The sequence below is a fragment of the Nicotiana tomentosiformis genome, chromosome 9 (assembly GCF_000390325.3).
Source record: "Nicotiana tomentosiformis chromosome 9, ASM39032v3, whole genome shotgun sequence".
Classification (NCBI taxonomy): Eukaryota; Viridiplantae; Streptophyta; class Magnoliopsida; order Solanales; family Solanaceae; genus Nicotiana; species Nicotiana tomentosiformis.
Genome location: NC_090820.1, coordinates 108470508 through 108531455, shown reverse-complemented (window position 1 = coordinate 108531455; position 60948 = coordinate 108470508). Strand labels below are relative to the sequence as shown.

The following is a 60948-nucleotide window of genomic DNA, read 5'->3' as shown; positions in this document are numbered from 1 at the left end:
ATACAACCAAAATTCATTCTATGTACATGTTCTTTAAATGTCTTTGGCTGTAAATATTTCGTTAATGGATCTGCAATCATGAGATCAGTTCTAATATGCTCAAGTGACACTCTTTGTTTCTGAACTTTCTCCTTGACGGTAAAGTACTTTAATTCCATATGCTTGGCACCTTTGGAGTACTTATCATTCTTGGAGAAGAATACTGCTGCAGAATTATCACAGTAAATTTTCAGCGGCTTGGTAATGGTGTCGACAACCCCAAGTCCTGAAATAAATTTTTTCAGCCATAATGCATGAATTGTGGCTTCAAAACATGCCATAAATTCTGCTTCCATCGTGGATGTAGCAATGACAGACTGTTTGGCACTCTTCCACGATATTGCTCCTTCAGCTAATTGGAACTAATAACCAAACGTGAATTTTCTAATGTCAATACATCCAGCGAAATCTGAATCCGAGTATCCAATAATTACAAATGCGTGGATCTCCTATACATGAGCATGTAATCCTTCGTCCTTTTAGGTACCTCAAGACTTTCTTTACAGCTTTCCAGTGATCAATTCCTGGGTTACTCTGATATCTTCCTAGCATTCTGATCGCAAAACTAATATCCGGTCTTGTGCATACATCAGACTACCAACAATTGAAGAGTAAGAAATTGATTCCATTTCCTTTCATTCTACATCATTCTTAGGGCATTGCATGAGATTAAATTTGTCCCCTTTTTGAATTGGAACAATTCCTGCTGAACAGTTATTCATGTTAATTCTCTCTAGAACTCTTTCGATATAGCCTTTTTGAGACAATCCTAATAATCCTTGTAATCTATCACGAAATATTTCTATACCTATCACATAGGATGCCTCACCCATATCTTTTATTTCAAAATTCTTAGAGAGAAAATCTTTAGTCTCACGCAATATGCCTAAATCACTAGCAACAAGTAGAATATCATCAATATATAGGACTAAAAATATAAACTTGATCCCACTGATCTTTTGGTATATACACCGATCAACGGTATTTTTCACAAATCCAAAAGATGTTATGGTATCATTAAACTTTATATACCATTGTCGTGAGGCTTATTTAAGTTCATATATTAACTTCTTCAATTTACACACCATTTGACCTTTTCCTTTAGTTTCGAAACCCTCTAGTTGGTCCATATAAACTTCCTCCTCGAGGTCTCCATTAAGAAAGGTAATTTTCACATCTATTTGGTATAACTCTAAATCATAATGAGCCACCAAAGCCATAATAATTCTTAACGAGTCTTTCTTTAAGACCGGTGAAAAGGTCTCTTTATAATCAATGCCTCCTTTTGAGTATAACCCTTGGCAACAAGTCTGGCTTTGTATCGTTCAATATTGTCATTTGAATCACGTTTGGTCTTAAAGACCCATCTACACCCGATTCTTTTAGAACTTTCTGGCAATTTAACGAGATCCCAAACTTTATTGTATTCCATAGATTTTAGCTCTTCCTTCATGGCATCAATCCATTTGTCAGACTCATTACTTTCTATGGCTTGTGAAAATGAAATCGGATCCTTATTAAGACCAACGTCAAAATCTAACTCTTGCAAATAAACCACGTAATCATCCGAAATAGCCGATTTTCTAACTCTTTGAGATTTTCTTAATGGCATTTCTTGTGGTTCATTTGTATCAGATATTTGTGAGTTAGTTTCTTCATGAAGTGTTTATCCAAATGTTGCTCGGTATTGTCAAAGTGTTCTTCAATAACTGGAATAATATTTGGTATTTGTGTAGAGGTAGGAACATTCGTGGGTAATAGAATATTGACCCTCACCTCTTTTATTTCTTATTGACATTCACCTCTTTTATTTCTACTCTTTGCTTTTCAACACTCCCACTAACTTCACCATTCTCAATGAATCTTGCATTACCGGTTTCAATAATTCTCGAACTATTGTTTGGACAGTAAAATACATACCCTTTAGATTTCTCTGGGCAACCAATAAAGTAACCACTTACTGTTCGAGAATCTAATTTCTTTTCTTGTGGATTATAAACTCTAGCTTCCGATGGGCAACTCCAAACATGCAAGTGCCTTAAACTAGGTTTTCTTCCTGTCCACAGTTCAAAAGAGGTCTTTGGAACTGCCTTACTAGGAACCTTGTTTAATAAATATACAACAGTTTTAAGAGCATACATCCACAATGATTTGGGTAATAAGGAATTACTCATCATGCTCCTAACCATATCCATAAGTGTTCGATTATGCTTTTCTACAACACCATTTTGTTGAGGTATTCCTCGCAAAGTATACTGTGCACATATGCCATGTTCCTCGAGAAACTTTGCAAATGGACCTGGACATTGTCCTGATTCATTATATTTTTCATAATATTCACCACATCTATCTGACCTAATAATTTTCACCTTTGTATCTAATTGCCTTTCAACCTCATTAACAAACACTTTGAGAGCATCTGTTGTTTGACATTTTTCTTTCAGCAAATAGATGTATCCATAACGTGAAAAGTCATCGATAAAAGTGATAAAATATTTTTCTCCACCAAAAAATAGCATATCAAAGGGTCCACAAATATCGATGTGTATAATTTCAAGAAGTTGGATGCTTCTTGTGGTACCTTTCTTACTTTGCTTGGTTTGTTTTCCGTTAATGCAATCCAGACATATAGTAAGATCAGTAAAATTTAGATTCAGAAGAATCTCATTCTGTACTAATCTTTCTAATCTTTCTTTGGATATATGACCCAAACGTCTATGCCACAAGTAAGCAAAACTTTCATCTAGTGAACTACGTTTAATTCCAACATTATGTTGATCAGTAAGAAGGAATTCAGAAAAACCAATATCGAGTTGCAATTTATATAAACCATCACTAAGAAAACCAGAACCATAAAAAACAGTATTCTTATATAAATTGAAACATCCATTTCCAAACTTTAAATCAAATCCAGAAACATCAAGTCTTGAAAGAGAAATCAAATTTCTAGAAATTGAAGGTACATAAAGAGCCTGTAATAGATCAAGGTGACGTCCAGCCTCCATGATCAAACGATAAGTCACTATGCCTTCAATTGGAGCCTTCATACGATTTTCCATGAACAAGAAATCCTTATTTGGATTTGTAGTTTGGATCGTAAGGAATCCCTACAACGTAGTAGATACATGAGCAGTTGCACCAGAATTAAGCCACCAAAGTATTATTAGGAACTTCTATTAAATTTGATTCGAAACATACAAAAGCACTAATTGTACCTTTCTTTTTGAACCAAGCTTTACGTTTCAGGCAATCTTTCTGATAGTGTCCTTCCTTGTTACAGAAATGACATGTATCTGCCTTATATTCCTTCTTACCATCCTGTAGAGCTTTAGCAGGTGCTTTCCTCTTCTTGAACTTGTTGGGCTTCGCTTTAAGTCCTTTACCAGCTCCTTGACCCATGAGATTGATTGAATGACTCCCTTGTTTATTAAGTCTTGACTCCTCCTGAGTAAGCATACTGGACAATTCACTAACATTTCACTTATCCTTAATAGTATTATAGTTAATTTGAAATGGTCCATACTCACGAGGCAACGAGTTCAGAATAATCTGAACCAAGAAGGAATCATCCACTTTCATCCCAAGGTCTGAAGTCTTGCTGCAATGTTAGTCATCTCGATGATATGGTTTTGCATATTACGCTACCCATCAAACTTCATGGTCGTGAGTTCAGCCATTAGTGTACCAACGAGAGACTTATCTGCAGAACGAAAATGTTCTTCCACAAACTTCAGGTATTCCCTGGCACTTTCTGTTTGTGGAATAGTACTTGGAATAGTACTCTTAATGTTGTTGGCAATATTCATTCGCATAAACATAAGGCTTAGTCTGTTAGAGCGTTCCCATGCTTTATGAAAATACTTCTCATCCGCACTGCTCGAATCTGTAATGGCAGCGGGCTTATCATTCAGCAGAGCCAAGTCAAGATCCATCATACCTAAGTGAAACACGACTTGTTCACGCCATTAAGAGAAGTTTAATCCGTTGAACACAGTAACAGACGAAGCATACGAATGAAAAGGAATAGCTGCAAAATAGATAATACATGCTCACAAATCAATATGGATTCAACAAAACAGTTAAAGAATATCACAATTCTCCTTTGGGTAAATACTACGACACACTATCATAATTTAAATGTCATTTAGTCTTTACTAGGTAATTAAATATTTTTAACCAAATATATATGCCATCTTTGGACATACAATATATATTTGACTAAGAATATTAATTTACCTCATCATATTCACTATTCATAGAATAATTGATTCACCTTTGGGTCAAATCCTTAAGTTCTAGCAATAGTAAAAATTAATTTATCCATTAATTTTTAATTATAGGCATTTCATTAATTTCATGAATAAACTATAATTTTATGTATGCATATTTGCATAAACAAACTAGTTTGGCCACTTTGGTGACTAACAAACTATAAAACATAAGTGCACACACAAAATAGAGATCATAAGATTTTATGCATGTGATTACTTTAAACAATCTAGTTTGATCACTTTGGTGACTAACAAACTATATACACATTAATCAAATATATAAAATAAACAATAAATGACTTCACCGACTTAATAATCCAAAATATTATAAGAGATGAGAACCTAAATTAAATATCTCTGCAACAGATACATAATAAAGTAATCAATTTTGTTTTAATAAAATAATAATTTTGTGGAAGATATTTCATAACCTAATTCCTTTAAATATGCTGGAATTATCATCTGCACCGCCTTCAAGGCTAAGGTTTCTCCATTCATCCTTATTTTATTATTAACAATAATATACGACCTTTCAGATTTTGAAGCCCAAAGCTGCATAAAACGTTTTTCATACTAACAATGCCAATCCTTATAATTTGCAGACAAAAGACCGTGATTCATGATTAGTAATTGAATGTACAAGGTTATACCATTCTTATTACTTAAAGCTATTGACACATTCAAAAACATTCTTAATTCTCAGAACATACAACGAGAATAAGAGAAAAATGATTTTCTCCCCTTCCTTTTAGGATAGTCACGGATAAAGAATGATTCCTTTCGTTTTCATTAGTGAAGATTATACATTCAAGCAATCCAGGCTCGGATACCACATGTTAGTATAAACTTTAATTGCATACCAGGATCTTGAACAAGATAATCTTACACAAAATCGTACAGAAAACATACCTGAATCGTAAGCCATCATCGTGAAGCGGAAGCGTTAATTCAAATTGGTTTCTCGCCTCTTGCCCTAGCTTTCGTTACCGCCGACTTTAGTGATGGAAGAGAGAAAAATAAAATACGGTAACCCTAATGGGTGGGGAGATGACCAATTTATAGAGGTTCCTACTTAATCCGGTACGTCCATCAAGTAATCGATCGGACGGATAAAATTTAATCATTAATTAAATATTAATTATGAGCCTTAAACCTATTGGGCCACATACACGTAGGAAAAATAACTTACGCCAATAAATTCAGTTACAAAACATGATTTTTTTTCAAGACGTGCAAGGCGCCGCCAACCTTCCAACAACCTCTCTCGGGATTAGCAATAAGAGTACTGGCTTGTGTGGTAACGGGCGAACTACGGATTTCGCGCTTGCAGGGAACTTTGAAATTTGACTATTATCAATGTTATGGTTCTACTTCTTGATTAAGAGATTTTGATATTTGTCGCATTACGGTGATAATGGAAATTGTACTCCTAATGAATAATAGTTCGTTAGGTGTTAGTCACGATTTGACAACTTCAGTTTAATAAATAAATAACACTGTTGTAACCCCGATATCTAAGGTTCTATGGTGTAGTGGTTAGCACTCTGGACTTTGAATCCAGCGACCTGGGTTCGACTCCCGGTAGGACCTTTATATGTTTTATTTACATTTTTTATCTTAACTGCCTATCAAAGCAACAAGTGATACAAAAAAAGAAAGGGAGGTAAGTTGGTTGTAGTTGTATCGGGCGGCTCAATAAGTTTGATGGCCTAAAGTCAAACTTTAACGAGAGACCTTATTTTTTAATAAAAATAATTCTAGATAATTTTATTTGAAGTTTTTTCTAGTTTTTTCAGAATAAAATTTTTAATAATTTTTTGCATAAACCATTTAATCTCTCATGTAACATTATTTATCTTAAGTAATAAAATCCAATTCAAGAAGTTGATAACTTTGTATCAGAACAATTTTTTTATGTTTCAATATACTTATTGCAATGATGGAAACTTGAGAAAAGCAAAAAACAAATAAAAATGGACTTTAAAAGTGTATTACTAATTTTCTAATGATAATGTAATCTTTTCTTTATATAAAATATTTTATTTTTTTTCTTTGAAATACTTAGTAATATTTTCTAAAAGAATTTGGGGCCTCACGAGAAGATTATAGTAGGATGGATAGAATTCTTTCTTTCTTAACCAGAGGTATTCGGTTCAAATCTTGGGAATGAAAAAAATTCTTTCTAAGGAACGATTTTCACTTTAATGGACTTTACATAGTGCGAATTCGAATTACTCAAAGTCCCAAATTAAATATCGGACATCGAATACTTGAAAAAAAAAAATTGTGGCCCCTAAAATTTTAGGGCTTAAAGCCCCCGCTTTAGTGGCTTCACCCTCTGGCCGCCTCTGAATTGTACCCACATTGCAAACAACAACAATAAGAAATACGGCGCACTCCGAAACAAGTTAGAGTCGATTATATGATTTTTTACTAACCATAGTTTTTTATTTGGATTCATCTCGCGCCAATATTATACAAAATATATATTAAAAAAAAAGGTACTATAAGTTCTCTATATCTCCTGAGATTCATATTGCAAACATTTGAATAAAGACTCTAGAGTCTAGATTATCAACTCCTCTGTTTATTGTTTCATTCAATTGCAATTCTTCCTCTGTTTTTGTGTTCTATTTATGTTTTAGAATTTGGTTTAGGAGTAATATGTTTCTTTTATGCTGTGAGAGTGGGGTGTACTTCTGTGGGTAGACAGAGACTGGGGAAGGAGAATTTCGTTCAAATATGTAATAGTATACGTTTTTTTTTGCTTACTTTCTTCTAGCTTGTGAAACTTTTTTTTTTTTTTTTGTAAAAAATTTTAAAAATGTATTTAATTCAAGAACAATAATTATAAAAACAGATATTAATTGTATGAACGTCAAAATTGAAAATATTAACAATTAAGTGAAATATTTTATTGTTTAAGCTACCTCAACGCTTTGATGTGCCACTTAAGGGAGAGCCTGGAACCAAAATGTGGTTCTTTTTGACTCAAAGAACAAAAATATGTAAAAAAACATACATAGTGACAATAATATATATAGCGTCTTTTTAAAAGACGCTATACCTTAACGGTCGTTTGGCCAGTTAAGTATAGCGTCTTTTAAAACGACGCTATATGTGAATTAATTTAAGCGGTAACTATAGTGCCTTTTGTTAAAACGTTATATATATAGCGTCTTAACAAAAGACGCTATACATATAAATATACATCGTCTCCTTCCCTTCCCCCAAAACAGAATCGTCGAACCTCACACCCCCCCCCCCCAAAAAAAAAAACAAATTAAAAAATCTAAACATCCTCCATTTTTAATCCCAAAAAACTTGTGTGGAGCCCACCCGTCCCACAGAAAGTAAAGATTCTCGGTCCCACGTGCTAGCTAAGGCGTTATCTCGGACATTGTTGCTTGTTTCAGTTCCAAATCACAAAATCTTCGACTTTCTAAAAACCTTAAATCGAGATATTCGACTTAGTTTTCGTTAAAACTTGTATAAAAAATGCATATTAGTTGTTTTTATGTGCTCTATATTATTTTGTGATTATTTTATGATTTAACTAATTTGTTATTTTTTATCCGGACTATAGTTTTAGTGTGCTAAAAAAATTCGTAAAATAGAGAAATTGTTATTAGTTGTTAAAAAAAAAAGTTAATTAGTTACTTTTTATTGTGGTATATGTATTTTCGTGATTACTTTGTGTTTAAATTGATTTATTATTTTTATCCGATTTAGATTATTTATTTGCTAAAAGGCTAGTAAACTAGATAAATTGTTACTTTAGTTCCCCGCAGTGGTATCTTGAAGACTAATGTAGTGCTCGTATTTGTAATGTAGTGACCTTTTAGCGTAGTAAAACGTAGTGCCCTTTAGCGTAGTACCCTTGTATTTATAGAAATTAACCATTTAAGTATCTCTTATTCCCAAAAATACGTCAAAAAGCTGATAGTTCAAATACAAACTATCTCCAATTATAGTCAACAAACGTAAGAACATAAGAATTCAGGATACATTGGTGCTTCTGGGCCTCAAATATTGTGTGAGTAACCGAAATGTGAATATTTAATAATTAAATCTTGTATAGTTATGAAAATTAATTATTTAATTTTAGTATAGTAAAAACTAAGTTAGTAACAAACAAACAAACATATAAAATAATAAAACCAACATATTAGATAATAAAACTAACATATTAAATGATAAAACTAATATATACAATAATAAACTAACATATAAAATAACAGACTTGTTGAGTGAAATTTTTTTAAAAACTTCTCATCATGAACATAAGAATTCAGGATACATTGGTGCTACTGAGCCTCAAATATTGTGTCCGGAACCAAAATGGAAATATTTAATAATTAAATCCTGTATAGTAAAAAATAGGTGAATAACTAACAAACATATAAAATAATAAAACTAACATATTAAAGTAACATATAAAATATAAAATTATAATATTAAAAATGTATCAACCTAATTAACAATATAGTAAAAATATTGAATAAAATTTAATATTCAAGGTATTGCAATATATTTAAGCAATGGAAAAGAAAAATAATGTAATTAATTTTGTTCAATTTACAGTAGTCGTCATGGAGGTTCCGCCTTTGCATCCCGGACCTGCCTCTCTAGAGCTACTATTGCTACATGCCGAGCATAGGTCTTCCTACATATGGGGGGGTAGTTATTGACCCAGACTTTATGTTCTAGGAGAGTAAATGATATGTGGGACTTTCTTAAGACCCACCAGTTCCATCCACGTATAGTCAAACGCCTGCAAGATACGGATTTCTATAGGATCATTAAGATCGGACTGCTGCAGTTGGATTAGTCATTGATCACGACTTTGATAGAGCGGTGGCGATCAGAGACGCACACATTCCATTTTCCCATTGGCGAGGCCACTATCACGCTGCAGGACGTGGAGGTTCTGTATAGGCTACCGGTTGATGGACTTCCTGTTTCTTTTCCGCATGCCATGAGAGATTATACGGGAGATCAGTTCCTAGAGACGTTGCAGCGGCTCACCGGTTTCTGGCCAGAAGATGAGGGTGTATTGGTTAGGGCTAGTCGTCTTGCGTTGACGCCCGTCCGACTGCATTTGGAGGCCATGCATGATGACATTACTCATGATACACCAGATCTTCATATTAACCGGCACACGAGGCTACTGCTGCTGCTTATGTCTGGAGGCGTATTATTCCCGAACACTTCGGAAAACCTAATCAGCTTGAGATTTCTTCATCATCTTGAGCGGCTAGATGATTTATATCAGTACAACTGAAGTGTTGTTGTTCTTGGTTACTTGTACAGGCAGATGTGTCGGGCATGCATGGGCACCCAGCGAGACGTTGCGGGATTTATGCCGCTGGTGCAGGTGAAAACATAGTCAAATACTCTCTTCATTATAACATACATCATAAAAATATACCTTAAATTTTACGTCCAAATTGTATATTAGGTTTGGACCTGGGAGCGGTTCCTGCAGTTTTAACTACCTCTACCACCCATAGCGCAGGATGCACCACCTCCATCGTTTCTCCCTTTGGCTAGGAGGTGGGTTGATAGGCGGAGATACGGACGAGAGTACGAGGCTCGACTTAATCTCCCTTATTGCAGAGATTTGTTGAATTTGCTGGAGGACGCGCAAGTAATTCTATACTTAAGTTTACTTGGCATGGATTTATATGTGTTGCGTATACTCACGGTTCCTGTTTTTACGTAATAGTTTATTTGGAGGTCATACAATGACGCGCTAATAGCTAGCTTGCCCGATTATTTCTCGACCGAGCAACTTATTTGGAGCTCTTCCGTCCCGTTGATGTATCTCGATATTGTCGAGCATCATGCCACCGAGCGAGTCCTTCGCCAGTTTGGTTGATCACAGTTTGTACCTCCACCGCCTGCTTGGCTTATGACACATTACCAGCGGGATGATCGTTCGAGGGTTGACCAGGCATATGAGGCATGGCTAGAGTTGCAGATCGAGGCTTGGGACCAGTGCCGTGATCTGTTTCCGCCACCCCCTCCACCCGATCTTATGGATGGTGAGCATGCTTATATGGGCTGGTACCACAGCATTACCCGACTTTTCGTCGGGAATCCCGTTCATCGAGCTGGCGATCAGTTCGTTCCATACATCGGGAGGCATGAGGCACTGGTATGTTATTTGGTATACTTAGTTATAATGTTAACATTACCGTTTCACAATTAATATTTTACATGTTGTTCATGTTATTGGCCTACATCTGTTCCACTAGTTAGGACTGCAGATGAAAAAATATACCGGCGAGGGAGCGACCGCTTTGCACGACTATGGCCGACAAGTTACAGATTTTGCTGCCCGGACATTGCAGCGAGCTCGGGATGATGAGCGCTTAGGACACGAGGCTGATTATATGGTGCCAGAGCAGTACCATTGTGGGCCAGCAGTACAGCTTGCACATGGTTGACGTGGCAGGGGTGTCCCATGAGGTAGGGGTGTCCTATGAGGTCGTGGCAGTCGGCGAGGAGGTAATCCCCAGCAAGGGGGCGTTGAGGCACCTGTTGAGGATGTTGGAGTTGATCAACGGGGTGACCACCCTGAGCCACAGTCAACTCTTAGTGATATTCCGTCATTTAGCCTGTTGGTTACTCCAGGGACTTCGCAGGTGACCCCGTCAGCTCCATTGTTGATCGCGGGCACGACCTTTACCTCACATGACTGGGATACGTATTTTCCTGACTATCCAGAGGCATCGACTGTTGCTGTTATTCATCCGCTACAAGATATGGATAGTGGGCGCCGACTAAGTTATGGCTCATCATCGAGGAATGCTGAGGATCTTTCACAGGATTTGGTTAGTTTGTTTTACTATTATTTATATTTGTGTTTATATTATTGATTAGTCATAAATATCTAAAGACTATTTTTTGTTTGAAGCCATCTTCCTCGCCTGTTACGGACAGACCTGAGACAGATGATTATATTGAGGAGACTGCTGAGACCATGGTAAGACATTTTAATATTTTTTAGCTAACAAGTACATTACAAATATATATTTCATATACTAAAATATCTCATTATTTTGTAGGTTATTGCTGGATCGACGACCCCATCAACCGAGCCTGCCAGCCTTATTGACGATCATGATGCAATGTATCCTCCGATAAAGAGGCGACATGATGAGGATGCTCCTGATAGTGTAGCCGGGTGGGATGGGATGCGCCTCAGGCCAACGACTGCTTTAAAGCATAAAGGCTGCGGGATACATTAATTTTTTTAATTTTATGTACATATGACAATCAGTAAATAATAGCAACTTTATCTATGGTTTAGCATTATTGCGCTATGCTTCGCATGCTAATGATTCTTTACGGTACAATAATGCTTTTTCAGAAGACAGCTTTTCCAGAACAACAGCTTTATCAGGTTGAAAAGACAATACACATAACGTGGTATGTAACCGCGCTATGCTTCGCGTGCTAATGATTCTTTACGGTACAATAAGAAAGTTTCTTAAACTGAACCAAGTCATATATGTATTTCAAAGACCTTTTGAATAAACATTACAACATCCATTAAAAAATACCACTACGTGTATTGATGTTAAATATAAAAAAGATTGTTTTGAAGGTTTTTTTTAAAAATGGGTTTTTGTAGATTGTTGTATTGAAGTATTAATGTTAAATATCAAAAAGATTTAACAACAATGAAAACATAATTTTATTTCAAATATTTTGCAAGATAAACAAGTACATACACTTATTACAACCACTTAGCGGAATAAAAACACTACGTGTATGCTTGATCGTTGTGCACATTAGATGAACTTCCACCAGGAGCAGGATTACCACCGACACCCAAACTAGCTGAAGGACATTTACGAAGGTCGTATCTTGTTTGCGAGCATATGCCACATTTACGTGCATAAAACGGTATCACCAACATCCATTTAGTTCCGTATACGTGTTTTTTTTGCACTTGTAGCTTACACAAATACTCATTGTTACACACCATTTTAAATGGTTCCGGCGGCCAATAATGCTCATCACCCACTGGCTGCAACTGTCCACTATAGGTGTTTAAGTATGCAGCAATACTATATTGTCTATCAACGTACCGGGTTGCCGCGCAACCTGTATGTTGAAAACATTTCATGGTATGTGAGCACGGCATGTGGTAGATGGACCATTTCCCACAAGAACACAACCTGCTGGCTTCATTTATGGTGTGTGTATTATTCCCCCAATTTTGATGGATAGCGGTGCGAACTTCAAAAATATTTCGCTCGTTGGAATACTGTAAAAATGAATGCCAATGTGCTCGCCTCCTGTATTTCTCAAATCTTTTCATTGGTATTGGCATAAATTCAACACCCCTCTCGATCAATTCTGATGCATCTCTATGCCTTTTAACAAACCTCTCTGCCATTTGTTTGAATGACATCCGCACCATGGCAGTGACAGGTAATCCACGTGCAGACTTCAATAACCCGTTGAAAGACTCTGACACATTTGTAGTCAGGGTTCCCCATCGTCTGCCACCATCCGCATGCAATGCCCACTTGTCAAGCTCATGTCGCATCAACCAATGATAGGCTCTTTCGTCTTCTTACCTGATAGATTCCATGCACCTCCTGAATTTGCACTCCTGGTGATTAGTTGCAGCCATCTACATTAAATCATGCAAGTCCTTGTTGGGATGTGCCTTCTGAAAATTGGCCTTCAGGTGCCTCACACAGTAACGGTGGTATGCATACGGTTCCTGTCATTCAGGAAATTGCTATACAAATTTTACAATACCGTCATGCCGATCAGATATTAGATAAATACCTGAACGTTGTTTGACAACGTGCTCCTTCAAGTGGTTCAAAAATAGCGTCCGCGTCTCTTGGCTTAATTGGCACAAATAGCAAAATCTAGGGGAAATATTTGTCTATTAACATCTACTGTAACAACGATCAACAACTTAATATCATACTTTCCATAGACATGAGTGCCGTCTATGGATATTACCGGCCAGCAATGCACAAAACCATCAATTGCTGGTTTGAAGGCCCAGAACACGTATCTGAATATATATTCTGGTATTCTCGGACTCTGCTCAAGATTCCATTCAACAACAATCCCGGGGTTAAAGTGTTGCAATGCGGCCATGTACCTGGGTAGGGATGCAAATGACTTATCCCAGTCACCGTAAATAATTTCAAACACATGTTTGCGCCCGAGAAATGCCTTTCTTTTGGTAATGGTACACTCATATTCCCGATGGATAGATGTAATACACTCTTTGATCTTGTACCTTATAGAGGCTTCAATGTGTGGAATCAAGACAAGAAAAATTAAGTCAACATCCAAGTTAAAGTGATTCCTGCTCAATGTGTCCATTTCACAATTGTGGGTGCCAATGTATTTACCCACAACCCACATATTTATTTTCTTCTTCCTCGCACGCAGCATTCAATTACAACCCGTAGATCATCTACGGCAAACAGCCTTGTATACATCCGGAGATATCTCCTATACCATCATCTCACAACACTCTTTTACGATGTACATTTTCACCGCCTTGATTAGGCACACCTTATCAGGATAAAGCATGCCCTTTGACAACACTGTTGGTCTAGATTCATCCCACATTGCTGACCGAATTTCGTCAATATCCCTTGTGAGGGCATCCACATTCGGCATACGTGGCAAATGATCAAGATAGGGAATATGCCTTGAATGAAACGGCACGTGGGACTCCTATACTTTTGGTCTAACGGGAGGTGGAGCATGCTCCCTCGTAAAAATAGGTTTGGCATTCTCTTCCTCCTCAACATCACCCTCGTTAGGGAAGGGTGTGTTATCTACAGACTCATCGACATTGTTGTCATAATCACTATTCTCTTCTTCACTCTACGCATCTACTAGATCCCGATTAAATACGTCGTCTTCGGACAGTTGAGTAAGGACAGGACCATCAAGTTGCTCTTTTTCACTGCACAACTCAAATTGGTCCAAACAATACATATAACTTTATATATTCGCTTACAAATCATAATGTGTTGATATCTCATGATGCACATTATCTTGTTGATGCTGACTCCCGGATGGACCACCTTGATCCAACACACCAAAACTTTGGCATATTCCAACTGACCGTTGGTTCATAACTTGTAGAATTCACATCTGACCGGTACCCTCGTGGAATATATGAGTGTTAATATAAATACAATACACAAAAATATACATCGTAGCATAGTAGGAAAATTGAAGTTTACCACTATGCTTGTGGATTATGTATACTAGGGGAGCAATTATTTTCTCGCTCCTCATTCGCATGTGGAGATAAGTTTAGATCCGGCCAAACTCTTTCAGCTGGAACCTGTTCGGCTAAAACTGCTCCAAAATAACCACCCGATGATTGAGGGTTTCCCTACTTTGCGCAACCATATTATTGCGAACGTCTTCAGCCTTGACGTACATTTCCAACATTTTTATCACAATAAATTCCCGGTATTCATCCGGAGTCCTCAAAAAATCTCTCAGAGTTTCATCGTATTCAATGTTAAACTCAGCATAACAAGCAATCCCTTGCGGAGTCACAAAATATGAATATCTTCCGGTTATTTTAAGATTCACTGAACGTTTGCTCACACTCTTTTTTTTTACATAACAATGATACCGATGTATCGTACTCCATTGTAAGTGGCAACTTAACATGAGACTGTGGAGAAAAACTATAGCTTACTGAGTTATTCGCCACTACAACCTCACCCTCCCTCCCCCCCAAATCCCAATATAATGAAACCATAATTCTTCGCTCTTCAGATATTATGACAAAATGTAAAACAACTAAACAAACAAAAATTTCACAACACAGAGTATTTCTGAATGGATTTTTACAAAATCCTTAACGTCCTTATATAAGGCAAAAACCATTCTGAGGGGTGAATTATTTGAGGTATAGAGTCTTAACTTAAGACGCTATACCCAGTTGAATTATTGTTATGTCAATTAAGCCCAGAAAAATTATTTGTGGGCCCACATAATACATATAGCGTTTTAGTGAAAAACGCTATATATATAACGTCGTTTTAAAAGACGCTATACTTAACTGGCCAAACGACCGTTAAGGTATAGCGTTTTTTAAAAAGACGCTATATATATTATTGTCACTATATAAATTTTTCACATATTTTTATTCTTTGAGTCCAAAAGAACCACATTTTGGTTCCGGGCTCCTTAAGGGAGGCAAAGTACTCATTTAAAACATAGCTTCAGGGTTTAAGCGCACCTCAAGTGAATCTTTGGAACGACACTGCAAATAACCAATAGGTGTATATAATACTCGCTTCTTAAATTATCAAATCCTTCAACTTCAAGAATCAAGTCTACAAATCTATCCCTTCACGGACATCCGATAAAAAAATTGGAATGACACTGAGAAGATTAGTATGCGCCCTGCTCAAGAATAAAACACACAACTTGAAAAATGATCCAAATTTAAAATTTAAAAAGTCTACAGACTTGTGAAGAAACTTCAGATAAACTCAAACATCAAACTCCTGTATATTAAGTCTCAGAACAAAACATCAGACCTCTTTGGACTAACTATATAAGTATTTATAAGATAACCAAAGGGCAGGGAGAAAACAATCTTAATATATGGATACAAGCATGTTGTGTTCTCAAAATACTAGCTTGAACATACAACTCTATTTTCTCAAATAGTACCACATCTCTTTCAATGGTGAATGATCCCAAAACCAGAAGCAAAACATGGTTAAATAGTAACAACATCAATGGGCGCGAACGTGCTTTTTCCATAAAGCCAAACGAATGGTGGAGTTTTTCTGGATATTATAGCTGGCTAAATTCCTGGAATCTTGTAAAACTTTTCCCTCAAAATCTAGATTCTGAATATCTATTGGTATTCCAGCCTTGTCAAGAATCTTCAACTTCAGGTCTCTCACCAAGTCCGTTGGGAGCGCGTCCAGGGTCATACATCCACCATTTGACTTAATGAATACTTGAATAAACGGAGACATCAACACGAACCTGGATCTTTGTTCAACATTATATGACAATAGCATCTTTGAATCCTCGAGTTTCTTACCTTCGTACAACAAAGTACAAACGCCAAGTGAGTAGCCAAGTTGTCTTTCGAGCAGAGTTTTAAGATCATTAACAGTGTGCCATAACTTGACTTCTAATTCTGAAATTTTCCCACTAGGCATCTTCACTGAAACCAACAACTTTTCGCTTCTAACAAACAAAATATGCAACGTTGATTCAGATGGAACTTTGAGAAAAGCTAAGGTCTTGTCATCTTCTAGCAACTTTCCGTCATAGACTAGAACATATTGATAAGAATGAATGCCATGTTTGGCTCCAATCAAGTCCTTGATGTCCTGGATTCTGTCAATACTCTTTGCTTCAATCAGGTCGGTTATCTCAGAATGTGGTATTGTGACAAACAATCTTAGCGACTCTGAACTCTTAACGTAAACATCGATACTAGAGTTCTGGTGAATGCCAAAATGAAAAAGCTTTTGATCATCCTTGATCTCATTACCAGCGAAAACGAGCTCCTGATGATATTCTTGTACACCTTCCTTGTGATATAACAATGTTTTGACAGATTTAATAGTATCTGATTTCTTAACCTTTAAAGGCACCGTTTTAATGACCTTCACATATATATCAATCTGCAACAAGATACCAAAAGAAACAATCTGTAATTATAATAATGCAACAACAACAAACCTAGTGTATTCCCACAAGTAGGGTCTGGGGAGGGTAGTGTGTACGCAGACCTTACCCTACCTTTAAGAAGGTAAAGAGGCTGCTTCCGATAGACATTCGGCTCAGGAAAGATAAAGGGAAGGGACAATGACAAGCAAACTAATTAGAACCTTTCTGGCACGGTTTGCAGACACATATCAAAATAAATCTTGTTACGCTAAATTACTAAAAGGTGTATAAGACTACACATTATAATGAGTCTAAATTTGTGACTTTTGTCCAGTAACTTTCTAGAGATTCACTAGTGTTGTTCATTAGGTAATTGTTATACTGCACCGGCTCCAAATAATCATTCCATCAATAGATCACTAATTATACCAAGCCACAAAAATATATGTTGACGCCCGCAAGGGTTGGCTGAGTTGGTTGGGTGAGTGATTTTCCACACGGGAGACATGGGATCGATTTTCCTCACCAACTGCCTTCTCAGTCACAGCTCGTCACACCGAACTTGCCTAGTGCAGTTTACATCTCTTGTTTGGTTTACGAGTTATTGCACAGTGAGCAAAGGTTACCTAGTACGCACCCGAAGGGTAGCGACTGCGAATGTCCCTAAATATATGTTGACCTCAAAACTACTTATTTTGATCAGTATATGTTGAGGTGAAAACTTCCTATTAATTAGTAAATCAATATAACAACAATACTACTTTGTAAAAAGCAAAACAAAATAGTTTTAACAAGTAACGAAAGACATCTAAATGGAGGGAGAACACTAATGTATGTTGGATGATTCAGACTCTTTCAACTGCAACCTTTTTAGTCAGAGGCAAATCTCAGCAAATCAAGCATACAAGGAATTGAATATACAATATGCAACTTGTTCTCATATTTGTGTTATGTGATCTCCTCTAAGTTTCAAAATTTTAAATCTATTCCTGCATCCACCCCCCACACACACGCGCGCGCTTTTTAGCTTTATATTTCTCTCTATTCCTGCATCCCTACACACACGTCACCATTTTGTTATATATACACATATGGAAATACTCAGTACCTGTGCTGGTAGTAGGTATAAGATGGATACTTGCATCCCGTGTTCAAACCAAACAATTTAACCTTAACGGTTAAAAGTTAAAAATTAAAGTTAGGATGCATATCATTCAACCATGATTAAGTGATAAATGTGTGTATGCAAGACATTAATCTTGCATTTGTTAATGTAAAAACGGTGCCGTTATAATTTGTGTTGATTACTCAATATCGATACTCGATACTCGATACTCGATATATAAGATGTAGACTTGCATCTCGTGTTCATACCAAACAATTTAATCTTAACAGTTAAAATTAAAGTGAAAATACATATCTTTCAACCATGGTTAAGTGATAAATGTGCGTATGCAAGACATTAATCTTGCATTCGTTAATGTAAAAACGGTGCCGTTATAATTTATACCTTCTCTTAAAAAAAGAAATGATATACCATCTCAATACAAGAAAAACCTTTTTTTGTTGGTATAACCATATGGTAAGACGCAGAGATTCTAAATCTTTTAAGTTATTGAATTTTAAATTAATAATTTATACATATCCAATAAATTTCTTAAAATAAATATATGGTTTGAACTTTGGACCAAAGCTACTGGATTCGGCCGAACCCGTAGGTTCTACTCTCCCTCCGCCCCTGCATATGGTATCCAATACTCAGTGGCCCGGCTAATTCGAAGCAAGGATTAAAGGCGAAACACTCCCTATAAAAAAAATTATTTCTAGGAATCGAACTCAAAACATCTGGTTACAGATAAAGGAATAATTTGCAACACAAGAATAACCAACTCCCATTCTCCAATAGTTTTCTTTGACTATCTGAGAATGACCAAAAGAACCCCAAAACAAACAAAAAAATTCTCTGATTTTCTATTTTGTCCAATAAAAATAAAGTGACAAATGTTTAATTGTATATAAGAGTAAACTAACCTCTTCTTCTCCACTGGGATTAGCTTTTTGCTCAAATGAATTTTCGATAGCCATTAGCTCTGCCATTAAAGAATTGTGAAATTTGAGACTGGTAATTCCCTTTATAATAATGAAATAAAAAATAGAGATACTTAAGAAGTAATCTGTTGTGGATTTTATTTAAATCTTAACTTAATCCCATCACGACTGCGCAGCCTAATGCTTGGGAACTACTCCCTCCGATTCTTTTGAAATGTGTTTAAAATTTTATAGGGGCGATTGTGCACGAAATTTAAGAAATAAAAAAAAATAAAATTTATAACCAATAACATTTTATAGGTATTTATGTGCGTATAAAATTATATAATGTTTGAGTGGTAAGTACTCCTTCATCCTTAACCAGAGGTCTCGGTGATAAGAAGCCGCTTTTATTAGAAAACGTTTTACCACAATGTGGGATTTTTCGATACAAATTCAAATTTAATCGGTCCCCAATACGGATGTCGGGCACTGAACATTGAGTGAAAAATCAAAAAAATTATATAATTAATCCAAAACAAAAATGTGTTATTCTTATCGTGACAAATTTAAAAAAAAATGTGTCAACGTAAATATAGACATAGACTGAGGAAGTATCATTTATCATAAGAGTTATTCGACTAAAGTATCCATTATCTCTTCTCAAAATAAATAATAATTGTTAAGAAACTTATAGAAAAATGTTTATATACCATCTATTTGAACACATGCTTTTAAAAAAATCACCCTTTTTTGTACCAAATTGGTTTATCGGTTCCTAAAATTACACTTATTTTGTAGCAAATTGGTTTGATTAAAACGTCATCCAAAAAGGACTAGAGAGAGTATGCTGAAAGGAAATTAGAATTAATTTATAATATTTTAAAAAAATTCAGCTTAAGAGTTTTATCGGTAATTCAAATGATGTCATATCTTACTCCAAATTGTGAGTCTAAAGGATATTTGACTGTAATTTGATAAATGCAATGTCTATTTACTCTCTAGATTATCAAACTTCTGCCTATGTGTAATTTTTAAATATCGTGATACATTTCTTTACTTTTTAATCTATGTTATTTGATTTTCCAATATAAAAATAGATTTTATTTATGGAGTAACGGAAATATTAACAAACAGAAGCAACAATCAAATATATTACTAGTTAATTTCAAAATAATGAAAGAATTCCGGGTAAAATATTTTAAAAATTATCAAAAAAAAAAATTGCTCGCCTAATCTAGTTATGTGTGAGCAATCAATCGCAGGGATTTTTGGTACTCCAATACTTAATGCACATATAATAATGCACATATAACTGCAAAAATTATCATTAACGAATCTAAGAATAACACATCTAAGAGCATCTTAAACCCAAATAGGGTCTAAGACCTCAGTATTTAGGCTCTAATTACATAATCTGTAAACAAAATAAAGACATTTCCTAGCTCTTCTCCCTTCTCGCAACATTCCTACCCTCTCCCTAACCTCATTTTGTATTTGTTGTGTCACACAGTTTCTATTAGCATTCTGAGCAGAGTGCTAAACAAGATGTCTCAATTGCCTGACTATAGGTACCATCCTTTATGTAAGTGATCGAAACCAACTCATCTTATTTTTGTGGATGATTTAACGATTGATAGGTTATGTGTCCTGTTATGTTTTGATGATCTAATAAATTTAATGATAAGAACTAGATAGGGAACCTGTTCCACATCCTCAACGTAATCAAGATCAACAAGTCTCAAGTCTGGGACATGTTCCAACACTCAGAGTCAAAGAAACAACAGAGGGAACAGATGGACATCAGTCCTCTTGCTGACTGCCGTCAACTCCCCACTTTATGGGGAATGCCCTTGTACCAAATATGCTTGCATCATTCAAGTGATGTCACTTGTGTAATATTAACATGTAGCAAAGGGAAAACAATACACTTACACATTCTAGATTTGATCAAGTTTCCTCTCAAGTGTGTCGCTGACTTGCAAGTGATTTTCAGGCTTCAAGAATAAAGAACAACATAACGAAGGACCAGTTTTCAGTAATGTATCATCACATGTCCCTAATTGTGTTGTACCTTTGTTAGTGTGATTTAATTGTAATTCCTACTTAGCTTAGCTAGAAGCATTGTGTAGGAAACAAATTGTAAAATCATAAACCTTGTGTTTGTGTCTTGGTTAGAGTTAGTCGAGTTGTAAACTTTATAATAGAGTTATTACAAAGAGGCTTGTAATAGAGTTAGTCGAGTTGTGACCCAATATGTCATTTTTAATTTTAAACATCCATCTCTGTGTTCTGAGACCTCGAATAGCACCTTTCAGCATTCCTCGACTTACGTGGGCAGTTCGTAAATTTTTTTGAAAAGTTTTTATGTGAAAAAATTGATAAAAATGTGAAATAGTGCTTTAAACTCACTTAAGTTAATTTCGGTCAATATTTTAAGCAAACGGACCCGGATCAGTATTTTGATAATTTTAATAGCTCCGTATGGTAATTTTGGACTTAGGAGCGTGTCCAAAAAATTATTTGGAAGTCCGTAGTTAAATTAGGCTTGAAATGACTAAGATAGAAATTTAAATGTGCAAGTTTGACCGAGGAGTTGACTTTTGATATCGGGGTCGGAATCCGATTATGAAAATTTAAATAGGTCTGTTATGTCATTTATGACTTGCGTACAAAATTTGAGGTCAATCGGACTTGATTTGATAGGTTTCGGCATCGAATGTAGAAGTTGGAATTTGTTAGTTTCATTAGGCTTGAATTGATGTATCATTCGTGTTTTCAGTGCTGTTCGATGTGATTTGAGTTTCGACTAACTTCGTATGATGTTTTAGGACTTGTTGGAGTATTTGATTGAGGTCCCGGGGGCCTCGGGTGAGTTTCGGATGGTTAATGGATTCAATTTTGGACTTGGTACTTTGTTGAAATTTTTCTGATGCACTATCTGGTTTCCTTCATCGCGTTCGCGAAGGGGAACTGGGGGCAGGCGAGAATTGATCTTCGGATTCGCGAAGGGGAAGCCGCATTTGCGAAGGGTTGGGCAGATTGTGCATCGCGAATGCGAGTGGGTAGTCGCATTCGCGAAGAAGAGAGAGAGTGCGCGCGCGTGGGGGGAGGGGGAGGCTAACACGTTGGCCTATGCATTCGTGAGTGAGGTTCCGCGTTCGCGAAGGCCTTGTATTTTTTGGTCATCGTGTTCGCTAGAGGACCCTCGCGTTCGCGAAGAAGGAATTTTTGGGCAGTGAGTTTTGTGCTTTGTGAACGCGAGGCAATGGCCGCATTCGCGAAGAAGAAATGCCTGGGCAAAAAGTTTAAGTTCCGAAAATGAGACTCCATGTTTACCGATTTGGTGCTCGGGGAGAGGTGAGTTTTGGGAGATTTTCAAGAAAAATAACAGGGTAAGTGTTCTTAACTCAATTTTGGTCAAATTACCCGAATCTCGCTATTTTTAGTATTTAATTGGTGATTAAGTTGGAAAATTTTGAAAACCCTCTTGGTTAAATTTGAAGATTTGAGGGCCTAATTGTTATCAGAATTTAGTAATTTTGGTATGACTTGGACTCATGGTTGACTAGGCTTTCATATTTTGTAACTTTTGTCGGGTTCCGAGACGTGGGCCCCTCTAGTGATTTTTGAGTGAATTTCGGTTTTTTATTAAAAAATTTAGTATTTTCATACAGAATTTGTTTCTATAATTCGTGTTGAGTATATTGAATTGTTTGTTACTAGATTCGAGGCATTTAGACACCAATTCGCGAGGCAAAGGTTTATTGGAATCTTGAGGTTAATTGCGAAGCAAGGTAAGTGTCATGGTTAACCTTGACTTGAGGGTATAGAACCTTGAATTATTGTTACATGAATTTTATTTGTAACGACGTATAGGCGAGGTGACGAGTGTTTATACATCGTCAAATTGATTGTTTGCATATTTATCTGAAAATCATAAATTATTTTAAATCATGAATTAATTAGTATATTAATTATTTTTCTCATATTTCTTATCCAATATATGTCTTGAATTCATGCTATAATTTCTACATACTTATTTTACTTATGTGTCTTAATTGCTACTTGACATTTAGCATATTAAATATTAAATTGCCTATTTTCTCCCTGATTTCTATAATTAATTGCTACTTGTCATTACTTGTTTCCTAAATAAATCATAACCATTGTATGCCTTGTTGTCTAATAATTTCTTATTGAATGTGGTATTTATTGGAGTAATTTTACATTTAAGAGTTGTTAAATTATATTGTTGGAGCGGGTTGCACGCCGCAACGGATTTATTTTAAATTTATATTGTTGGAGCTGGTTGCACGCCACAACAGATTTATTTTAAATTTATATTATTGGAGATGATTGTACGCCGCGACGGATTTATTGAAAGTTTATGTTGTTGGAGCGGGTTGCACACTATAACGGAATTTAATTGAAAGATTATATTGTTGGATCGGGTTGCAGGCCGCAACAGATTTTATTCTAAGTTTATATTGTTGGAGCGGGTTGCACGCCGCTACGGAAATTTATTGAAGGATTATGACTGCTGAATTGACTTCAATTATTGGTATGATTTAACCGTCTTGCCTCTATTCCTATTATTATTATTATTGTTGCGTACAGGTTAATATAAGTGACCTGCCTTAGCCTCGTAACTACTTCGTCGAGGTTAGGCTCGATACTTACAGAGTATATGGGATCGGTTGTACTCATACTACACTCTACACTTCTTGTGCAAATACCGGAGTTGGTCCCAGCGGCGTACTGTAGATTTGCTCGGATTCAACTACCAGAGGATACGTGAGGTACAACTGCACGACGTTCGCAGCTCTGAAGTCCTCTTTTACTTTATCTTAGTTGTGTGCTTTCTTTCAGACAATTTTATATTTTTATTCAGACCCTTATTTGTATTATTCTACAAGCTCGTGTGCTTGTGACTTAAGTTCTGGGATGGTATTTAGACATTGTATTATTTTTGGTTTGCACATTTAAATTCAGATATTATTCCGGTTGTTGATTTCTTTATTATTTAATTAAGGTGATTGCGAAAAATGGTTAAAATTATTCTAACGTTGGCTTGCCTAGCAAGTGAAATGTTAGGTGCCATCACGATCCCGGGGGTATGAATTCCAGGTCGTGTCAGTGAGGGATTAAGGTTTTAATTTCTAGGTTATAATAGGTTGTAATCTGACCTTACTCAGTTAGTGAAGTTGAAATCCTACAAGTGTAGGTCGTGGTTTTTAATCTCGTGAGCTGAGAGTTTTCCACATAAAACTCTGTTGTGTTTACTTATCTCTTTGTGTGTGTTTTATAGGAACTGATAGAGAACTCGATTCTCTATACAGTTTGGTGGACCCTCAGTTTCTATCACTGATATTTAGTAAGGAAAATATAGCTTCGATTAGGAGGGTAATGGATGCATTACATCGCTTTAGTGCAACAACATGCCTGGTTGCAAACTTAGAAAAATTAAATCATTGCAGGGGTGGATGAGAATACAAAATCTGAATTACTGAGGATAACAAGTTTCTCTATTGGCTTGTTTCCTATGAGATATTCGGGGCTTCCACTTTCACCTAAAGAGTGGAACAAAATGAATTGTCACCTACTAATGAAGAGGACTACAGAAAAGATCATTGTTGTATTTGTCAGGCATTGTCCTATACAGGGAGAGTACATGAGATAATATTCATACTGCCACAGAGTATACTCAAAGATGTGGATAAAAGATGTAGAGACTATCTATGGGGAAGTACAGAATAGGAGGAAAACAACCCTAGTGTCCTAGGAAAGGGTATGCCTACCAAAAACGTTTTCGCCCGAATTCATGAAGATTGTGTTGATTTTAGCACACGAAAAATATAAAATGATGTTGAATTCCTATTTTATGACCCTAAAATGCCAACAACAAGGAACGGTCTGTTAGGAAATTCGAGGTCGGTCGCGCGAATTAATGAAGATGTCATGGACAATATCAAGCGAAAAAATTGAAAATCGTGCAGAATTACTATTTTATGGCCCTAAAATGTCAAAAAAGGAGGAATGATCATGGCGAGATAATGACTATGGTTTATTAGGTCATTTTTATGGGCTCACAACATTTCAGGCGATTCGGGGCCGGTTGCCCGAATTCATGAAGATGGCGTGGACAATGAAAAATCAGAAATCATGTTGAATTCCTGTTTTATGGCTCAAAAATTCTAAAAAGCGAGGAACGATCATGGCGAAGCAATGACTATTGTTCATTAGGTCATTTTTATGGGCTTGAAAAATTTTAGGAGATTCCGGGCCGGTCGCCCAAATTCATGCAGATGGCGTGGACTATACCACACGAAAATCTAAGAATCGTCATAAATTCATATTTTATGGCCCTAAAATACCAAAAAATGAGGAACAATCATGGCGAAGCGATTACTATTGTTTATTAGGTCATTTTTTATGGGCTCAAAATGGTTTAGCAGATTCTGGGTCGGTCGCCCAAATTCATGCAGATGGCGTGGACTATATCACACGAAAATCTAAGAACCGTCCTAAATTCCTGTTTTATGGCCAAAAAGGCCAAAACGGGGAATGTCATGGTAAAGCGATAGCTATTGTTCATTAGGTCATTTTTATGGGCCAGCAAATTTTTAGGAGATTCGGGGTCGGTCTCCCGAATTCATGCAGATGGCATGGACTATAGCACACGAAAATCTGGGAATCATCCTGAATTCCTATTTTATGACCCTAAAACGCCCAAAAATAGGGACGATCATGGCGATGTGAGGACTATTGCTAATTAGGTCTAATGAAAAAGAATTTATGACGATTCCAAATTTTCATGTGCTATAGTCTATGCCATCTACATAATTCGGGCGACTGGCTCCCCATTTCTCGGTATTTTAGAGCCATAAAATAGGAATTCAGAATAATTTTCAGATTTTCTTATGCTATAGTCCACACCATCTACATGAATTCGGGTGGCGAGCCCAAATCTCCTAAAATTTTACGGGCTCATAAAAAAAGACCTAATAACCATTAGTCATCGCTTCTCCATGACTGTTCCTCAATTTTTGATATTTTAAGGCCATAAAATAGGAGTTTTGGACGATTTCCAAATTTTTGTGTGTTATTGTCCACGCCATCTGCATGAATTCAGGCTACTGACCCCAAATCTCCTAAAATTTTGTGGGCCCATAAAAATGACAGAATGAGCAATAATCATCACATCGCCATGACCATTCCTTATATTTTGTTATTTTAGGGTCATAAAATAAGAACTCAGGATGATTCCTAGATTTTCATGTGCTATAGTACATGCCATCTACATGAATTCGGATGATCGATACCGAATCTCCTAAAAACTTTCGGGCCCATAAAAAATGACCTAATTAACAATAGTTATCGCTTCACCATGACCATTTCCCGGTTTTTGGCTTTTTAGTGCCATAAAACAGGAATTCAAGATGATTTTCAAATTTTTGTGTGCTATAGTCCACGCCATCTGCATGAATTCGGGCAACCTGCCCCGGATCTCCTAAAATTTTGTAGGCCCATCAAAAACGTCCTAGTGAAAAATAATTATCGCTTCACCATGACCGTTCCTTATGTTTTAGCATTTTAAGGCCACAAAACAGGTTTGAATTATTCTTAAATTTTTGTGTGCTATAATCTCATCTGCATGAATTCGGGCGACCGGTCCCGAATCTCCTAAAATTTTGTGGGCCCATAAATAATGACCTAGTGGAAAATAGTCATCGCTTCACCATGACTGTTCCTCATTTCTTGGCGATTTAGGGACATAAAATAGGAGTTTTGGAATTCCCAAATTTACGTGTGCTAGTCGACGCCATCTGCATAAATTCGGGCGACCGATCCCAAATCTCCTAAAAGTTTTGCAGGCCCATAAAAAATGAACTAATGCATAATAGTTAGCGCTTCGCCATGAATTTCCTCATGTGTTGGCATTTTAGGGCCACAAAATAGGAATTCAAGATGATTCCTATATTTTCATGTGCTATAGTGCATGCCGTCTGCATGAAATCTGGCGACCAACCCCGAATCTCCTCAAATTTTTCAGGCCCAAATGAACAATAGTCATCATTTCGTCATAACCGTTTCTTATTTTCTGACGTTTTAGGGCTATAAAATAGAAATTCAGGACGATTCCCAAATTTTCGTGTGCTATAATCCACGGTATCTGTATGAATTCGGACGACCGGCCGCGAATCTCCTAACATTTTTCGGGTCCATAAAAAAGAACCTAATGAACAATAGTCATTGCTTTGCCATGATTCTTTCCTTATTTTTATCGTTTTAGAGCCATAAAATAGGAATTTCGGGCGATTCCCGGATTTTCTTGTGCTATAGTGCACGCTATCGGCATGAATTCAGGTGATCGTTCCCGAATCTCTTAACTTTTTGCGGGCCCATAAATAATAACCTAAAGAGTAATAATTATCATATTTCTATGACCGATCCTCCTTTTTTGGCGTTTAGGGCCTTAAAACAGGAATTCCGGACGTTTCCAAGATTTTCGTACGCTATAATCCACGCCATCTGCATGGTTCAAGAAACTGGCCCCAAATATCCTAAAATTTTGCATCCCCATAAAAAATGACCTAATGAACAACAGTCATCATTTTTACTTAACCGTTCCACTTTTTTTTTTTGTATTTAGGGCCTTAAAAGAAGAATTCAGGACAATTCCAAATTTTTGTATGCTATAGTCCATGCAATTTGCATGAATTCAGGCGACCCGTCCCGAATCTCCTAAAATTTTGCGGCCCCATAAAAAATGACCTAATAAATAATAGTCATGGCTTCGCCATGGCTATTCCTTATTTTTGGGTGTTTTAGGGCCATAAAAGCAGGAATTCAGGACGATTCACAGATTTTCGTGTGCTATAGTCCTAGCCATCCCCGAATCTCTAATAACTTTGCGAGCCTTTAAAAAAGACCTAATGAATAATAGTCATCGCTTCGCCATGATTGTTCCTCATTTTTTGATATTTTAGGGCCGTAAAACATAAATGCAGGACGATTTTTAGATTTGTGTGCTATAGTCCACGCCATCTACATGAATTCGGGCAACCGATCCTAAATCTCCAAAAATTTTGCAGTCCCATAAAAACCGATCTAATGAACGATAGTCATTGCTTCGCTATGACCGTTCCTCATTTTTTGGAATTTTAAGGCCATAGAAGTAATTTAGGACGATTTTCATTTTTTTGTGTGCTATAGTCCACGCCATCTCCATGAATTTTGCCGACCGGCCCCGAATCTCCTAAATTTATGCCAGCCCAAAACAATGGCCTAATGAACAAAAATCATTGGTTTGCCATGACCGTTACTCAATTTTAGTGTTTTAGGGTCAAAAAATAGAAATTCAGGATGATTCCCACATCTTCGTGTGCTATAGTCCACACCATCTGCATGAATTCGGGCAATCAACCCCGAATCTCCCAAAATTTTACGGGTGCATAATAAACCACCTAATGAACTATAAGCATCGCTTCGCCGTGATCTTTTCTCGTGTTTTGAGTTTTAGCGCCATAAAATAAGAATTCATGACGATTCTAAGATTTTTGTGTGCTATAGTCCATGCCATCAACATAATTCAGGCGATCGGCCCCGAATCTTCAAAACTTTTACGGGCCCAAAAAAGGACCTAATGAACAATAGTCATAATTTCGCCATGACCGTTCCTCGTTTTTGGCATTTTAGAGCCATAAAATAGGAATTCATAATCCACACCATCTTCATGAATTAGGGCGACATGCCCAAATCTCTAAAATTTTGCGGGCCAATAAAAAATGACCTAATGAATAATAGTCATCGCTTCTCCATGACTGTTGCTCGTGTTTTTCCCTTTTAGGGACATGAAACAGGAATTCAAGACGATTCTCAGAATTTCATGTGTTATAGTCCTCGCCATCCGCATGAATTAGGGCGACCAGCCCCAAATCTCCGAAAATTCTGCGGGATCATAAAAAAGGACCTAATGAAAAATAATCATCACTTCGTCATGACTGTTCCTAATATTTTGGTGTTCTAGAGCCATAAAATAGGAAATCAAGACGATTCCAAGATTTTCTTGTTCTATAGTCCATATCATATGCATGAATTCGGGCGACATGCCCAAATCTATTAAAATTTTGAGGGCCTATCAAAAAAGACCTAATGAAAAATAGTCACTGATTCGCCATAATCGTTCCCTATTTTTGGCATTTTAGGGCCATAAAATAGGAGATTTGGACGATTCGCAAATTTTCATGTATTTTAGTCCAAGCCATCTGCATGAATTCGGACTACCAACCCCGAATCTCCTAAACTTTGGCGAGCACATAAAAAATGACACAACGAACAAATCGCTTTGCCATGATCATTCCTCAATTTTTGGCATTTTAGGGCCATAACCCACATATATATATAAATAGCTCGCCTTGTCACGCCGCATGTGCATAAATTAATAGTAATAATAGCACGGCAGAAACCTCGTGCAAACACCCGAACATAACTCCCACAATATAATGTGTCAATATCACATCTCATAAACTGCACCTCAAGTGTTCAAATATTACAACATAGCATAGATTGCACATCAAATGCTCAATTATTACAACTTATCACAGATTGCACATCAAGTGCTCAAATATTACAACTTATCACAAATTACACATCAAGTGCTAAAATATTACAAATTATCACAGATTGCACATCAAGTGCTCAAATATTACAACTTATCACCGATTGCACATCAAGTGCTCAAATATCACAACTTGCCACAAAAATCAACAATACCTTATTTTTCACAATAAGGAGTCCATGGCTCGACCATAATGTGCACAAAAAATCTTAACAAAATATCCGGAAGTGAACAACTCAACAAAATAATATTTCACATAAAAATCAAAGTAGCAATCACACCAAATCATCATGTAAAAACAATTTCAACAAACAAGGATCTAGGCATAACAAATAGAGAAATTAATAAGTGCCAATAATTTCCAATTTAATACATAAGGGCGTCTAAGGATTTTTAATCAATGAAATTTGCACATATAAACCAAGTACGTACTCGTCACTTCGCGTACATGGTTTTTAATTACACAAATTGTACATAAGACTCAATGCCTAAGGGGTAATTCCTCCACTCGAGGTTAAGCAAGACACTTACTTTTTAGAAGTTATGCCGATATTCCAAAATCGCCTTCTTGCTTGAATTGGCTTCCAGACAGCTCAAATCTAGTCAAATCAGTTGTATAACTTCATTAAAATTCATAGAAAATAATTCCGGATAATAAAATATCGACTTAGAAATTTATTCCAAAAAGTCAACAAAAATCAACGCAGGGCCCGCTCCTCAGAACCCGACATAATTTTCATGAAATCCGAACATCCATTCCGATACGAGTTCAACCATACCAATTTTATCGAATTCCAATAACAAATCGACCTCCAACCTTAAATTTGTGGTTTATGAAGTTTCTACAATTTTTTCCAAATTTTCATCTCAAAGTACTAATTAAATGATGAAATCAGTGATATATTCAGGTATATTAACCAAATCCGAGTTAGAATCACTTACCTCGAGTAATTTCTTGAAAAATCCTCGAAAAATCGCCACAAACCGAGCTCCCTAGGTCCAAAATGTGAAATAATACCCTAAACTCCGTTTAGATAGTGCACCCTCTGAACTCCCTTATGCGGTCCGCGAAATTCTTGGGACTACACTGCCAGGTTTTAGTATTTTGGCCATAACTTTCTCTACAGATGTCAAAATGATGACTTCTTTACCTTTCTGGAAACTAGACACGAAGGGCTACAACATTCGTTTTTGAAACATCTCACAATTTCTTGTAGATCAAAAGATATAGGCTTCTGAAATGGGACGAGCGGATCTGCAGAACCTCCTGGAGTGCGGCCGCGGACAAAATTGCGCGGTCCGCGAAATTCTGCTACTGTCTGCGCTCTTATGTGCGGTCCGTGCCCCTCTTTCGCCTCAGTACCCAAAAATGCGCGGTCCGCACCCCCAAAAGTGCCAGAATAATATCAGAGTGCCGAAATATCCCGACTTGCTCAAAACTCACCTCGAAACTCATCCGGAACCTCCCGGACACAAACCATATATGAATTTCAATCATAAAATACACTACGGACCTGCTCGCGAACTAAAAATACTGAAAAGAGGTCGTCTTGACCCAATATTGACCATGGCCAAACTCCCAAATTTCTTAACTTTACTAATCTCTCAACTTCTATGTTTTGCGTCGAAACGTATCAAATCAATCCGGAATGACTTCAAATTTTGCACACAATTCATAAATGACATAATGTAGGTATTCTCATTTCCGGAATCGAAATCCAACCTCGTTATCAAAAATTCACCCTTCGGTCAGACTTTTTCTAAAATCTTATATTTTTCAACTTTCGCCAAAATGTATCGAATTGTCCTACAGACTTCCAAATCTAAATCCGAACATACGCCCAAGTCCGAAATAAACATATGAAGCTATTGCCATCCTCGAAATTCTATTCCGTGGTTGGTTGCTCAAAAATCAACTTCTCCGGTCAATTCTTTCCATTTAAGCTTCTAAATAAGAATTGCTCTTTTAATTAAATTCCGAATCTTCAGTAAATCAAACCCGACCACACCCGCGGGTCATAATACATGTTACGAAGCTGTTCGAGATCTTAAGCCACTGAACGGGACATTAATTCTTAAAATGACAAGTCAGGTCATTACAAAACTGGAATTCCCCCCGATTCAATATTTTCGAGTGATATAGCCCACGACTTCTGCATGGGCCCGTACGATCAGACCTGGATCGCCTAAAATTTCTTCAGTCTATCAATAACGACCTAAGGAACAATATTTACCGCCTCCCAATGATCGTTCCTCATTTTATGGCATTTTAGGACCGTAAAAGTGGAATTCTAATTTTTTTATGTGTTATAGCCCACACCTACTGCATGGGCCTAGGCGACCGGATCCGGATAGCCTAAAAAAATTTTAACTTATCAAAGATGACCTAGGGAACAGTAGTCGCTGCCTCGCCTTAACCGTTCCTCGGTTTTACGCTTTTTAGGGCCATAAAACTGGAATTTCGCCTGATTCCCAGATTTTCGTATGCTATAGCCCACGACTTCTGCATGGGCCTGGGCGACCGAAACTGAATCGCGTACAATTTTGTTGGCCCATCAATAATGACCTAAGGAATAATAGTCACCGCCTCTCCATGACCGTTACTTATTTTTTGGTATTTTAGAACTATAAAACTGGAATTCTACCTCATTCTAGATTTCTATGTGATGTAACCCATGGCTTCTGCATGGGCCCGTACGACCGGACTCGGATCGCCTAAATTTTTTTGGGCCCTTTAAAAATGACCTAAGGAACAATAGTCACCGCCTCCCCATGACCGTTCCTCGTTTTATAGCATTTTAGGACCATAAAATTGAAATTTCGTCCGATTCCTAGATTTTCATGTACTATAGCCCAAGACTTCTGCATGGGCCTGGGTGACCGGACCCGGATCGCCTAAAATTTTGTTGGCTCATCAAAAATGATCTAAGGAACAATTGTCACTGCATCGCTTTGACCATTATTCAGTTTTTGGCATTTTAAGGGCATAAAACTCGAATTCCTCCTGATTTCCAGCTTTTCATGTGTTATAGCCCACACCTTCAGCATGGTCCCGGACGACCGTACTCGGATCGCCTTAAATTTTACCGGCCTATCAAAAATCACCTAAGAAAAAATAGTTACCGCCTTTTCATGACAGTTACACGTCTTTTGGCGTTTTAAGGCCATAAAATTGGAATTCTATCCCATTTTCATATTTTGTGTCTTATAGCCCATGACTTCTGCATGGACCCGAGCGACCGGACCCAGACCGCCTACAATTTTTTCGGCCCATCAAAAAGACCTAAGTAACAATACTCACCATCTTCCATGACTGTTACTCGTTCTTTTGGCATTTTAGGACCATAAAACTGCAATTTCACCCATTTCTCAAATTTTCGTGTGCAGGGCCTTCTGCATGGTACCGACCGACACAACCCGGATCATCAAAAAAATTTCTGGCCCATAAAAAATGACCTAAGGAGTAATAGTCACTGTCCGCCAAGACTGTTACTCGGTTTTTGACGTTTTAGGGCCATGAAACTGGAATTCTGCATGATTCCCATTTTTTCGTGTGATATAGCCCACACCTTCAGTATGGGCCCGGGTGACCTGACCCAGATCGCCTTAAATTTTTTCGGCCCATAAAAAATGACCTAAGGAAAAGTAGTCACCGCCTCGCCATGGCCGTTACTCTTTTTTGGCATTTTAGGGCCATAAAAACTGAGATTTCGCCCGATTCCTAGATTTTCGTGTTCAATAGCCCATGGATTCCCAGATTTTCGTGTTTAATAGCCCATGGTTTTAGGACAATCAAACCCGGATCGTCTAGAATTTATTTAGGCCGATAAAAAATGACCTAAGGAACAATAGACACCGCCCACCATAACCGTTACTTGTATTTTTGGCTTTTTAGGGTCATAAAACTAGGATTTCACCTGATTCCCAGATTTTCGTGTGTTATATCCCATGCCTTTTGCATGGTCTCGGACGACCGATCCCGGATCGCCTAAAAGATTTTCGGCCCATAAAAAATGACCTAAGAAACAATAGTCACCGCCTCGCCATGACCGTTACTCGTCTTTTGGCATTTTAGGGCAGTATAACTCGAATTCTGCTCGATTCCCAGATTTTTGTGTGTTATAGACCACGGCTACTGCATGGGCCAGGACGACCGGACTTGGATCGCCTAAAATTTTACTGACCCATAAAAAATGACCTAATAACTACTAGTCGCCGCCTCACCATGACCGTTATAAGTTTTTGGCGTTTTAGGGCCATAAAACTGGAATTCTGTCATATTCTCAAATTTTCATGTTCAATATCCCATGCCTTTTGCATGGGCCCAGGCGACGGGACCCGGATCGCCTAATATTTTGTTGGCCCGTCAAAAACGACATAAGGAACAATAGTCATCGCCTCGCCATGACTGTTTCTCATGTTTTTGCGTTCTAAGTCCATATAATTTGAATTCCGTGAGATTCCTAGATTTTTGTGTACTATGTCCACGCCTTCTGCATGGGCCCGGGCGACCAGACCCGGATTATCTAAAATTTTACCGGCCCATCAAAAATAACCTAAGGAACAATAGTCACTGCCTCTCCAAGACCGTTTCTCAATTTTTGCCATTTTAGGGCAATAAAACTAGAACACCACCCAAGTCTTAGATTTTCATGTGCTATAGCCTACGGCTTCAATATGGGCCCGAGCGACCAGACCTGGATCGCCTAAAAGTTTACCGGCCCGTAAAAAATGATCTAAGGAACAATAGTTACCTCCTGGCCATGACCATTACACGTTTTTGGCGTTCTTTGGCCATAAAACTAGAATTCTTCCCAATTTTCAATTTTTTGTGTGCTATAGCCCATGGCTTCTGCATGAGCCCGGGCGACCAGACCTGGATTGCCTAAAATTTTACCGGCCCATTAATAACGACCTAAGGAACAATAGTCACCACCTCACCATGACTGTTCCTCGTTGTTGACATTTTAGGGATATAAAACTGAAATTTTGCCTGATTTTAGATTTTCATGTATTATAACCCACAATTTCTACATGGCTTGGGTGAAAGGACCTAGATCGCCTAAAAACTTTCCGGCCCATTAAAAATGACCTAAGAAATAATAGTCACCACCTTGCTATGACCGTTCCACAGGCTTTGGCGTTTTAGGGCCAGAAAACTAGAATTCCGTTCGATTCCCAAATTTTCGTGTGCTAGCCCACGCCTTCTGCATTGGCCCGAGCAAACGAACCCAAATCACTTATACTTTTGCATGGCCATCAAAAACGTCCTAAGGAACAATAGTCACCACCTCTCCGTGATTGTTCTTCGAGTTTTGGCATTTTAGGGCCATAAAACTGAAATTTCGCCCGATTCTCAGATTTTTGTATGTTATAGCCCACACCTTCTACATGGGCCTAAGTGACCAGATTCGGATCGCCTAAAATTTTGCCGACCCATCAAAAATGAACTAAGGAATAGTCACCGCCTCTCCATGACCGTTCCTCATTTGTTGGCGTTTAAGGGCCATAAAACTGGAATTTCGCCCGATTCCTAGATTTTCGTGTGCTAATGCCCATGGCTTTTGCATGGGCCCGGATGACCGGACCCGCATCGTCTAAAATTTTGTCGGCCCATTAATAATGATATGAGGAACAATAGTCACCGCTTCACCATGACCGTTAATCATTTTTTGGCGTTTCAGGGCCATAAAATTGAAATTCCATCCAATTCTCATATATTCATGTGCTATAAACCCCAGCTTCTGCATGGGTCCGAGCGATTGGACCTGGATATCCTAAAATTTTGTCGGCCCCTTAAAAAACGACCAAAGGAACAATAGTCACTACTTCGCCATGACCACTACACGATTTTTGGCGTTTTAGGGTCATAAAACTAAAATTCCACCCGATTCCTAGATTTTCGTATGCTATAACCCACGCCTTCTGCATGGGCCTGGGCGACCGGACCCGGATCGTCTAAAATTTTGCCGGCCCATAAAAGATGACCTAAGGAACAATAGTTATCGTCTCTCCATGACCGTCATACGAGGAACATGCAGATGGACCGACAAATATTTTGATGATTCGGGTGCGGCCGCTCGGATGCAAGCAGATGGCGTGGGCTATAGCACACGAAAATCTGGGAATCAAGCGGAATTCCAATTTTATGGCCCCAAAATGCCAAAAAAGAAGAACGGTCATGGCGATCACTATTTTTCCTTGTTTCGTTTTTGATGGGCTGGCAAAATTTTAGGCGATTCGGGTTTGGTCGCCCGGATGCATGTAGATGACGTAGGTTATAGCACACGAAAAACTAAAAATCTCACAAAATTTTAGTTTTATGGTCCCAAAATGCCAAAAAACGAGGAACGATTATGACAAAACGATCACTATTGTTCCTTGGGTCATTTTTGTGATCAGAACTTGAATGGCGCAAGAGTTCAGCTAGCACACCCAAAGCAACGACGGCAGCAGATAAGTAGAAAGCATTGGAGAAGATTCAAAAAGGAAACGATGGCAGCTGTAGTTGGAGCACTGACATACAATACTTGGATAGGTAGGAATTGGAAGTAGTTCCTTTTTGTTAATACTTACTTTCAATTAATAAGATGAGTTAGTTCCACTTTTATATTGATACTTTCAATTAATCTAAAATCATAATTTGAAATAACAGATAGGATTAACAATTAAAAAGGCAAAATAAAGCACAGGGTTTTCAACTTTCTATAACACGAATCTCATTATTTTTCAAGTTTAGTTGTGTGCTCATAATTTATTTCAAGAAGAAGTGGCCAGAAGCAATAAAAGAACAAGAATGAGAAGTTCTGGAGAGTGTAGAGCGCCGATATTATTTTTGCCCAAATTATTTTAACGGGGATATAAGTTAAACACGGGCCTTAAAAAGGACACCCACGTCCTAAAAATTCTTACGTAACCTTTGGGCAGACCAAGTTAAGTTAAACAAAGATGTCATAAATCCATCTCATTTTATGTGAAGGGTTCGAAGCACGAGGGTAAAGTAACTCACTTTTTCATATAAATTCAGGCATAGTTTTTTCAAATCTTTTATGGCGTGAATAGTAGTCAAAGAAAAACTTTTAACTTCCAAATAGTAATAATATCATATAAAATAGAACTGATGGAATACTAAGGACGTACTTGAAACCTTTTTTCTTTCATCGACTCAACTCTATTTTACATTTTTTGATAGAGAAACATAAAGTTCATTCCAAATAAAACTTCTCAACCAACTTGATGCCGGAGCTGCATTTTAAGGGCATTTCAAATCATTTTCGTTAAGGAGCTTCTAATCATTTTCGTTATTATCATGAAATTGCTACTTATGTTTCTCGGACTCGGGTGCAGATATCCGATACGAGTGCGTCGGATTCTTCATTATAAATTTATTCGGGGGTGTGGATCCGAGTGCGGATATGGGTGTTAGGATGCGGCCAACAAAATGTATACTACGAGATATAAAGTATATGTTTCGCTTAGTTAAAGTTAATGAACTAAAACTATAAAACTTAATTCTTTATAAACACCTAATATTTATATATAAGATATCTCGTGTTAAAATGTATCTCATACTTTATATATATATATATATATATATATATATATATATATATATATATATATATATATATACACACACTCAAAGTCAAATAAAATACTCAATCAATCTATACTTCTCGGTCATAAAATATAGTCAAAGAAACCAAGATAAGTTAATCAAATCCGGCATGGACCCTACACCTTTGTCTTGGTGACACTGGTGTGACAAAGATTTTTGAAGAGTCCGAACAACATAAACTGCTACTATTAATATATTGATTCAACAACCCTGAGGCACATAGCTATAGAAATGCAAAGTAAAACTACTTAGGGGAATAAAGAAGCAGATCATAGAGAAAAAGATAAATACCATTACATTGGTTTTATATGTTACTTTGATCCATAAGATCGGGTAATCTAGAGAAGATTTTAAAACAGCAAAAGTTCATAACATACCAAACAATAACATACCTAGTGTAATCCCATAAGTGAGATCTGGGGAGGGTAGAGTGTACGCAGACCTTACTCATACCTTTAAAAAGACAGAGAGGTTATTTTCGGTAGACCCTTGACGAGTTTGTATACGGGTAAAATCGGGCTCGATGTTCGATCGAGCTTCCAACCTCCCTAATTAAAGCTAGGGTCGAAATATCCGTAATTGGGTAAAAGTTGAGCTCGAAGTTCGATCTTACGTCCAACACAATCAGCTAAGATCGAAATATGTTAATTAAGATCAGACCCAAAGCATTGCTAAAATTAGTCATCGACACCACCGGATTTGCCCTCAAGTTTATCGAAGTCATAGCCGGTTCCGGTCATAACGGTCTCAAGGAATATGTTTCCAGTTTATCCGAAATTTCCGCAATTAACCGGACATTACGACAGAAATCACAGAATATACCAAAAAAGGAACCAACGGTCAACTAATTAAGGACCATTTTATCTTTTATGGAATAGTAGAATATTGCCCAAAAAGTAGGTTCCTCTAACATATAAAGGGAGTCTCACAATTCATAAAAAGAGGGTAACATACACTCATAAGCAATACATTCTCTAATTTCTTACTCTTTGATATTTTTGTGTCAATAAAAATGCATTCAACTCAAGGGTAGCGTGCTTTTCTAAGCTGAAATCATTCAATTCATGTGGTTTGCAGTTAATTTATCGCTATTTATATATTTCAATTGCAATCTAATTTATCACTATGTATCAGGTTAATCTGCATATATATCCTTTATACCACTAACAAATTCAATTGTTATCCGGTTTCGAAGGTAAACAGAGTTTATAACATACCAAATATCAAAAACAACATGTCCTCAAGTTGGCCAAAGCACTCAATACACAATTTCATCTGGCGTTGACGTTGTGTGTGGGTAGGATTCTCGGTTTAATAATGATAATCCAAATGCACGGTCGAGCCCTTGTAAATATAGTAGCTAGCTATATGGCGGGAATCAGCTAAACCAATTTCCGTTAAACACAAGATTTTGCAGATGAACTGGTATTCCTATCTTATTTTGAATCATGCCTTCACATTCGTGACCAACTCGATCGTGCTGGTGCACGTAGAGTGTTATCTCTTGACCATTCGATTTCCTGATAAAGATCTGTATTGTTCTATGCACCACTTGTAAGAGGGAGTCTTCTTTGATATCATACTGGAAGTTACATTGCTCTATTGGCACAAACAGGCAGAAATAACATGTCTAATCTATTGCCACGTATGGGGTCTGGGGAGGGTAGTGTGTACGCAAACCTTACCCCGACCCGGGGTAGAGAGATTGTTTCCGAAAGACCCTCGGAGCAAGGAGATGAAAAAGAGGCAACGGAACAGTAACAACAACAATACGTCAGAAAAACAGTGCCAGCAACCTAATTAAAAATAAAAATAAAAAAATAGAAAAGGCAGTATCATCAATCAGAGCAATGGAAAGGTACTAGGCAACCGCAAGATACTAACAAACTAGCCTAACACCCTCAATCGGAAGAAAAACACTCAACTAACTAGTAACCTACAACTTTAATACTCGTACTCCAAACCTTTCTATCCTGGCACGATATCAAAAACTATATTTCCTTCATCATTTTTTACGAGCAACAATAGCATGTGCATACTGTATATGTACAGATATTGTGGGGTATAGTACGACGTTCTATAATCTTATTCGATACATGCAATCGTATACACTGACGTGCCAGACGTCAACAAACCGAATCAGTTAAAGAACAACCAAAGTATATATGTTGTAATAAAGGGCTCTTTAACTCATTAATTGAACAAATTGAGATAATTAAATACATGATATTCTAGTATGCATGGCAGATTCTGTACAAGGAAAGTTTTCACTTTACATGTCAAAACTTAGGGTGAGAAGCATTCTGTAACAGGATCTGAAGTATAGATCAAATTACCAACATTTCCTTATTAACCATCTTTTTATGCATGCCATTTCTTGAACCTTGTTTAGTACTTAAGATTCAACTTCAGTTTAACAATACTTAGAGTTTAATGCTCTAGTCTAAGTATTAAACATAGTTTATTTTGGACACCTACCATTTCACTTCATTTCAATGTAACTAATAGTCCCCAGAGTTACAGCAACAACAACAACAACAAAAACAATATTTCCTCTTGCTATGCTTTACTGTTTTGTACTATATTGGATCATCACCCTAGTCTATTTGCCTTGATATTTCTTAAGCTTGTACTGTAGCTGTTTGGCCTTGAATCTTACATTATCTGTGCTTAATATCTAACTTTTTTTTTGTGTTTTCGATGATATCAAAAGGGGGAAGATAAGGTTAGAAGGTTGTGGGTTGTGAGCATACATGTCTGTCAATAGTACTTGTAACTTGTTATGATTATATGGTTCTTTGATGTGATTACCTGCTTCTGCTGCGTACAAAGTTTGTCATCATCAAGAAGAAGAATTTGTTGAGTATTGAAGTTTTGACGATTAACAAAGTATGATTAAATGTTCAAATAACCAACTCCTCAACGTAGCTGCTTAATTGTTCTGAAGAACCAGCTCCTCATGTTGATACTTATACGTCTGTACAAGACAATAACTTTATCTCAAAGTTACCTAGGTCCGAGCTTGGTGGAAGAAGGCTGCTATAAGTGATAAGGGGAAGAAGATACGGATAATTCAGTTAAAGACAAAAGTCCCAAAGCTTGTGGAATCCTTGGAGCAGTAGGAGTCTTATCAAAGAGGAAGCTGACTATGAATAGGACTCCTAGAAGATCTCAAGTTGAAGCGTTTAAATATGATCGACTTTGAATTTCTAAACTATCCTTTTACACATCAACTAAAGAGTCATAAGTCGCTTACTCGAGTCGAGTACTTGCATTGTATTCTTCCTAAGTCAGTCTAGTGTGAATGTGTTATAGGAAATTAAGTTGTGATCAAGTGTCATAAACAATTAGTGAGTTGGAGTGAGTGTTTTACTTTACAAGTTAGAGTAACTTATGAATCAATTAGGAGTAGTAGGAGTATTGAAGAGTATTTAATTACAGTCTTGTAATTGATACATTTTGGCTCATTGTTCTAGTGGAGTTGGAGTTGAAAATCATACGTAGTAGGTCATGGTTTTTGCACCTTTTCAGCCGGGTGATTTTTTACGTAAAAATTGTTGTGTTCATTTTATTATTTATTTACTTTACGCTTAAAGAACACAGTAAAGAACCAAGTTCTTTAGTAATCCATATGTGCACTCAAATTAACACTTGACCTGTCAAATTCGTAAATGAACTCTAAATGCACTTTTTGAATTATTAATATACAATTATTCTGAAATTAATTTGGCATATTATAAGCATATGCACAATGTGAAAACGCTGTTTAAGGGTTAGACCCACATGTTGACTCATATATTTAAATTACGTAAACCCAAGTTGATTATAGATGAATTCATATTGCTTTTAATGGTTTTTTTGTTTTGTTTTATTCATTCTTTTGAATATTAATTTTAATTTCGAATAACAATCATTCTGGCTGCAAAATGTAGGACAGATGCATGAAGAACCATGCATAATTTCTTCTTGATAAAACCATCATACCGACCTAAAATCTCAATAACATGCACATATATGTATTGTGAATATACTTTTATTTAATTAATTATATTTTTAATATGCTCCTCACATATAGTGGCACATTACTTTGTTTCAAGCGGTGTCACATGATACTGTTTTTTCGAAATATTTTTGTAATATGAATGTATAAATAATAAAAAATTAAATTATTGGATATAAATATAAAAAATAACACTTCTTGTCGTTATAATAATTCATATTTGTTCACTTCTTCAAATGTTGATAGCACTTACGAAAATTCCTGCATACATCACTGCTTACATATGCGCCTGATTTTTTTTTTGTAGGTCAAACACGTGAAATTGTTTTTGATAATGGGTGACGGTGAAACTCGAACTCAGAACCTCTATCTGCTCTAATATCGTGTTGAAATATTATATGATAGTTTCAAGATATTTCTTTACTTGTTTATGTCTTTCAATATTTGAAAGTAGCAATCCGATCAATTGACAAAATCGAATAGGTAACCGAAACCAACTTTCTTTTATTAAAAAGCCTATAGATATTTGGCCGAAAGACAAAAAACGATTATGCATGCAAATGAGATTACTTAATCATTTACATTTTATTTTGAGGTTTAACACTTTTATAATAAAATGTAGGTTGATCTGAATGCGTACTTATATTTTCACACATAATGCCCAATCCAATATACAAATCTCCTCACCCCCACCCCTCCCCTCCCCCCACCCCCATACTCTCTCTATAAAAAAAGCCTGCGGGAAGCGCAAAGAGCTAATAAGCCACTAATATCGTGGCGAAGGTTAGACCTCATAAAGTCAGCGAAGCTAAGGTTTCATATGTGTTATATCCTTTCGATCGAGCGAAAACTTATAAGGAAGGCCTTCATTGCCCTTTGAAAAAAAAAGGCCGTTAGGGAGGAGAGAAAGTTGCAGAAGTGCTTCTAGATCTCATGGAATATGGCAAATTTTCTAACAAACTTTCCACCTCTTGCCTTCATAATGGATTTGAAGTTTTATTTTGTGTTTCACATATATGCATCGTCTATTTATTGTTTCGTAGCAATTCTCAACTCCATACGACTATTCTTTAATCTATATCTATCTATATTATATTAAAAGTACGAAGACCCTTAACGAAATGTCGTTCGTTTTTTTACCCTTTAAAAATACATTCTATAATGGATAAAATTGTAAATACAAATAGAATACTCTTTTGGAAAAAAGGAAACGGTCCCTTATCCTAGCTTTGTGGGACAGTATAAGAGGGTGTTTGGCTAAGCTTATAAGCTGGTCAAACTGGCTTATAAGCACGTTCTGACTTTTCTACGTGTTTGGTAAACATCCAAAGTGCTTATAAGCCAAGTGCTTATAAGTTAAAATCAGCCATAAGTTCGTCACCCAAATTTATGACTTTTCAGCTTATAAGTACTTTTAGTTTGACCATGACTTTTATTAGTTTATCTTTAATAATATTTTAAATTTACAAAATATTTTTCCCAAAATATATTTTTTAATTTTCTCTTCATTCCATATTCGTTGTTTATCATTTTCTCTACAAAGAAACTTTTTAATTCATATTTTTTTGTAAAACTTTAAGGGTATTTAGTATTTTTAACAAGAGAACAACTTATCGGCATTTTTCTACCAAACATATCAACTGCTTATTATTAATTTTGAACACGTCTATGCAAACACGTAAATGTTTATTTTAAAAATCAGTTTTAGCACTTAAAAATGCTTTTCAGCACTTCAAGCTTATCACCTATTTATAATCAACTAATTCAAACGGGCTCTAAATTTTCGTGGGTTAAAAAGGGCAAAAATTTAGGACAATATATAAGTAGAAAAGTCATTATTTAATATCTTATTAAAGCTGTCTAAATTTCCATACTTAAAAGGGAAAAAGGAATAAACCAATAAATAGGAAACTCATTATTTAATCTTTATTAAAGATGTAAAAAATTTTGTACGTTAAAAAGGAAAAATACAGCACGCAGGAAACCCATTATTTAATATCCCTATTAAAGAGTGTAAAACAAAATCCCTTAATATCACAATTTTTTATTTTTCATGGACACTTTTTTTTTATTTTTCTGGTTGGTTAATGCTAGCAGATATGAACGAAGAAAGGTGCAAATAAAAAAAAATATAAATAGTTATGTGTAGCCCAAACCTAATAATTATAGATATGAATACAAATATATGAATAAAATAATTGACAAAAAAATTATGATAAAGTGAAATATCAATTATTTAGTGCGCCTCTTCAGTATTACGTTCGTTGACAGGGAAAAGTATGTCTTAAACCCTTGATGAGGACACTGAAGTGTTCGCTAAGCAAGGTGAAACGCTCAATATGTTTTTGCTCCCCGTTTCAGGGCTTATAAGCGTGACTTTGACTACACTTCCTATCTATACAATATGAACCATTTTGACCAAATTCTCAAAATTTATTTTTATTTTTTAAACTGGTTTAGCTTCCTATAGTATATCTTATTGATTATTAAAGAAATAAAATATTTTATATTTTGCTTGTGAGAAAAACTTGTGAAATTGTAGTAACGAGAGTATAGATCTCGAATAAAATTTAAGTTAAAAATATTGACTAAGATCGTTAAGGACTTCTATTATTTTTGTTTCCTCTTTTATTGAATTAGCTAAATGGGATCAACAATTATTATTTTTAGGAACTTACTCTTTTTTTTAAAAACTTTTTTTTTATAACTCAAACACAATATGTTAATATAATATTTATGTGACTTTTAAAATAATGTACTTACTAAAACAGGATACACGCACAACGCGTGTATCCTAAAACTAGTTAATTATTAAATATAACGACCAATATGGTATAAGCAATGCCATGATAATTGTACATAGATAAATCATTCAAGATGATAATACTACCCACAAATTTAAGTTATTCAATATATATTCAGTTTTTAATACAATGAAGAAAACGCCTGATAAAAATAAAATCCCGTATTATCAATCTCGGTATTATAATCACGAAATAACTTCTTTTTATACTTCTACTAAAAAAAAATTAAAAAGAATTTCGATAAGTATTAGCTGTAAAATTTGTTAAGACCTAACCGTAGTCTTATTGCTGTGATCGGTAATTAAGAGGGAAAATGAAAATTTAAGCGGTTCAAATTCTTATTTCAATTTCAAATGTTTTCATCCAAAGAATTTACATAAGCATTAGCTGTAAAATGTGCTAATTACTTTATAGTCTAACCATAATCTGATTCATGTAATCATGTGATTAATAGGGAGTGTGTATATAAATTCAACTGTTTCACCACTTTTTATTTTCTTTTTTTCACTGTTTTGCTGTTTCTTTTTGTGTAATTTTGTAGGAGAATTCAAGCTTTGCAAAAATGGAACCGAACATGAAGCGATTGAGAACAGCTGTAGAAGAAGATGATGAAAACGAAGAGGTTAGCTGCTTAAACAAATGAGAACCTTTTTTTTCTTTTTCTTTTTATTACTTTGAAATCTGTGAATTTGTTATTCTTTTTGTTTGTGAATCTTAACTATTGATATAGAATTTTAAGAACGTGAACTTTTTTATATGTACTTTTTTTTGTTCTTTTCTTTCGTTGTCGCGGCTTCTTTTTATCTTTTCTTTAGCCGAGGGCTTATCAGAAACAGTGGGGTTAAGGTGTGCGTACACACTACCCTCCATAGACCTCACTTGTAGAAATTCACTGGGTTTGTTGTTGTTGTTGTTGTCGTCGTCGTCGTCTTTTCTTTCGTCAAAGAATATTATGGTGGCTGGCAATTGTTGGATGTGTAATTTGTCTGACCTCTCTGAATGTTTTTTGGGGGACCACAAGGCGTTAAGGCAAATCCAAGATTTTAACTTTATGGGTTCAGAGTTGAGGATTGTGCCAAAGTTCATTTGATTTACCGGGTCCGAAATCAATTATTTGTACTTGTTTAATGAACTTTTAACACGTATACAAGGTTTGAGACCAAAACTATTGAGTTTGACCTAAAGGCGTTCATGATACGGTTTTGAAATCATTTCAATAATTTTGGTTTTCGGTTTTTAAAAATACTAGTATATCATTACCATACCAAATTAATTCAGTATGGTTCGGTATTTTTAAGTTCGATTTCGGTATAGCAAAAGGAATGCACTACTTACAAACTTGTAAAGATACACCTCTTAACATCAAAGACTGTCAATTATTAGTTGAAATAAAGTGAAAAGATAGGTCTCTATACATCCAAAAGAAGCTATAGTCAAGGAAAGTATACTTCTATGAATGAAAAAGAAATGTTTAATATTTTCCTTTTAAGTATCTCGAGTCACCTTCTAAAACACTAATGTTGAATGTGAGCAAAAGGAGTCAATTCGAAATCTAACTTAAGTTTAGGCTTAAGGTGTCTTCACAAATCTCATTTCTAACTCCGAATCGAAATAATTTTGATTTCTTGTTATTGTGGAATTCGTCGTCAAGGCGGATCACCCTTATACGATCAATCATGTTAGGCCTTTCAGTAAAAAAGGGCAACTCGGTGCACTAAGCTCCCGCTATGTGCGGGGTCCAAGAAAGGGTCGGACCGCAAGGGTCTATTGTACGCAGCCTTACTCTGCATTTCTGCAAGAGGTATGTCAGGCCTTTCAATAAAAAAAGACTTGCCCGGCGCACTAAGCTTCCGCTATGCGCGGGGTCCGGGAAGGGTCGGACCACAATAGTCTATTGTACGCAGTCTTACTCTGCATTTTCGCAAGAGGCATGTCAAACCTTTTAATAAAAAAAAGAGCAGCCCGACGCACTAAGCTCCCGCTATGCGCGAGGTCCAGGGAAGGGCTGAATCACAAAGGGTCTATTCTACGCAGTCTTACTCTGTATTTCTGTATGAGCCATGTAAGGCCTTTCAATCTTCACCTTTATTATACATAGTAATGCTATCTTCAGCTACATTCTTTCTTATTAGGATCTCAGTTTAGTACTCAAAATCAAGTTGGCAGAAAGTACACTTAAAGAAAATGTGGCACACATTGAACACTCATCCAATATATTGTTATGTATAACATTTTACTCCTTCCTAAAACTGTGAGAGATAAAACTTTGGAAATTTTATTAGAGGAAAAAGTATATTGAGAATCATGAAACGCATGTTAGAAAAACGAAGAGAAATTTGTGGAAAACAACGTACATACTACTTATCGATTAGTGAGAAATGCATGCTTGTTTGCAAGCTGATTGGACTAGAGCATTAAACTCTAAGTATTGTGGAACTTAATTTGAAACATTAGCACTAAACTAGGTTAAAGAAATTGCATAAAAAGGCGGTTAATCTATACTTCAGATGCTGTTACAGAATGTTTCTTACCCTAAGTTTTTACATGTAGAGTGAAAACTTTCTATATACACAATCTGCTATGCATACTAGAAAATCATGCATTTAATTATGTCAATTTGTTCAATTAATGTGTTAAGACAGACCTAAAGAGCCCTCTTTATTACACCATACTTTGGCTGTTCTGTAACTGATGCGGTTCTTTGAAATTTTTAGCCAGTGAATCCATCCAAATCATGCATTTGGCGCCTCAGTACGATTGCATGTGTCAGATAAGATAATAGAACTTCGCACTATACCCTAAAATCTAATGGAAGAGAAATAACATAAGATGACAGGAGACCAGTAGCGGAGCCAATATTTTTGCTAAGGAGATTCAAAATACTAAAAAATAAACATACGAACAAGCCAATGAGATTCAACATCTACTATTTATCCATAAAAAATAATTTTCGACGAAGGCCCCCTCCGTCACCCTAGCTCCGCCTCTGACAGGGACATGCCATTGTTGATCAATGGTGCTATGTAATATGTATACGTATCAGTCATCAAATGTATTTCATGATATCTGTACATATATAGTATGCAAATGCTATTTGGTTTTGGTAAAAAATGATGAAGGAAATATAGTTCTTATGTATCTTTCCAATATTACGTCTGGAAATAGATTAGAGATGTTATTTCTGCCTGTTTGTACCAAGAGAGCAATGCACTTCTACATTTTACTCCACAGTTTATATTGTTATTTAGGGTGTTTCTGTTGAATGATGTTTATAATTGTTAACAGAGTTATTACCTTTCTTGCAATATGCATCTATTAAATATTGTGCAGCAATCCATGTTGTATCGTTCCAGTATTTCGTCTGGCAATAGATTAGACATGTTATATCTGCCTGTTTGTGCCAATAGAGCAATGTAACTTCCAGTTGCAATTTCACTTCTATATTTTCAATCTCCACACCTTTATTTGTGCTTTAGACTGTTTCTGTTGGATGGCGTTTATAATTGTTAACAGATTTTAAATACCTTTCTTGCAATATACATCTATTATATCTTGTTTTGTTTGTTTTGCTATCCTGTTGCAGATAACTATATACTTGAGAGTCACTAAAACGGTCGCCTTAAAAGTTAAGGAATCAGATAGTATTGGAAATGTCAAAGCGTTACTACACGATAAGGAGGGTGTACCTGAACGTCTTCAGCAGCTTTTCTCAGAAGATAATCGGCTAATGGATGAACAGAAGCTAGTCGATTATGGCATTCGCAAAAACTCCACCGTTTATGCTTATGTTGAAGATTCAGTCCCCATGATGTTATACGTAAAGAGAGCCTACGCAAAAGGTACAATTAAGGTTAATTCAATGATTTATGAAACTATCCAGGATGTCAAAGCTAGGATTGGGGCCAAAGAAGGAATAAACTCGGACGAATTCTCTCTTTTTCATGATGGAAAGTTTATTGAAGATGACAAAACCTTAGCTTTTCACAATATTGATGATGGATCAACCCTTCATATTGTGCTCAATCCTAAAGACAAGTTTCTTATTCCTGTCGTAATGCCAACTTACGAAATCATACAAATAGAAGTCAAGGTTACTTTATTTGTTCGCGATGTTAAAACAGTTATAGAGAGCAAAGTTGGCCAGTCAATGGATGATATGGATCTGTTTTTGGGAAAAAAGAAACTGGAAGATTTGAAGGAATTATATCAGTATAATATCAAAGAAGACTCCCTCTTGCAAGTGGTACCTAGAATAATACAGATCGTTATCAAGAAAGTGAATGGTCAATATATAACTCTCGACGTGGACAAGCACGAGTTGGTCAAGAATGTGAAGGGCATGATTCAAAATAGGCTAGGAATACCAGTTCATCTGCAAGGTCTTTTCTTTGCGGGGAAAAGTTTAGCTGATTCCCGGGATTTAGCTAGCTACGATATTGAAAATGACTCGTCTCTCCATTTGAATGGTCGCAATTAAACCGAGAATCCTACACACACTCAACGTTAGCGACAAATGAAATTATGTTCAAGAACTTGTTTTTTTTTAAAAATTTGGTTGGTTATGAACTTTTGTTGTTTTAAGATCTACTAGGAATACTTAGTTTCATGGACCAAAGTAACATTGAAAACTTATATAAGATTGTTTATCTTTTTTATGTTGTTATCTGCTGTTTTTGATCCCCTATTTAAGTAGCTTTGCTTTGCATTTCTGTAGCTATGTGCTTTATCAGGGTTATTGAATCAATCTATTATTAGTAGGAGTTCATAACACTAAGAGAACGGGGGCCTTGACGTAACTGATAAAGTTGCTACCATGTGACCAGGAGGTCATGGGTTCGAGCAGTTGAAACAGTTTCTTGCAGAAATGCAGGGTAAGGCTGCGTACAATAGACCCTTATGATACGGCTCTTCCCTGGATCCATCGCATAGCGGGAGCTTAGTGCACGGGGCTGCCCTTTTTTTCATAATACTAAGAATGATTAGAAGTTCCTTAACTTGTTTGCTTTAAATCCCGGTATTTGATATGAAATTCCCTTAAATATGTTAGGTTTATTTCTTTTTCTTTCTCTATTCCAGAGAGAGTCTAATTATTGCAGCTCCAGCATCAGGTTGGTTGAGAAGTTTTATTTGGAATGAACTTTATATTTCTCTACCCAAAAATTGTAAATAGAGTTGTCGAGTCGATGGAAGAGAAAAGGTTTAAAGTCCATTCTTAATATTATTCTTTGACTATGATTTTCACAATTTTTTTAAATAAAATTTTGAATTATTAATTATGTTGACTTATAGTACTTTCACATAAAAGGACAGCCCGGTGCACTAAACTTCCCGCTATGCGCAGGACCTGGGGAAGGTCCGGACCACAAGGGTCTATTTTGTACGCAGTTTTACCTTATATTTCTACAAGAGGCTGTTTTCATAGCTCGAACTCGTGACCTGACCACATGGCAACAACTTTAAGTACTTTTCACATAGTTTTCATATAATAACTAAATGTTATTTCAAAAAACTTGAAGAATCTATGTTAGAATTTACACGAAAAGTGAGGTACTTTAATTCTCCTCCTTCAAACCCCTTCACATAAAATGGAATGAAGGATGTATATGCAGTTCTCAAGGTAAAAATATGATCATCTAGTTTTGCTTGTGCTTGAGTAGTAGACCTTAAAGATCATATGAGGTAGTTTTGCATTCAATAGTTGAAGATGTTCAAAAAATTGAACGATTTTTGAAAGAAATATGAGGTACTGAATAAGTAGAAATTCACAACTCCTGATTCATTTTTGGACATGCTTGTGAAGTTGAGTTGCATAGATGAGCAAATAGAGAACAGAGAAAGAGAGAAGTTGCATCTTTGTGTTGCCAATTCCTGTTCCATTTTTCGGTTTTTTTTTGTTTTTGAGGTTGTAAGGCATATAGTCTAGTGTTGACAATTCTTGAAAACTTGATGAAGATAAGAGAGTTTCAGAAAACTTATTGCACAGAATTAATTCATGGGGTGGGGTTTGAGCTCACGTTGCTTGATGTTTTAAACAAGGATCAATATTAACACTATACTTCTTCTGGTGTTTTTAAAAGACCTATTCAGACAACTATTGATTTCTCATTCAGAACATAAAAGGGCAGCCCGGTACAAAAAGCATCCCGCATTTATGCAGGGTTCGGGGAAGAGCCGCACCCTAAGGGGCATGAAGTAGACAGCCTACCCTAATGTGCAAGTATTATTGGCTGCTTCCACAGTTCGAACCTGTGACCTAGGTCACACGGAGACAACTTTACCGTTGGGTTCCCCTTCATCCTCAATCAGAACATGTTAGTCGGAAAAAACAAATCATATATTTGAGCATATGATTACAGGTTTACTCCATAGTAAAACCAAATACTTACATGCACAATCTTGTAAGTGTACTTCAGAGCAAAACAACACATATATTTGAGCATAAGATCACTTATATGCTCACAAATTTATACAACCATATCAACTAATTAGTCACTGAGATATCTTTTGATAGTGACGACAAAGGGAAACTCCGGTGGCTCGCCTACTTTAGGCAAAAATCAAATACCTGCCTCTATACCATGTGACTTTAAAGTAAATGGAAGCTTATTTTCCAATGGAGTAAATGGCAGGTAACTGAGCCGCTCGGTTCCCTTCACTGACTGCAAACAAGCTAGGTGTCCATTCGACTGGTTATTGAACCTCGGCAGCTCATTTACTGGTGTGATTGCCTCCTGTTCTTTGGGCACTGGAGCACCAGACATATCCTATTTACACACAAAAAAGATTTAATTCCAGTATTAGAAATCCGTTTTCGTACATGTAAATGATATCAAAGAATTGTGATCATAATAGTGGTGTGGATGTCATACTTACCAGGAAATTGAGTTCTTGATTGTCAGCACCAAAATATATCTCAATCAGCTTGCGCAAATCAGCTAAAGTTGAACCTTTAACAACCTTTAGTGTGGTGATTAACTCAGGATTTTCCTTTAACGGCGCAGCTTCCCATTTCACGTGCACTTCCAGATCAGCAGCGCCTATGCTTTCAAATGTCGGGTTGAAATTCTCCTTTGAATCATTATGACATTTTCTTAAAGGTGAATCCTCTCCAATTTCCTTAACTGGAGGTGATTTCGATTGAGCGCCTTTAACTTTCTTTTCTGCAGGAAACGGTGTTCTACACTGCTGAGAAAGTTCTCTAGAATTTCCACAAAGTTTGAATATATTCTGAATTAGCTCTTTTCTCGACGGGGCTGCATCACTAGAAAGATCATCAGAACATATTGTCTTTTCCTCAATAACCTCTTTTTGCACCTCCTCAACATGAGGATTCTCTTTGTCCCCCTCACTAACGTCGCTTTCATCTTCTTCTTCATCCTCGAACACAGTGTACAAACACGATTTGTTGGTAAAATGTTGCAATAAGATAGAAGGATCTTCAACTTCTCTTGGATTATAGACCACTGTGTCCCGCTTTCCTGAGTCCATGTCAATAGATCTGTCCAAGTCCATAGATTTCACCATTCCTGCGTCTTCAGAGTAAATATCCAGCAGCGTTTTCGCGAAACAATTCTCCTCCTCCACTTCTGTCGATCTGTTGTCATCAACCCTTGAATGCCAAAGCTCAGCCTCAATCTCCTCCAAGCGCCTCCTGAGCATTTCAAACTCTTGTTGCTGTTCGAACATTCTTTCTTCCATCTTCCTCCTTTCCATCTCTACAAATTCATTTGCCGTTTTCTGACATTGTTGTATCTTCTTTTCGAATTCATGTTTCAACATCAGAGTTCGCTCGTTAACTTTAACAATGATATCCTCATCAGTTTTCTCCACTCCCCCTTGTACTACTGCTAATTCATGCTTAGACCTTAGTGTAGCAATTTCTTCTTCTTTCTTCAAAATCTTTCTCTTTGCTTCATTACACTCTTTCTCTTTGAGTTTGTTCTCCATTTGCAGCTTGCAAATGAACTGATCCATAGCTGCAATTCTCGACACCAGAACAACTGCGGATGAGGAATCTTCTGCGCCTTTCTCTTTCAACGGCGTATGAGGGCCACGGACAATACATTTCGCTTTGGCTCCATACTCTAGAGTAGAGATGGTTTTGTGGAGCTCTTTAGGATCCGGGCTCGCACACAGTATCATGAGAATTTTGGCCTTGTCATCCTCAAAAGAATCCTACATCAAATATAGTTGAATCAGCTTCTTACAACGATTATTATAACTTTAAAAACCTAACTGCCAAACTATATGTAGCATACACGAGATATAGCTGTAAAGACGGAATGACCATAGTTAACTTGCTATCTCTGAACGGCACATGAAAATTACCATTAGCAGAAATTAACTTAAATAGCCGCCGCCCAAAAAATAGCTGGAGAATGTGTATATTATGTATAATTAGTGTATAATATATGTATATTGGCTAAATAACGTAAATATTTCTGGCCAAGCGGTCAAATGTGTAACTTCCCCAAAGGCCTTTTAACGCATTTGGCACATAGGCCGAAAATAATTACAACCGCTAGCCAAATATACGCCGATTATATATTATATATACTACAACAACAACAACAACAACAATCCAATATAATCCCACTAGTGGGATCTGGGGAGGGTAGCTTTCTCCCTCCAAGAACTCCCTACCTTGCTCTTGGGGTGACTCGAACTTACAACCTCTTAGTTGGAAGTGGAGGGTGCTCACCACTAGAGCAGCCCACTCTTGTCGTGAGCACCCTCCACTTCCAACCAAGAGGTTGTAAGTATATATAGTATATATTATATATACTATTTATTAATATACAAAAAATATATGCTTTCCGGCTATTACTTTGGAGGGGCGGCTATACAACGTAGATTTCCCTTTTAATGGACTCAACTACATCAAATAGTTGAATCAACTTCTTCCAACGACTAGTATAACTTTCAAAAGGTTACTGCCAAACTATCGATGGTATACACGAGATATACCTGTAAGAGCATGGTTAACTTGCTGTCTCGGAATGGCACATGAGAATCACCATTAGCAATGGACTCGACCACCCTTTTCAGAGCAATGTTACCCTGATTTATTTTTCCAGTCTGCAAAATTTGATTGTCAATTACCAGTAGGAGACATTTAGAATTAATGTTAGTAGGACATCTAATAGCAAACTTAAAAGAAGTGAGTTAAGTAAAAGAAAATGAAACCTTACCTGCATTTTTGCTTCTAGGCCAGTTTGACCAGCTTGTTCTATATTCTCAGAACCAGCCATGTCGACAAGCATTAGTCGACCTCCTACTGTTGGAACATCAAGAATTATCTGCAAACAACATTTAGCTTCCTTCAGAAAAGATGAATAGAGGAGAGTAAATGAACTTCTTTCCATTTAGACGTCGTTAAACAAATTTTTAGAATTGATACCAAGCAGTGGCTGCGAGAACTCCGCTCATTGCACAAAGTGCTTTTCACTATTCTTCTCTTCTCCACTTTTTGGATCTCCTTTGATATCTTTATAGCCTCATTACCAGAAATAAAAGTTGCATTTTTGGCCTTTTTACCGATAACTTCAAGTCTCACCTGCAAAGGTAAAAACACAATGACAACATTATACAGAGACTTATAAAGGGTACAAGAAGATCTAGTCACTCTTTTATTCACTCCCTCTTAAGGTACAACACATCTCCTTCTTGTAACAGCAATGTCGCTTAGGCGAAAATATGTACCACAAAACTAGGCAAAGAACTATAAATGATTGGCAATTCAAGAAATTAAGTGAAGTACTATAAAGCATTAGCATTCTGTATTTAATAACAACAGCAACATCCATTTAAAGTCAGGTATATATATGTAACGCGAAAACGCATAGTCAATTTACATGAGGAGAAGATATTATACTCGACAACTACAACAACAACAAACCCAATGTAATCCTACAAGTGGAGTTTGGGGAGGGTAATATGTACGCAGACCTTATCCCTTCCTTGTGAAGGTACGGAGAAGATATTATACTCAAGTGAGAAAATGTCACAAAAAGATAAAAGATCAAATATCTGTATAGCATAATTTATAGATGACAAATGAGAATCGATATTAACAGAAAAATAATAGGAGAAGATATTCAGGCTGATCATTGTCCAAGTAGTCCACTCTATAAAAAATAGTGAAACTTGAGAATTTCAAGCATAATTCAGGCTATAAATTGATTCAGGCTGATCATTGTTCAAAATGCTGAATTTGGATAAAAATTTAAGTTTTCAAATTAACTGGCAATAAATTTCTCTTTTTCTTCTAAACATAATAATGTGTGATAGCACAAATCTACATTACAGAATAAGAAATATCTCCTAAAACATAAAAAAAAATTATGAATTACTTCCTGAGCCGAGCGTCTATTGGAAACAATCTCTCTATCCTCACAAGGTAGGGGAGGTGTGCGTGCGTACACACTACCCTCCCGAGACGCCACAGTATGAGATAATACTGGGTATGTTGTTGTTGTACTTCCTTAGCTCCATTTTATATGGCAAACTTTCTCATTTAGTCTATCCTAAAAAAATGATACATTTCTATATCTAAAAATAATTCAACTTTAAGCTTCCAAGTTTATACTTAATAATGTAATTCTATAACCACACAAACGTTTATGGTCACTTTTAGACCACAAGTTTCAAGAGTATTTTTTTTCTTACATTTCATGCTCAGACAAATGCGGTCACATAAAATGGAACAGAGGGGAGTACATAAAATCAGTGGCGTAGATAACATTGACGGTACGGGTTGGCCGAACCCGGTCACTTTGGTCTGATCTCTGGTCTTACCAAATTCATTTAATATGTAAAAATTAAATGTAGACCACATTATCTTAAAAGTGCTATAATTTCGAACTCATAAACTTCAAATCTTAGTTCCGCCTCTGCTTAAAATAACCACATTTGCAAAAATCAGTGCATCAATTAAATATAATCAGAAGAAAATTCAAATATTTACCTTAGAAGCATTGCCCTTAGACCAACCAAAACCAAATCCTCCACCATTATTAGTAGATAACAAATCATATAATTCCTCATTATATATCTCCAAAACAGTAACTTGCACAAAAATCCCAACACCATTTTCATCATTTTCTTCATTTCCATCACCCAATATATCTCTTAACGACTTATACACAATTCCAGGCTGTTTATTACTTCCAAACATAGTATAACTTTTTCCAGCACCCGTCGGTCCATACATCATAATTGTACATTTCTCTCCTAATTTAACTCCATTAATTCTCGACTGCACGAATTTCTTGTAAAACTCATCAAGATCTTCTTCTTCAGATAATGATACACCATCTAGACTAAAATCTCTGTATCCGTTGTCGGTTTTAACTCTTAACGACTCGCGATCAGGATTAATATGTAATAAAGATATGGCCTTTTCTTTACTTTTATCTGAACAATAATCGCGAATTCGGCCTATTACTTCTATTGGGTGCTCTGCTGCTGGCCCTTCTTTTACTGCTGTGGTGAAATTTAAACGGTGCTTTGATTGAGGTGTTCTTGAATTGGGTATTTGGGTTTGATTTAATCTTGAAAATGGAGTTGGGGTTCTCTGGTTTTTCGAAGAAGGCGTTGGCGCCATTAGAGATGTAAAAATAGCTTGAATTCAAGAAGGAAAATTCAAGATTCGGCTTTGTTTTTCTTCTGAGAATTGAGAATTTTGTCTGAGCTGAAAATAGAAGAGGGGAAAAGGAGAGAGTGAAGAGAGAGAATGAATTGAAAGAACAAAAGTTTGTATTTTTTGATGTTTTTTGAAGTTGAATAAAAGTGGAAGTTAACGTTAGATTTTGTAACGGCTAGTTTTAATATGTTGTGAACTTTAACTTCTTGTGATGTAATAATGTGTGGGTCACGCCAATCTATTAAATGGGGCCAGCCTAATGTTTAATTTCTTTTTATTTTTTATTTTTTTCACAACATAAGAAAAAGAGAGTACTTAATTTTGATTAGATATTACTTCCTCCGTCCATTCTACATTAAGATGTTTAACTAGGCATATAATTTAATAGATAAAGAAAGATTTTTAAATTTCATGGTGTTAAATATATTATGACATTTTTGTGACTATAAAATTATAACGTTACAAGAAAAATTGGAAATTTTTAATTATAGTAAATTATTATTAAATATAGAAAGGTATTATACTTTTTGGGATAAATTAAAAAAAAGTTATATTAAATTACAGGATTGGTAGTTTTGTAATTTTAAATATGCATTTTAAGCCACTATATTATATTTAATACATGCATTTCATCATCCTCGACAAAGTAACAAATCAAGACACTTATTATTTATTGAGTGATCATCTCCGGCTTGTTGATTGAATTTATTTTTCTCAAGTTAAACTCATGAATAATCGATGTGCACGTAAGCTTGTCCGGGTACTATATTATTAAAAATAAAAAGAAGTTAAGCACGTGAATGCATTTTCTAAAATAATAAGATTTAGTAAGATTTGAACTATGTACCTCCGTTCAATACCACATTGAAGTCAATAGTCATATTTTACTTAAACAATTAAACAATTAGAAAGAAATGACTCTTTTATCTAATTAACTATTATGTCTTATAATACTTAAACTATGTATAGAGTGCATATTAGTTGTTTTTTTCAGGACTATGGATGTATTGTAATTCAAGAAATTGACGAGAGAGAAAAAATAATAATAAGTGAAGTGTTTGAAAATCTACTAATATTTGTATTAGAGAGCTCAGGTAGGAAATACAAATGTTAATGAGTGACAATCATTTACATTATCTATCTTTTCTTATAAATCTAGCTCATCCTCCAACTTTGGATAATCAATAATTTATTAGGGATTTGTTGTAAAATCTACCCCTAATTTTAATACCTTTTTGGTATTATATGCATTAAGTATATGGTTATAAAGTTCTCACTTTTCTGTATTCAATTTTATACATAATTAGTTTTTGAGTTCTGTTTACTATCAATATAAAGACTTATACGACCAAATTTTGTTTCTCAAGTCTTTTTATTTTGCTAATTTCTACTTTTTTTCAATGCCATTAATTCATATACTTGATTTCTATTCTTTATTTTTTCTCATATAAAAAAATAAGATCCATTTGGTCATACGCAAGTAACATAGATTTTAAAAGAGAAAAAAATATCAGGATATCATAAAAAAAATATAAGAATGATAATTTATAGGTTAAAATATCGCATTAAAAATTCAATTGAGATGGGAAGAGAATGTCTATTTTTCAAAGCTGGAAGAGTTAAAGCAAAATTCGGGAATCTCTATTACTTTAATCCTTCTTTTAAAATTTTGCAGCAATGCTTACTTTGGTTAAACTTTTTCATTAATTAAGTACATGGAATAAAATTCAATTAAATACCAGAAAAAAATTAAGTACATTGGAGTAACATTGAGTAAGAGAAAGTACACTTTCACTGCTCTAGTATAAGTCAAAACGAATAATGCAACTTAATGTTAAACAAAAACGGAGAAGAGGAGAGCAGAAATTGGATTTATAAGTTGAACTCCCAAATGTGATTTATATGTCGCAATTCGCAAATATGATTTATAAGTCGAATTCCTCAAATGAGATTTATAAGTCGCAATCAATACATGCGCTTTATAAGTAAGAGACCAAAACAGCCGGACTTTTCCAAAGTATTTATCCTTAGAAGAGGGAGGGCGTGTTAGAGCCACAGGGTTAAGCTCCCACAAGGATTGATAATAAGCATATAAGAGGTAGGCTAGTTCCCCCAAAGTGGATGATTGCTCCTCTTTGGCAATCTATCATGGCGGAGCCCTTTTTGATGATTTTAGAGGGGGGATATCCTTTTCTAGACCGGCCAGTATCCGCGCAGGTGCTTTTGACTTGACCGACCTTTGTTTGTAGAGTCTCTTTCAGTTAAGGTCTTGAGCCATTTGATTTGGAAAAATCGGCCATAGTGATCCGGGAGTCCCGTATTGAAGGGCTCTCGCTTAACGAATCAAAGGTACGCCGGGGATAACACGCTAATGACATGCACTCGCCGCGTGACCCATTGGTCCTAAGCAATGTCGTGCACGAAGCGACGTCCGGGAACAACAAAGAGAGAAGGCTCATACCCCCCCCCACCCCCCCCCCAATGCCTATTTGTTCATCCGAGATGCATAATTTTTTTTTAAATGAATAGATAGAGCCATGATACATTCCGAAATCATTCATGATTGAAGCATTGGGTACTATTTTGTCCGATGAAAAATCCCTAATAGTTATGTTGGAATCATTTTGTAACGACCTGACTGGTAGTTTTGAGCAATTGCACTCCGTTCAGCTATTTGAAGTGTTGAGTAGCTTCGTATATAGGTGTTCGTCGGTTGGTACAGTACGATATTTAGATATTTTGGTTCGGTATTTTCAGTATTCGATTTCTTAAAATGCTATACCAATGTCGTACCTAATTAAATTCGGTATGGTTCGGTTTTTCTCCTTTCAATTTTGGTTTATTCGGTTTGAATACTAACTAGTGCATAGAGTCATGGACTATAATATTCTTAATTAAAGTACTCAAAAGTGAATAAAACTAAAAATATTTATTGACAAAAGTTTTGTCCAAAACCGGCAAATATCAACCCAGAGAAAAAAATATACATAAAGGAATAAATTTGATCATTCGAAATGTCGTATTACATGCTTAGAGTTAATTGATGAACTTAGAGAATAAAGAAAAGTAAAAGTTTAGATTTTTTATATTTATGATATAATTAATAATATGTGTATTGTGTAATATAATATATATTTCGGTACGGTAAGTATTTCGGTATTTCTTTTTTAAAATAAATAATACCAATTTTTTTTAAAACTTAAACCAACTACCAAAATATCGAATACCAAATACCAAAATTTTCGGTTTCAGTATGGTAATTCGGTATTTACCAAATTATGCACCGCCCTAGCTTCGTATAATGCATTGTGAGTGTTTGAATCGTTGGTTTTGGTTCTTAGGTATTTAAGAATTTATTTAGAAAAATGAGTTTCATGATTTAAGCTTTAAGTTGGAATAGTTGACCAAGTTGGACTTTTGCGTATTTGACCTTGGATCAGAGTTTTAATGATTTCATTAGGTCCGAATGGTGACTTTGGACTCGGGCGTATTCCCTGATTTGCATTTGGATATTTCTGAAGGTTTCGGCACCAATCGACGAAAGTTATAAATTGAAAGGTTTAAAATGTTCATAAATTTGATTGGGAGTTGACTTTGATGATATCAGGTTCAGATTATAGTTCCGAAAATTTCAGTAGCTTCGTTATGTCATTTGGGACTTGTACGCAAAATTTGAGTTCATTTCGAGTTGAATTGATGTAATTCGGCATGAGTTTTGGAAATCGAAAGATCAAAACTTTAATAAGTTTGAATTGTGATGCGATTCATCGTTTTGATGCTGTGATGTGTGATTTGAGGCCTCGAGTAGGTATGTGTTATGTTGTAGGACTTGTTGGTATATTGGGACGGGGTCCCGAGTGGCTCGGGAAAGTTTCGAACAAGGTTCAGATCATTTTGGAAATTTTTGGCTAAGGCTAGTTTGTGGCAGGATCTAGTGTGATCGCACTTGCGGCTGGTTTTGCGCAGGCGCGATGGTTGCAGAAGCGAGGTCATTGGCGCACCTGCGAAGAAGGCTGGGTTGGGCTGCCTCCATAGAAGAGGGATTTGTTCTGCACCTGTGACATCACAGGTGCGATGATTTTGATCGCAGATGCGGACCTTGGCTCGCACCTGCGATTGCGCAGAAGCGGAAGAAGTTCCGCAGGTGCGAGGGTTGGCTGTTGAGTGGAAATCCGCAGATGCGGGAATTGTCTCGCAAATGCGAGGCCGCATGCGCGGCAATTTTTACGCAAATGCGAACATGCCTGGACAGAACATATATTTCGAGGGGTTGGTGGTTTTTCATCATTTTTGGATTTTGAAGCTCGGTTTGAGCGATTTGGGAGAGTAATTTTACCATGTGAATTGGGGTAAGCATCCTTGACTCGCTTTTGAATATATTTCATGAATTACTCTTCATTTCGATCATATGATTATTGATTTTAAAGAGAAATCGGAGGAATTGTCTATAGTTTCATAAAATGAATTTGCGAGGTTTGAACATTGATTTGGAGTCGGATTTAAGTGAAATTAGTATGGTTGAACTCGAAATTGATTTGGTTATCGGATTTTGTGAGTTTTGTCAGATTCCGAGACATGGGCCCCAGCGTTGACTTTTGGTTGACTTCGGGGTTGTAATTATAAATTCGACCTTTATTAGTTGGAATTATTTCCTTAGGTATTATTTGATGTATTTGAGTTGCTTTTGGCTTGTTTTGAGCCGTTCGGAGGATGATTTGAGCGGGATGACGCTTCTAGTGTATCGAATTGGCTTGGTTGAGGTAAGTGTTTTGCCTAACTTTGTTGAGAAAAATTTTCCTACTAATTACCATTGTTTGTTACATGCGGGGGTGATACATATATGAGATGACGAGCATATATGTATGTGTCAGGATTAATTATCACGACCCAAAATCTAACTAGTCATGATGGCACCTAACCCAACCCGCTAGGTAAGCCAATTTTCAACAATCCAATCTAATGTGATTTACTGAGGAAATAAACGATGAAATAACTGAACTTTTATACACACCTCAATGACTGGTAGTAAAAATCATGAGCTTGTAAGACTTAGAGTTTACAAATATGGTATAAAATAAAATACATCATCTGTTTGAAATATACATGACAGATTAAAATCTTAAAGCTACTCAGAACAAGAGGCAGTTATGACCGGAACATAGGTACATCTTCAATGTCAGTTTCCGCCATACATAGCAACATCAACATCCAAAATCTGCACGCAAGGTGCAGAAGTATAGTATGAATACAACTGACC

The 60948-nt window shown here is 36.2% G+C and overlaps 3 protein-coding genes and 2 non-coding genes across 5 annotated transcripts; 3 read left to right on the top strand and 2 right to left on the bottom strand.

Annotated features, from left to right (window-relative positions):
• The first annotated feature begins 5828 nt into the window (after nt 1–5828).
• On the top strand, nt 5829–5900 carry TRNAQ-UUG (transfer RNA glutamine (anticodon UUG)). Its single transcript has one exon. It is a non-coding gene; the product is annotated as a tRNA-Gln (tRNA).
• A 9779-nt stretch (nt 5901–15679) lies between these two features.
• On the top strand, nt 15680–15786 carry LOC117280084 (U6 spliceosomal RNA). Its single transcript, XR_004510544.1, has one exon. It is a non-coding gene; the product is annotated as a U6 spliceosomal RNA (small nuclear RNA).
• Nucleotides 15787–15842: 56 nt separating this feature from the next.
• Nucleotides 15843–19118, bottom strand: LOC104110357 (polyubiquitin-like). Its single transcript, XM_009619824.4, has 2 exons — nt 19005–19118; nt 15843–16987 (listed from the first exon to the last, which is right to left on the bottom strand). Exons 1-2 carry the CDS (start codon nt 19068–19070, stop codon nt 16079–16081), a joined length of 975 nt encoding a protein of 324 aa, XP_009618119.1. The 5' UTR covers nt 19071–19118; the 3' UTR covers nt 15843–16078.
• A 25305-nt stretch (nt 19119–44423) lies between these two features.
• Nucleotides 44424–48648, top strand: LOC104087423 (polyubiquitin-like). Its single transcript, XM_070186260.1, has 2 exons — nt 44424–44669; nt 47631–48648. The coding sequence occupies exons 1-2, from the start codon at nt 44610–44612 to the stop codon at nt 48522–48524; spliced, it is 954 nt and encodes a 317-aa protein (XP_070042361.1). The 5' UTR covers nt 44424–44609; the 3' UTR covers nt 48525–48648.
• A 1715-nt stretch (nt 48649–50363) lies between these two features.
• LOC104087424 (kinesin-like protein KIN-10A) lies at nt 50364–55806 on the bottom strand. Its single transcript, XM_009591883.4, has 6 exons — nt 55014–55806; nt 53448–53603; nt 53239–53346; nt 53015–53125; nt 50921–52222; nt 50364–50811 (listed from the first exon to the last, which is right to left on the bottom strand). Exons 1-6 carry the CDS (start codon nt 55650–55652, stop codon nt 50605–50607), a joined length of 2523 nt encoding a protein of 840 aa, XP_009590178.1. The 5' UTR covers nt 55653–55806; the 3' UTR covers nt 50364–50604.
• Nucleotides 55807–60948: the final 5142 nt, after the last annotated feature.

What these genes read in the sequence shown, in the direction of transcription:
- LOC104110357 (XM_009619824.4), bottom strand. Translation starts at nt 19,070, where the DNA reads ATGGCAGAGCTAATGGCTATCGAAAATTCATTTGAGCAAAAAGCTAAT. An exon ending in ATCCCAGTGGAGAAGAAGAG is followed by an intron (nt 16,988 to 19,004) that starts GTTAGTTTACTC and finishes ATCTTGTTGCAG; the next exon opens with ATTGATATATATGTGAAGGT.
- LOC104087423 (XM_070186260.1), top strand. Translation starts at nt 44,610, where the DNA reads ATGGAACCGAACATGAAGCGATTGAGAACAGCTGTAGAAGAAGATGAT. An exon ending in AAGATGATGAAAACGAAGAG is followed by an intron (nt 44,670 to 47,630) that starts GTTAGCTGCTTA and finishes ATCCTGTTGCAG; the next exon opens with ATAACTATATACTTGAGAGT.
- LOC104087424 (XM_009591883.4), bottom strand. Translation starts at nt 55,652, where the DNA reads ATGGCGCCAACGCCTTCTTCGAAAAACCAGAGAACCCCAACTCCATTT. An exon ending in CTAAGGGCAATGCTTCTAAG is followed by an intron (nt 53,604 to 55,013) that starts GTAAATATTTGA and finishes TTACCTTTGCAG; the next exon opens with GTGAGACTTGAAGTTATCGG. An exon ending in AGTTAACCATGCTCTTACAG is followed by an intron (nt 52,223 to 53,014) that starts GTATATCTCGTG and finishes TATTTGATGTAG; the next exon opens with GATTCTTTTGAGGATGACAA.